The sequence below is a fragment of the Dasypus novemcinctus genome, chromosome 14 (assembly GCF_030445035.2).
Source record: "Dasypus novemcinctus isolate mDasNov1 chromosome 14, mDasNov1.1.hap2, whole genome shotgun sequence".
Lineage (NCBI taxonomy): Eukaryota > Metazoa > Chordata > Mammalia > Cingulata > Dasypodidae > Dasypus > Dasypus novemcinctus.
In genome coordinates this window covers 81,218,844-81,290,932 of record NC_080686.1, presented here as the reverse complement: position 1 = coordinate 81,290,932, position 72,089 = coordinate 81,218,844, and the positions used below count along the sequence as shown (strand labels likewise).

Here is a 72,089-nt window from a genome sequence, read left to right as displayed (position 1 = left end):
GTCTATGAAAATCATCTTCCATTGTTAGGCCAACAATGGCTCTTGCAGCCTCCTCTCTGTCTTCAAGTGGAATTGAAAAGGCTCCAATCCAAAGGGGAAGAAACTAGCTACTAAGTGCCTGAACAAAGTAGTCCTATGGATTCCTTCCTTCTCAAGAAAATGTACAAAATGGCCCTTCCTCACTGGCAAATTTTCAAGAGGGATGGAATTGACAGCTTCTTATATTTCCCCTGTATTTATTTTTTGCAGTGTAATATACTTCAAGATGCAAAAACCCATCTCTTTGGTAAAAATGGCTGTGATAGCTGACTGGCATATGCTGGGGATGAATTTATTCTGCTGTGGGGAAGGGAGCCCAGGACACATGCCCACATTTGCCAGGCAGGCTGAGGTCTTGTAATTGTGGCACCTTACTAAATTCAGAATTAAAATACTGCTGAAAATACAGAATTAAGACTGTATTAAGACTCAGTACTTTTCAGAACATTCTGGAACATACCTAGGTAAGCAAAATCCCTTAAAAGAGAGGTGGTGAAACAGTACAAAAGAGTATAAGTTTTATGATGAATGACCTGAATTTGAATCCTGCATCTGTCACATACTGTATGTGTCCCCAGGGCAAGTTACTCTACCTGTATGAGTCTCAGTTTCCTCATGTATAAAATGGAGATTTTAATAAATCAACTTCATGGTAGTGCCTATAAAGATTTGGTGAGGTAATGGATGTAAACCTCATGACATAGAATTGAATAAATATTTATGTATTAATTTCAAAAATACTTTATAATCTCCATGTGGGTCAGTCATTCATTCAACAAATATTGAGTGCCTACTACGTGCCAGGAACTGTTCTTATTGCCAGGAGATATTCCCTTCTTGCTGATGTTCAAAATATTAATCTACCCCCAAAGATGTGTGGCTTGCAGCCCCCATTCCTCACCAGCTCTCCTCTAGACAGTTTCCGTTTCATTTGTACTTCCCCACAGAAAGCACTGCTCCAGCTGAAGAAGGCAATCCACCCTCTTACAGGAAATGGAATCCCTTTTCACCCAGGTTTTGTGTTCTGTAACCAAACCTGGTTTGTAAGAGCATTTCAAATCCTGTCCTTGGAGCCCACAGGTCTGACTGAATCCTTACCTAACATGCCTCATACAGTGAAGCATTATGCTTAGCAAAGCAGTGCTTTGATTTGCCAGATGCATTTGGAGCATCTGTATCCCCCTTATGAAGAAATGCCTTGTGTTTTCCTGGTGGTTTCTGACCAAGTGTGTAACTAGAGACAAGGAAAATAGATGAAAGAAAGCTCAAAAAGATATTGGGGGCAGGAAGGAAGACTGTTAGCTCCATTCTCAGAATTTTTTCTTCCTTGCTATGACCTGTTCAAATGTCCTTCATGAACCTTCAGAAGGAAGAAATAAGAGAAAGGGTTTTAAATCTCTCTCTGTGAGAAAAGTCTAAGAAAGCAAGCAGATACCATTCTCACATCCTAGGGAGCCATAGTTCTGAAGTGGTGTTGGTCATTCAGCTAGCCTGGTCATGGGGAACAGATGACCTTATGAAAGACTGTGCTTATTATTAATCATGACACCAGTGAATACGTGCTAGAAAAACTCAGTAGCAGCATTCAGGCCAAGAAAACAAGAGCCCAGGGGAGCAGGAAAATCCATGCCCAAATGGAATACTGTCCACTTGTACCCCACAGCCAAGGCAGCCACCACCGCCTCCAGCACCAATACCATTCAGAGCTCCAGCAAAGCCTTCAATTGGACCCAAAACTTCTCCCTTGAAAAATAACCGTTCACCTTAACCTCAGTTGAATGAGCTCAAAAGAGAGCTGAAGGTCAAAGAGTCCATTACTGAGCAGATGAGCAGCAGTTGGAGCAGTTCCTCAGTCTCTGGGAGCAACTTGGGCAGTGATGATGAGAGCCGCAGCAGTGGAGGTGAGGGCGAGGCCCGGCCTCTCCACCGCAGCCTTCACACTAGCAACCCTGCAACAGCAGGCTCACCATCACCAGTGGTACCAGCCGGGCGCAAAGAATAGGTCAGCTTATGAATGGCCTCAGAAATGACTTGCAGTTGAGGGCGTCTGGCAGTGACAATGATGGCTAGAGCTGCATCTTTTGAAATCTACTTTTAAGTGCACAAATATGCTACAAGATTGGGCTACTTTAGCTTGGAGTCCATCGACAAGAGAAAAATGTCGTGGATCAGGGACTTTAGTAGGTTTTTAAGGCTCTGGAGCTCTCAGATATTCAAATCCTCAACTTAGAGGTGGGTGATTTTCTTATGTGTTTTCTTTCTTGTTTTGTTTTTATTTTTTAACAATCTCATATTCCAAATTTTAAGTAGATCCACAGAAGGCCTAACAATTACAGTCTTATCAGTTAACATTGTTAATGAAAAACAGACAACTGTGCATGGGTATAGGTTTCTCCAAGGCCATGTCTTCCAAGCTAGTGACTTGGTTTTACACCTCAGTTTGGCCAAGTGGTCTGCGAAAATGAAATAAAACAGTCTCTGAGGGGTAGAAGAGGAAGGGAAACCTCAAATTACAGCACAGAAGAATTGTTGATACAAAGTGGTAAGGAAGTTTGTGGACTCAGCCTGACAAGCCTATATAGAGCGGCACTTCAAGACAAAGTCCTCGGTGGCAGCTGGGCAGGACCCTGGCCATCTGCTACCTGGACCCCCTCACAAACAGGGAGAGTGAAGCGCACAGCTGGTTTGTGGCAGGCCTCCTGCCTCTAATCCAAGCGTCACACGCTACTTTCTCCTTTGAATCTGGTTTGTTAGAGTCAGAGATTCTTTCCACTGGATTCTGAAAGACAAAAGTGGTGGGTGCTTCCAGCTCAAATTCAGATTCAGACGGTCCTTAAATACATGAAGTTAGGTGAGCAGATTAACCCAGCAGTCACTGTGCTGACACATATGACTCAACTATATTGGGGCTTTTAGGTCCGCATAGGTCCAATCTATGTGTTCTTCATTAATTTGACTTGGGGAGGGAGGTAATGGGGAGTGGAAAAGAGGTGTAGTAAAGAAACCTCTCTGGACACATGAAGAAGCAGTAATTTCCAAAAGCCAGATTTTACATAGGAGTGCTGCAGTATGAAATGAGCAAGCACCTTCTTTGATGAGGTGTTTCAGTTCATGCTTTTGTACCACTCTTTGTGCCTGACTTCAGATTGATTTGTGTTTTTATATACAATTAGAAGAAAGTCACAAGATTGCAGTCTGCAGTACATAGTTTCTGAACAAATCTGTTGCTGCAGGGAACTGGTTACTAGTAAATATTCCATACTGAGTGAATGTGTGATAAACCATCCCCTAATTGGTATGGGGCAGCCTATTTCTGTAGTTTGAATGACTATGTCCTGAGAAATTTCCATCATCTTTGATTCAGTGGATAGCAAGATATTAAAAATGATTTTCCTTTCCCAGGTGTCTCCACACACAGGGCCTTCCCTGCCCAGCTAGTGGAGGGAAGCATTCTTGACCTAGGAAGGAATTAGATGATCCATGGTGGGGGCTTTGGTTAGAGTTGGGTTGTATGGAGTCAACTGCTTCATCCACACAAGGACCCCAGTGAGCTGTGAATGTGGACAAGATGCGAGGACCATGGTCCAGCAGCATGCTCACGCCATTCTATAAAGTCTAGGTTATAGGTACACCCCGGTGCCCTGTGTTGGATTTTTAATCCATCATGCAGCTTCAGGAGATTTTAAAGGTATGTAGGAATTTTTCTATTTTTAATTAAATGATTTATAATCCTTTGGTAATGATGGCAGCTCAGGGAAGGTAAAGTTCATGATTGGAAGACGAATTATTACGGGATGTGGGAATTGTTTCACTGCTCTTAAATTGCTTAAGCTGGGACAGGTTCCAGAATCTTGAACTAAATGTATGTTTAATCTGCTCTTCTATTTTCTTTTTTTTTCTCCCTAAGTCTTGATTTCTGTAAACAGAACCATGGATTTTGGCATGTGCAAGACGGTTTTGTTTTATTTTGCATATGGAAGTGCCTGCATGTGGGCACTCGGCTTAGTGAGTTAAGCTCTCAGAGCCTCAGACTCTCTTCCTTTTCATCAAGCCTGCTTGACTGCATGGTTAATCTCTACATGGCTTTAGTTTTGGTCTCTGCACAAATCCTTTAGTGATACTCTTTCCCCCCACCCCTCCAGCTTTACCCACCAGACTAAGGAATCTTCTTCTTGGAATCTTACCTCACAGACTACTTCTCACAAGTACCCTTGTGCCAGCCAAACTCAACTTGTCCTTCTTGCCTCTCCTTTCAGCTAGCTTCTGCAGCCTCCAGGGCCCACACTGTCTCCCCCTCCATCTCCACTGGAGACTCTGTAGGTGCCACCTGCAGGGGATCTTCCTTTATTCATTTCATTCCTATGGAATGTTCTGTGTATGCACTGACCTTCCTCTTGAACTCTGGTTGGTGTGAACCTCTTAAAAGCAGGGATTGGCATTCTCATGTCTGTTCCTTCGGGTGTCCACAGGAATAAACAATCAGATGCCTAAAGCCTGGTAGTGAAGTCCAGAGGTTAGGCACAGGGAGAGAAAATAGTCCAGGCATTTGGAGACAGCTGAGAACTGTCGGTGCTAACAGTCGCAGATTTGATGTCTCACTGAATTGTTAAAATTACCCTTTAATAGCTCTATACAATGTCGACCATACTTGGGTTGTTTAGGTGAGGTGTAAAGATTTAAGTTCAAAATGTCTGAGGGGCCATTGTAAGCCACAGTAAAGATGTAATTTGGGGAAATGCAATACAAATAAACTAGATTTGTAACAATGCCACTCATTGACTAATGATTCTGCTACAGAAATTTTTTTTCTGTGTGTCATTAATATGTATGTGCTTTGGTAGTAGAAAAACTAGAAAATTCCGAAGTCCTTACTTCCCTATTTGAGAGGCTGGCTCTGTAGGTTGTCTGCATAATGTGATGTATTTTCTTTTTTAAGATTTATTTTTTATTTCTCTCCCCTTCCGCCACCCCAGTTGTCTGCTCTCTGAGGCCATTCGCTGTGTGTTCTTCTGTGCCCGCTTCTACCCTTATCAGCAGCACTGGGAATCTGTTTCCTTTTGTTGTGTCATCTTGTTGTGTCAGCTCTCCATGTGTGTGGCACCATTCCTGGGCAGGCTGCACTTCCTTTCGCATTGGGTGGCTCTCCTTACGGGGTGCACTCCTTGCACGTGGGGCTCCCCTACGCGGGGAACACCCCTGCATGGCAGGGCACTCCTTGCGTGCATCAGCACTGCATGTGGCCCAGCTCACCACACGGGTCAAGGAGGCCTGGGGTTTGAACTGCAGACTTCCCATTTGGTAGGCAGATGCCCTATCCATTGGGCCAAGTCCGCTTCCCTAATGTGATGTATTTATTACATTATTTTGAAAGAGAAATCATCTGTTATGTGGATGTACGTATTATTAGGTACAGCCAAATTGTTTCCACTTGGTGAGGAAGGTGGGATTTTTGCAACTCAGGACTTAACCAGTAGGCTGGAAGAAAGATCAGTTGAAGCATTATGAAATGTGTGGTTTTGTTGCTCCTGTTATTACTGTCTTGGGTTCACTGTTTTGTTCTTTAAAGACTTAAAATCTTATGCCTAAAAGTTTTATTTTGCTAATTAGGAAGTAGGCATGCATATTTACATTTATGTGAAATATGCTGTGTAAAGTTTTTTTTCCTTTAAAAAAGATCACTATATTTAAATTAGAAAAATGAAGGTCAGCAATACAAAAAGAAAAACAAACTTTCTTTGTTCATCCATTAGAAGCAACTACTCATTTGTGAAAGTTTTACCATGAGATTGCAGCAATTCAGTCACATCTTCAGGCTCCCCTTACAATTCTAATTCCCTTGTTTCCATCACATCTGCAGTACTTCCTTCACTGAAGTCTTGAACCCCTCAAAGTCATTTATGAGGGATGGGATCAACTTCTTCCAAACTGCATTAAAAATGCTGATATTTTGACCTCCTCCCATGAATCATAAATGTTCTTAACGGCATGTAGAATGGTGAATCCTTTCCCTAAGTTTTCAACTTACTTTGCCCAGATCCATCAGAGGAAACACTATTTCTGGCAGCTATAACCTCATGAAATGTAATTCTTACATTATAAGACTTGAAAGTCAAAGTTACTCCTTGATCCACAGGCTGCAGAATGTGGGTTGTGATAGCAGGCATGAAAATAACATTTATCTCATTGTAGATCTCCATCAGAAGTTTTTGGATGACCAGGTACATTGCCAATGTCATTGTTTTGAAAGGCATCTTTTCTTTTTTTTCTGAGCAGTTCTCAACAGTGGGCATAAAATATTCAGTAAACCATATTATAAACAGATATGCTACCATTGAGGCTTTGTTATTCCATTTATAGAATACAGGCAGAGTAGAATTAGTATCTACATGGATTTTAAGGGCACTAGGATTTTCAGAATAGTAAATAAGTACTGGCTTCAACTTAAAGTCACCAGCTACACAGCCCCTAACAAAGGTCAGCCTCTGAAGCACTACATCTAGAGATGTAGAGAGTTCTAGAGATGACATCTTCTAATAGAAGGCTGTTTCATCTACACTGAAAATCTAGTGTTTAATGTAGCCACCTTCATCAGTTATCTTAGCTAGATCTTCTGCATAATTTGCTGCAGTTTGTACGTCAGCGCTTGATGCTTTATCTTGTACTTTTATGTTATGGAGATGGCTTCTTTTCTTAAACTTGATGAAAAAACCTCTGCTGTCTTCAAATTTTCTTCTGCAGTTTCCTTGCCTCTCAGGCTTCACTGAATTAAAGAGAGTTGGGGTCTTATTCTGGCTTAGGCTTAGGCTTAAGGGAATGTTGTGGCTGGTTTGATCTATTCAGACCACTCAAACTTTCTCCTTATTAGCAGTAAGGCTGTTGCACTTTCTAATCATTCACATGTTCACTGAAATAGCACTTTTATTTTCCTTTGCATTTACAACTTGACTGTTTGGCACAAGAGGCCAAGCTTTCAGCCTATCTTGGCTTTCAACATGCCTTCCTCACTAAGCTTAATCATTTCTAACATTTAACTTAAAATGAGAGGTGAGCAACTATTCCTTTCACTTGAACACTTAGAGGCCATTGTAAGGTTATTAACTGTCCTAATTTCAGTATTGTTGTGTCTCAGGGAATTTGGAGGGCAGAGAAGAGGGAGAGAAGTAGGGAAACAGTCAGTGGAGCAGTCAGAACACACACAACATATATCAATTAAGTTAGCTGTCTTATATGGGTGTGGTTCATGACACCCCAAAACAATTACAATAGTAACATCAAAGATCAGAGGTCACAAATACAAATAAAATAACAACGAAAACATTTTGAAATAGTGCAAGAATTACCAAAATGTGACATAGAGACATGAAGTGAGCACATGCTGTTGGAAAAATGGCACCAAGAGACGTCCTCAACACGAGGTTTCCACAAATCTTTGATTTGTAAAAAACACACTATCGGCACAATGCAATAAACCGAAGCACAGTAAAATGAAGTATGCCTGCACGGGACCTGTAGTAAACAGATAACCCAACACTTGAACAAAATCTACAGCAGGAAAAATTCTTCAAGGTTCAGGAAAAAAAAATTAATGTTCAAGACAGATGCTAATGGTTCTAGGAAATGCCCCACTAGGCCTGACCTCACTAGGCCAACAGACTGTAGTTAAATTCTTGCATGGATTGGCAAGAACAAGCCACATGTCAGAATCCATCAAGGTGAGCATCTAAAGAGAAAAGCTTGTTACTATTTAATTCAAGCTCCGCCACTAAGACTCTGCTTTATGCTTTAGTTATTTCTCACCTGGACTATTGTTGGCATCTTGGCAGCCCTGTCTGTTCATCCATCATGCTTTCACTGTCTATTCAAAACACAGAAACACATTTTCTTTTCCCCACCAGCTGTAATTCTCAAACCACCCTTTATTCAGGAAATTATACCAGTTTTCTGTTTCATGAGAGAATTCAACCTAAAATTTTAGTGTCAGTGGTTAAAATACTTACTTCATGCAGAACTTGAAGTTTGTATGCCTTTAATTCACATTTATGTTTCTGTTGGTGCTTTACATTCTTTAATTGATTTATTTGTTAGCTATGCCATCTGCAGACTTTAAGTACTGAGATTTCACAACTGACTTTTTCTTCCCAAAGCTGTTTTAGAACTATTTCCCTTACCTTAGTACAATTAAAGCTGTGCTACATTCTCATCTTCCCAAGTTGAACATTTTTATGGCCTTGCCCTCTTTCCTAAGTTAGATTGTTACAGGCCTGGGCACACAAAACAATTTTTTAACCATATGGATAATGGTTTTGTTTGGAATCCCACAGGAGGGAGGCCTCTTACTTGACCTCTGAGTTCTGCTTCACCTAGAGGTACCATGCAAATCTATCAATTATAATATAATAGCTGTCCACTGGTTCTAAGAGTTGGTTTGTGAGTGTAGGGAAGTCCCCTGATTTAGAGCTTGTGGACATGAATATCTCTTCTAGTTTATAATCCTTAACCTTCCAGGGAAAGGCCCTTGCCATCTTGGTATACCCAGCTAAAGTGTTCAATAAATGCCTGTTAGAGGTGAGTACATTTTAAATCCAAGTTACTTATGGTCAACATGGAACTGGGCACAAAGAAAAATTTAGTTTACGTTTTATCCTCACTCTTTACCTAAGTGTTAAGATCCTTAAGGATGGAAGACCATGCAACAATCCCCTTCTTTCCCTTTGCCTGTAAAAGTTGCAGACCATATGGCATTCTCCCTTCTGTTTTTCCATTCAAGGTGTGATTGTGGATGGCCACAAAGTACTTTGCCTATGACAATCAAGAGTGTTGGGTTAGTCAAGTATCCTTACAAAATACATTTGCGTATAGGTGACTTTTAGGCTTTTGCTCTAGTGAAGTTCTTTGCTGCAAATATTGAATTATTATGGGGAGGGGGAAGGGAATCTCTCGTGATTCTTTCTATGTCTATAAATCTACAGAGCACTGGTTCTTACCTTGGCTGTATACTGAAATCAACTGGGGAGCTATAAAAATTGTTGATGCCTGGAACCCTCCCTAGATTTATTTCATTGGTCTGGGGTGTGGCCTGAGGATAGGGAATTTTAACATTTCCCCAGTTGATTCTATTGTGCAGCCAAGATTGAGAACTGCTGATATAAAGTATGATTTTAAATACTCAAATGCTAGAAATCTACTTATGGTACACTTTATATTCATACTACTATTTTATTACCAGTTTTTCATTTTAAAGTACTATCACTACACTGCTTAGAACAATACTTTGGAAAGTGTCAGTGATAAATCCCTTGGGGGTATTTGTGAAACATGCAGAATCTTGGACCCCCAGCTAGAGATTCTGATTCAGTAGATCTGTACTAAATCCAAATAGCTGCATTTTAAACAAAGAGATTCCTGTGCACACTAAAATTTAAGAGCTACTACCTTTAAAAGACATCTGAAAGAGTTAAAACAGGTTGAGGTAGTTGTAACAGGAAGCATGCCACTGGGCAATCTTGTGATCCTGTATCATTGATGTATAAGAAAGATGTCAAAGTACAGACAAAATATAGGTTTACATTCTCTTTCTAAATTTCCTGGCAGTTTCTGTGAGAACTATATACTGGCAACAGAGAGGGGCTTTTTAAGAATATATATATTTTCATTTTTAAAAGATACATAGATCACACATGTTACAATAAAAAATATAGGTGGTTCCCCTATACTCCACTCCCCTTCCTTTTCCCTCATCAGCTTCTTTCATTAGTGTGGTGCATTCATTGCATTTGATGAATACAGTGTGGAGCACTGCTACACTGCATGGATTATAGTTTACACTCTCTCAGTCCATTCAGTGGGTTATGGCAGGATATATAATGTCCAGAATCTGTCCCTGCAATATCATTCAGGACAACTCCAAGTTCCGATAATGCCCCAATATCACACCTCCTTTTCCCTCTCCCTGCCTTCAGCAACTCCCGTGGGCACTGCCTCCACATCAATGATATAATTTCATTCATTGCTAGAGTCAGTAGACTCTATAGTAGAATACCAGTAAGTCCACTCTAATCCACATTTTATATTTCTCCATCCTGAGGACTCTGGGATGGCAGTGCCCCCTCCACTTCAACTGAAAGGGGGCTTCGATACCACATAGCTGGCAGATGGACTCTCGTGCCTACAGCTGTAGACTCTCTTTGTTCCTTGGTGTGGTGGTTGTCTATCCTCACCTCCCTGTCAACTGCCCTGGGTAAGTCCAAAGAACTGGAGAGTAGGTGTTGCAACACTGCTGAGGTCAGGGCCCAGCTGGCACATGGACAGCCCAGAGATTCAAGTCTCCTGGGCACACATCAACCCCAGTGCCAACCACAGGTTCAATAAGAGGGACAGAAGAGGCATGTGTAGAGAAGTCACATCTAAGTCCAACTTCATCATACTCAGGTGCACAAATTCCAAAGTAGGGCCCACTGACAAGGCACCAAACTCTGGAGCCATCTGCCTTGAAAGTAGGACCTGGGTGTCTCCATAGCCCTCAGGAGCACCACTACATGGGACTGTATCTACTTTGGTTGTCTCCGAGATCCTGCTGAGATGTGCATAAGCATGACCCTTCTGATGACCTCCTGACTCATTTTGAAGCCATATAAACTTATTTGTCTTTACCATTTCCCCTTTTTATTCAAGGTCTTTTTCTAATTGCATCACCAGCCATTGCTTGGTAGTAATCCCTCGGCACCAGGGAGGCTCATCCTCAGGAGTCACGTCCCACACTGGGGAGAAGGTAATGCATTTATATACTGAGTTTGGCTTTCAGAGTGGCCACATTTGAGGAACATGAAGGCTCTTAGTAGGTAACTCTTAGGCACCCTGCCACAATAGGCCAAGTTGAAATTTCAAGCACAAGAGGCTCATAATCATAGTCAACAGTATCAATGGCCCATCATTGGACCATTCTTCTTCACTGGTCATTGCCCTTGCACTTGGGGGATTGTTGCTGTTCTACCGGGGAATGCAACAGAGCTTCCCAGGATAGGAACCCAGAACTCCCTCAATTGTCATGTAAATTTCTACCAGAAAGGGGCTTTTTAAAAAATATTTTAGTCCCTTGCATCAGTGCAATGTCAATCCTATTAAAAATATATTTAAAATATTAACATAATAATGCTAATCCTTTAAGTTAAAAAAAGGGAGTGAGAAAGCTGAATTCTATTACCATATTTAAAAATACACACACCTAGAATACCTTTCAATTTGGTTTAAAAAATATTAGTCCTTGATCCACCAATATTTTAAAGGAACAGAAAAAAGATTTTTTAAAGGCATTCAGTGATGTTTGGCTAATTTAAGAACATTTAGGATAACAAACCTTTTTGAGCCTTAAGACAAGCACACACTTCAGTTTAAAGTCCAAAGATGCCTCACCTGGTTTAAGCTTCAGTGGAATTTAGGGAAGAAAAATGAATGACCCAACCTAGAATTACATCAAAATGTCAGTTTAACACATTTTGGCTTGTAATGGTGTTGTGAGATGTAATGCCTGAATGATCAGGGCCTGAGATTTCCAAATCATTTTAAAGATAATGTCATTACCAGGATGCTGCAGCTTCAGTTTTTTCTTATCTCTTTTCTATCTATGCTTTAACCCAGGCCAACAGAGAGATGACAAGATCATACTGCAATTCACTCAAATAGCTGCAAAGAATTTCAACTATTTGTGAACTTTTGGGAAAGTTCACAAATTCAGGAAGAACCAAATAAAATTAAGACTAGTCAATGATGCATTTGGTTTTCTGTAAACATTTTTATCTTGGGCTTTTGAAGGCTGAATATCTGATGTTATATCTGAGATAGTATTATAAACAAATAAGAGATTCAGTGGATGATGGTTACCTTTTTTTTTCCCTCAAATTTTCCTGGCCCCTTTTATTCCTAGTAATATTTTTTCCCTCCTCATTAACAGCTTTTCATGATTTCCATCTTAATTTGTTGGCCACAGGGATGGGCTTGTATAACCTGGGACAAGTCAATCATATTATCCATTTCCTTGTACACAATTGGTCCAAAGTTTGGTTACATGACCCAAGCTGTGTGAATCAGAGTCCATTTAAGGATATCTCAATTTGAGTTGGAAGAGAAGCAGCACAGCTTCTGTGGCTAGAGTCCAGAATAGATTTGTAAAGGTAGGCCAGACAATAGTGGTCTTTCCCACCATTTGGAAAAAGCCTATCTACAGTAAGAGAAAATGAAGCCAAGTAAAGAAAAGCAGAAAATCTAGGTGGCAAAAAGAATCTGGGGGACCTGGAATCTCAGTTCTCATTCCTGAAGCGTTGATTCCTACTTTTCTTTGCTTCTGTGAGATCTTCTCTAGCATTTTGTTTCAGGAACTAATTAATTCCACCTTTGGCTAAATCAATCTTGAATTGGGTTTTTATCATTTGCAACTAAAATCTGATTATACAATATAAGAGCAACTACTCCCACCCATCATTTTAGAGGAGAAAACAGATTAACTTGTCCAAGGGTACACATCACAACTATATTCACCTTTCTTTGCTCTTCTACCTTGGGCATGCTCTCTCTCAAGAAACAGCTGAAAGTTTGAGTAAGTAGGGTTCATGTGTTTAACATCAAACACTTTCATAATTGGTCCCAAGTAGACTTGTGACCAGGAAAACTATTATCAGTTCTGAGGTTGAAAACATACCCTTCCAGAGTTAGCTGGAATATAGCTACACTCATTATTCCTTTTAGAGCCAAGGCCCAAAAGATGCAATTTTCACACTCTCACCAAGAATTTAGAGTTGTGGTACCTGGACTGATCTAAGCAGTTAAATGTAATAACTAAAACAACAAAAAGGTTGACATTTTTTAACTCTTAGAAGTAGTCAATGCCAAAAAGCTGATTTTACAATAGTAATCAGGAACTGCTGTCCAAAGAACGTAATATGTAGTGAAAAATTGCAAAAATCATGCATGCCCAATAGGTGATAGAGTTCAAATTATAATACATTTAAATACTATGCAAAACAATGGGAGATTGTATTATTGGTTCCAATTCTTCACTCTATAATACTTTTTTTTACCACTTAATCCTCTGCTTTGTAACTCTGCAGTAGGTGAGCAGAGTATACTCTTCCTTCTGACAATAGTCGGATTAGCAAGAATTGCTTGGACCAATGGGAAATTAGAGGGTCCAAAGATGCCTGCATAGTTTGACTTGGCTTCTTGTTTCTTGCACTTCTGCCACATGCCACAAGGAGGGCGAACCTGGGAAGAGCATATCTGGGGAGGTGAGTTGAGCAGCCCTGAAGCAGAACAACTGCTGAGTCAGAGCTGGCCCAGCTGAGCTGCTTGCCTATGGGCAAGAAAAGTGCTACTGCTAAGACACTGAGATTTTGAGGTTTTATAGCCAAAACTAGTAACTAGCAAAATTAAGCAATTTCTGGAAAAACATTTGCCACTGATTTGGTGAATTATGCATTTCATGAAGACAAAAGTAGCCTGGAAACCACTTGATGTTGTTTAAATTAAATATGGAAAGCCTGGAGGTGTTCTCTAAAAGCAGATTCTCAGTGGAACCATCTTAAGATGTGGGCAGGGACAATGGTATCTCCCTCCCCAAGAAAATTAAACTGCAAATGCCACTGATCTACTGCTTTTATTCCTTGTATATGAAATCTCATGCATGCAGAGAATGGAACTAAGAATGTAGGTACAGTTTTTGGATTCAGTGTATCTTCATACAGGTATTCGTAATTTGTATCAATTCTCTGTTCTGAAATTCAAAGTAATCCTTTCCTTTGATAGGGTGTTGTATTTATGTTAGTGGAAATCTACACAATTTTAAATTTTACCTATTTTTTGATAAGGCAATATTTGCACATGCTGGAAAAACTGAAAAGGTACAAAAAGGTATAGAGTAAAAAAGTAAGTGCCTTCTTAACTCTCACTCTCAGCCACCCAGTTCCCTCCCTAGAGGAAGCTGCCTATCAGTTTCTTCCATAACCTTCTGTTTTAGTCCCCTTGGCTGCTCAAGCAAATGCCATGAAATAGGTTGGCTTAAACTATGGGAATTTAATGGGTCATGGTTTTTACGCAGATAAAAAGTTCAAGATGCCATCAAGATGATGCTTTCTTCCCAAAGACTGGTATTCTGGGGCTGGCTACCAGTGATCCTTTTTTCTGGAATCCTCTGTCACATGGCAATGCACATGGCAGCCTCTACCTTCTCTTCCAGTTTCCAACTGACCTTTAGCTTCTTGCTTCCTGTGGCTTTCTCTCTGTCTGAATTTCATTCCACTTACAAAGGACTCTAAGAATAGGATTAAGAGCATCCTGATTGGGTTAGGCCACACCTTAACTGAATTAATCTCATCAAAAGGTCCCACTTACAAGGGGTTCACACCTGCAGGAGTGGATTAAGGTTAAGAACATATTTCTCTGGGGTACATACAGCTCTAAACCACCATATCTTCCAAAGAAACTTTATGCATATACAAGAGGATGTATGTATTCAAATGGTAACATACTTAAGTTCTACATTATTCTTTTTACTAACGAGATATTGTGGAAATTATTCCATGAATACATACTGAGTTGTCTTTCTTTTTAATGGTTACGCAATATTCCATTTATAGATGCATCATTTTATTAAATTATATGCAGCTGGGACCATGTCTTAATTACTTCTGTACTCTCAGCACATACTATATAACCTGGCACATACATAGCAAGCATTCCTTAAATATTTGTTGAATCAAATTGACTTAAAAGGTTAAATGTAAAGGTTCCAGAGGCTCATGCTAAATATTGAAGTTCTGAATGAATACCAGGCCTTTTGTATATGCATACTTAGAATTCTCAAAATTATAAGCCAAGGAAGAAATTTTATAATTAAACATAATTTTATGAACTTTTTATAGAGGAGTTCTGTTATACTTTGTTAGATGAGTCAACTAGCAAGGATTTTTTTTTTTTTTTTTTTTTTTGTCAAAACTCAAGCAAGCGTGTTTGGGGCTTTTGAATCAGGCTGGAAAACTGCCTCTTGAGAGGAATGTAACCCTCCTGAGACACGTTGTTTATAATGTGAGATACCAGCCTCCTACACGGACCTATAAGATTTACTGTAGACCAACTAAAGCACTTTCCATATAAAACTATCTCATTTAAGACTCCTAAATCTTAGCTGACATTGGCTGTTTTCAAAATGCATTTAGCCTGGTGATTAATTTACGGTATATCTGAAAAGTGAGTAGCCATCAGAAAGGGGATTAGATAGGATTCTTGGCCTAAAGCATGTAGCAAATAAACATGTGGCTGTATTTTTAATTTGTACCAACTGTAAGTCATTTTTCTCTCTCCTTTTAAAGACAAATCATTTCAATTAAAACCAAGCACTCGAGGATGATAAAAGTAATAGTCAACGAACATGTGAAGAACAGGACAAAAGTAATTGCCAACAACTTATAGCAATATACAAATTAACTATTTTATCATTTTAACTGGCTTGGAATGCAAATTGAATTTAAAAACTTGAGCTGAAATGGTAACTTACATCTTTAATTAATTTGTACCAGATTGAATGAATTTTATATTTTTACCTGAAATAACATTTAAATCTTTCTTCTAAAGGGGTAAAAATCCAGTGATCAAATTTAAAACTTTATTTACAAAACATAACTTTGCTTTTAGAAGACAATTATTCAGTTCATGATTTTAACAAAACAAAAAACAAAAACCCTATCAAAGTTCATTACAATAATCTCTCAGAGTCAAAAATATTACAAAAAGTATTGAGTATTTTACTATAAAACCATGTTTTAAAAAATGGTTACTTAAATTAGTAACTAGAATAAAAACAGATAAATTACTTTCAAAGGGAAAAAATACTTGAGGAAAATAGAAAAAGGTATAGCATGTGTAAAGCAGGAAATTTAAATATCAGTTTAGTTCCTCATTGCCAACATGGCATTTATATCCCAGATGAGATTTCGTAATTGATCCATAATTTGCTTCAGCTGTTGATTCTTCTGTTTGAGTTTCTGTAGAAACAAAGAACTTATCAAAAACATGTTTCATGAAATATAGACCATGAATTTAAAAGATAAAAATGTCAAGTTAGAAATTAAGGTACACATTCCTTCAGGCACAGAATCTAAATCCATTTCTGGCCTCAAATTCTAATTTACCCCTCAGAGGGCTATGGCTCCACTTCGCAATCTCCTTTTACCCTCCACTTCCAGTGACCATCAAAGAAAATACTTTCAACATTTAATGGTTATAAAACCTAAGTCTATAAGTTTTACAAAAGGCAGAGCATGATGGTCAAGAGTACAAATGCTAGAGAGATACCTAGGGTTTATACTCCTCTCCCTCACTAACTACCTAAATGTATGACCTTGGCCAAGTTACTTAACCGCTCTGTGCCTCAGTTTCCACGTAAGGAAAATGGAGATAATAACTGAACCTACGTCATGGAGTAATGAGGAGTAAGTCTGATACATGTAGTTTTTAGAACAGTGTCTGGCATATAGTTAGCATTTAACAAATGTTACTTGTTAAGCACAGAATATACTGGCAATATAGAAAATAAAGTATAATAAAATAGTTGATGCAGTTGTTCTTTCAAAGATGTGGCAGAAATCACTGTTTGCCCATAGTATGAAGTGCAATCTGCTTTTAATTTTGAACAGTGGAGACAAAATGGCAGGGTACCCACTGTAGTATCTTCTTTACAACTAAGATTTGCTGACTGCCCTGAATGCATAGGGCACATGTCTCTGTTTCTATAGCAATGAGTTTCTACTAGACCATGTTTATAACCTTTTTTAAAGCATCCTTTCTTCAAATCCTAAATGGTAAAACGTCTGCTTAAGTAAAGCATGATCAAATCAGAACATTGGGTCAAAGTGTTTACTAATTATTATTATAACCATTATTTTATTCAATTGCCTTTGGAAACCTTACATTTAGATATATTTAACTACATAATTTTAAAGGTACTACGTTAAAACACCCCTAGATAAAATATACGTTCACTGTAAAAAAGCCTAAAATTTAAAAATTTGATTTTAATAAAAAACAAAGATCAAGGAAATTGATTGTATTATCTCCATCTAGAGTTAAAAGAAGTAAAAGGAAGTAGGAAGCTAAAAGGGAGGACCAGCAAACATCAGAAAATAGATAAGCAATGCTCTTTAATATTATGAGTTAAATTTAAAAAGAGAATTAGTACAACAAATTCAGATAAAACATATGACTACACGGTATACAGGGCACAACCCTAAAGTTCACTCTAACAGTATTTGGGGAAAAGATACTGTTAGTATTTCAGTTACTCAGTTCTCCTTGTTCAGTTCAGATAATCCTTTTTCTGGGTTGTGCTTTCCTAACTATGTAGTAGTCACATACTTAAGCAGTGGTGCATATTACCTAACAAAACGGACCCAGTTAATTGGATGAAATGAGGAAAGGCTGGAAGACCAATAACTTGCCTATGAAGTCCTTGATCCTCAATACCAAGACATTGACACATCTGTCAGCAGTCCAGGGTACCAGCAGAGCAGTCAGGATTATAAAAGAAAATGTGCTACATTGGCAGGTTGCAAATCAGAGTTCCAGTTCTAATTTTGCCTTTAACTTGCTATTTCATCTTAAATAAATTCCTTATTTTTAGTTTCCTGGTCTATGAGATGGGATTATATAATCTATATAATCTGTACATACATATATGACAGTCAGTTTACACAGAGACAGTGACTGAAAACCTGTAAGTTTACTTTAGTGAACTAATTCATGGCTTCAAAATGGTTGCTCTTTATCACCACTCTACTCTATAGCCCATCACTAAGACATCTCTCCTCTAGTAGTGAAAATCTTCAGCTATCAAGATTCCCCTCTTCTAATTTTCCAGAAGGGCTGTGGAGAAGAGCTATTGGGTAGGAATAAAAGGAAAAGAAAGATTGCAAGCTGATTTTTTTTAAAAACAATGTTATTTAAATATAGGTTCTGATATGAATTCTGAGCCTGAAATATACATTTCATTCCATAAATATTTACTGAGGGTAAGTTACATGCCAGGCATTGGACTAGGTATTGTAAAGGGGGTGGTGGGCAGAATAAGAAACAATCCTTGCCTTGAAGAAATTCAACATCAAGTACAAGGAAATAGCATCTAAATGACTAGAATACATTCTGGTAATGCAGATGACAGAGGAAAAATATAAGATAATGTTGAACTGCAGCAGATGACACATTGCTTCTAATTGGCAAAATCAGGTGATGGGGAAAATAGTTTTGTTTGGCATCTTGGGAAGTTGGTCGTGAGTAAATAGGGAGAGGAGGATAAATCTGAACTTTAATGGATAATAGGGACCACCAATTAAAGTTCTTAAGAGGAAGAAATATGACTTCAACTGCAATGAAAAAGCTAATTGGGCAAGTGGATGAGATAGATACTCCTAAATATCCTCAATGGTGACAAACCTGTAAGCATGAAAAACCTGTTTGGAAACAGCTGAAAACCATTCAAAGACAAAATCTACTGAACAAGTTCAGTGATCATATTTATAGTAAAAACTAATGTGTGATGAAACTATATTCTCGAGTGATTTAGAATTGATTTGCAAATCAGTATCAAGAGTTCTGGAAGATGGCAGCATGGCTCATTCTCTTACAAAATCATCAAGAAGAAAAGCAGAAGCTGTTTGAAATAACTGTTTTCAAGAAATGCAGACCAGGGGAGTGGCATGAACTATCTGGGAGGGTGTGGGATGGGAAGATAAAGAAGCAGTGCCCCCATGCAAGGAATGGCATCCATTCCCCACCCTGGAGGCAAGCAGTCTCAGTACAACCTGTGGCTGACTGAGGGGAGTGGCTATTTTCCTTCTTGGGAAAGGGAAGGCATGGCAGAGGGCTGAGTATGACTTCTGCTTGGGGAGTTTGGGCAGCAGTGTCTGGCTTTAAATCACAGCACTAGCTGGCCTAGAAAAGTTCCCGTTGTTTCAATCCTGTGGTGAATGAAAGAGATACACTCCACCTGTTTAGGACTGCAGGGAAAGATTTGCCGAAGTCTGCCATCTGCTAGCAGGCTTGGAAAGTGAAGGGAAAAAAAATATTATGAGGCTTTTTGGAGCTTTCCTGTCCCTATACCTAGGGCACTTTGGATCTGGTCTGCTCCTCAATAATGGGTCCCTGGCCCTGTTTGGATAACTTAAACACGGGTAATTTTAAAGATATAGAAGAAGTTGAACCAAGGGTCAAAGAAGAGCCCTAAAACAAAGTCAATCAGCAGTAAAACCCTAGGAAAGAGAAATGAACCATCAGAATAAACTCACAAACATAAACAGATGCAGAGACATCAGGAAAAAAATTATAAGTCATATCAAGAAACAGGAAGGCATGGCCTAGTCAAAGGAAAAAGTTAAAAATCCAGATGTGACATAGGATTTAAAACAACTAATCAATGATGCTCAAATAATCTCCTAAGTCAACTAAAGGTGATGAAAGAAAATATGGCTAAAGAGATAAAGGATATTAAGATACTGGGTGAGCATAAAACAACAACAACTTGACAGCTTTCAAAGAAAAGTGATAGAACTTAGGGGAATGAAAGACAATGAATGAAATTAAAAGTACATTAGAGGCATACAGGACACATAAAACATAAATGAAATCTTGGAGATATGCTAAGTGAGGCAATGCCAGACACAAAAAGACAAATATCACATGGTCTCATTAATATAAACTAAATAGGAAGGATAAATGCATAGCATTAAAACCTACAATATAGGTTATTAGGAGATAAGAGGATGGTTCTGTAGTACTACTGATGCTTAATGTATGTCGAAGTTTTAATTAACTTTACTGAAAAGTGCGGAAATGGAAAGCATTGACGGTAGCACATTATAATAATAATAGCAGCTGGTTTATAAATGGGAATGTGTCTGGAAAGGGTAGTCTAGGAATATAAATGTCAACTGAAAGAAAGCTTGAGAATAATCACGTCATGGGTATCCCACAAGGAGAAGGGACTAGGAAAGGGGCAGATATTATATTTGAGGAAATAATGGCCAAAAATTTCTGAATTCTTATGAAGGACATAAATATTCATATCCAAGGAGGGGCAATGCATTCCAAACATAATACAAATAGGTCTACTCTGAGACACTTACTATTCAAAATGTCAAAAGCCAAAGATAAAGAGAGAATCCTGAAATGTTAATGGACTGAATGCCCCATCAAAAAACAGATAGGCAGAATGGATACATAAATACGAACCACCTATATGCTGTCTACAAGATACTTCAAACAAGATGAAAGTGAAAGGTTGGAAAAAGATATTCCATGCAAACAGTAACCAAAATAGAGCTGGCCTACATACCACTGGCGATATAGATTTTAAATGCAAAAATGTTGTAAGAAATAAAGGAGGCTATTATATATTAATAAAAGGGGGTAATTCATCAAGAAATAACAATCAAATATTTATGCACCTAACATGAGAGTCCAAAAATACATGAAGCAAACAGTGGCAAAACTGAAGGGAAAAAAAGACATTTCTACAATAGGTGGAGACTTCAATATACTATGCTCATAAATACATAGAATACCTAGAGAGAAGATCAGTAAGAAAACAGAACTTGAGTAATATAATAAATGAACTAGACCTAATACACATATACAGAACACTACACCCTTAAACAGAAGGATATCCATTCTTAGGCATTCAAAGAACCTTCTCCACTTCAGACCACAGGTTAGGTCACAAAACAAGCCTCAATAATTTAAAAAGATTGAAATTATACAAAGCACTTCCTCTAAACATAATGGAATAAAGAAATCAATAGGCAGAGAATGGGGAAATTCACAAACATCTGGAGATTAAATATCTCAAGATGAATGACAACGAGAAAACAATATATCAAAACTTATGGGATACAGTGAAGGCAGGGCTGAGAGGGAAATTTATAGTCCTATATACCTATATTTAAAAAAGAAAAGAGCTAAAATCAAAGACCTAACTGCAAACCTGGAGGAACTAGAAAAAGAACAGCAAACTAATCCCTGAACAAAAAGAAGGAAAGAAATAAAGATTAGAGCAGAAATAAATGAAAGTGAAAACAACATAACAACAAAAAGAAGGGAGTCAACAAAACCCAAAGCTAACTCTTCAAGAAGATTAGTAAAATCAACAAGCCCTTATCTAGAATTACAGGGAAAAAAAGATACAAATAAAAACAAGCAGAAATAATTAAGATCATAAGAAGATACTGTGAACAACTGTATGCCAACAAATTAGACAATTTTGATGAAATGGAAGACTTCCTAGAAACACAAAACTACCTACCTACACTGACTCGAGAAGAAATATAAGACCTCAAAAATGAATTACAAGTAGAGATTGAGTCAGTCATGAAAAACCAACAAAGAAAAAGCCCAGGAGCAAATGGATTCATGGTGAATTCTACCAATCATTTCCAGGAGAACTAATACTAATCCAGTTCAAACTCTTCCAAAAAAACTGAAAAGGAGGGAACACTACCTAACTAATTCTATGAAACCACTATCACTCTAATACCAAAGCTAGATAAAGACACTATAAGAAAAGAAAGTTATAGACCAATCTTTCTAATGAATACAGAAGCAAAATCCTTAAACAAAAATACTTGCAAATTAAATCCAACAGCACATTAAAAGAATTACATACTACAATAAAACTGGGTTTTATCTTAGGTATGCAAGGGTGGTTCAACACAAGAAAATCAATTAGTGAACTACAGTACATTAATAAAATGAAAGGGAAAAACCACATGATCATCTTGGTTGGCTCAGAAAAGGCATATGACAATATCCAACAACCTTTCTTGATAAAAACAATTTAAAAGATGGACTAGAAAAAAACTTCCTCAATATGATGCAGGGCATATATGAACAATCCTTGGCCAATTTGTACTCAATGAGGAAAGGCTGAAAGCTTTCCCTCTAAGATTGGGAACAAGACAAGGATGCCCCTGTATCTCGACTATTATTCAGCATTGTACTAGAAGCTATAGGTAGAACGATTAGGCAAGAAAAATAAAAGGCATCCAAATCAGAAAGGGAGAAGACTTTAACTATTTGCAGACGATATGATTCTATATGTAGAAAAACCTGAAAAATCTACAACGACACTACTAGAGCTAATAAAAAAAGTTAGGCAAAGTGGCAGGATACAAGATCAACATGCAAAAATCAGTGGTGTTTCTATACATTAGTAGTGGACAATGTGAGGGGGAAATCAGGAAGCAAATTCCATTTACAAAAGCAACCAAAAGAATCAAATATCTAGGAATACATTTAACCAAGGACATAAAGGATACTACAGAACATTGATTGCTACAAGAAACTAAAGGAAACCTAAACAAATGACAGGATATTAGGTGTTCCAGGACTGGAAGACTGACTATTGTTAAGAGGTCAATCCTACCCAAGTTCATTTACGGATTCCATACCATCCCAATTAAAATTCCAACACTCTACTTTGAAGAAACAGAAAGTCAATGACCAAATTTATTTGGAAGGGAAAGGGTCCCCAAACAGCCAAAAAAATCTTTAAAAAGAACAAAGTTGAATGACTTACACTTCCCAATTAGAACCATATTACAAAACTACAGTGGTCAAAACAGCATGGTATTGGCATAAAGATAGGCATATTGATCAGTGGAATTGAACTGAGTGTTCAGAAGCAGACCCTCACCTCTACGGTCAGTTAATTTTTGACAAGACTTTAGTCCACTCAGCTGGGACTGAATAGTGTCTTCAACAAACGGTTCAGAGAGAACTGGATATCCATATTGAAAAGAATGAAAGAAAACCCCTATTTCACACCTTATACAGAAATTAACTCAAAATGGATCAAAGGCCTAAATATAAAAAGCCAGGAACATAAAATTCCTAGAAGAAAATGCAGGAAAGCATCTTCAAGATCTGGAGGTAGGTGGTTTCTTAAATCTTACATTCAAAGCACGGACAACCAAAGAAAAGTAGGTAAATGGGACTTCAAAATTAAACACTTTTTGCTCTAAAGGACTTTGTCAAGAAGGTTTAAAGGCAGCTTACTCAATGGGATAAAGTATTTGGAAATCACATATCCAATTAGGATTTGATATGCATGATACAAAAAGAGATCCTAAAACTCAATGATAAAAAAACAATTGAATTAAAAAATGGGCAAAAGACTTGCACAGACATTTTCCAAAGAGGAAATACAAATGGCAAATATACCCCTAAAAGATATTCACTATCACTAGCTATTAGGAAAATAAATCAAAAGTACAGTGAGATATCATTGCACACTTACTAGAATAGCAACTATTAAAAACACAGAAAACCATAAGTGTTGGAGAGGATGAGGAGTATTATGAATGCTTATTTAATGTTGGTGGGACTATAGAATTGTGCTGCCACTAAGGAAGACTGATGGTTCTTCAGAATGTTAAATATAGATCTTTCATATGACCCAGCAGTCCCACTTTTATGCATATACTCACAAGAACTGCGGATGATGAGTGTGGTTAATAGTACATATATAAAATGTTCTTCCATGAATCAGAAAAATGTACATTTGTATTACAAGATATTAAGAGCAAAAATACACCTAAAGTGAACTATGGCCTGGAGTAACTGGTAATATATATATATTTTTTTTCTTCATCATTTACTTATAAAGAGAGTATTGCTCAGTGAAGGAAACCAGATACAAAGTACTATATATTGTTTGACTCCATTTATATAAATTTATAGAGACAGAAATTAGATTAGTGGATATATGTATGGCAGGGGAAGTGACTGCTAAAGAGTGGGTTTTTTGCTTTTTGGAGTAATGAAAATGCTCTAATACTGACTGCAGTGATGAATGCACAAGTCTGTGATTATACCAAAAGCCACTGAATGTACACTTTAGATGGCCTGTATGTTACGTAAATATGTCCCAGTAAAATTGCTTTAAAAAAACAATAGGGGTTGCAGATGCATACAATCAGAAACTAGAGTATGATAGGTTACCAGGACCAAGATATGGGAAGGAGGAGGGAATTAATGTAATTGGTAAAGAAGTTTTCTTTGGGTTGATAGAAAAGTTTTGGTGATGGTGGTGATGGTAAAAACATTTTGAATGTAATTAACACCACTGAATTATATATTTGAATGTGCGTAAAAGGAAAAAAAAAGAGGTTGTATATTTATTACTAGAATAGAATTTTCTTAAAAAACGAAACAGAGGACTTGCACCGCTCAAACAGTAAACCTAATATAAACTATGTACGGCAGTTACTAGCATTATTATAACATGGTTTCATCTATTGTAACAAGGGGACCACAGAAATACAACATGTAAATAGGAAAACTGTGGGTGGGTATGTGGGGGTTTATATGGGAACTCTTTATTTTCTGCATGATTTTTTTGGTAAACTTACAACTTTTCTGAAAACAAAAATAAAAACAACAAAAGCATCTTCAGGGATTGCAAATGGCTCCATTTATGGTCCCATCACTTGAATAAATGTACAGGCTACCAATAAAACTACTTTCAACATGATACTCATTTAGAAATCCTGATATACTTATTTTATTTAAAATGATCCTCTATTTCTTAAAAACAAAGAGAACCAAAAAATGTGTAGTATTTTCAAGGTATTATTCAACTCTAGGCAACAATTTAAAATACATATTTTTAAAAGACTTATTTTGTTTGTTTATCCTCCCCCTCCCCCTACCTCATTGTTTATGCTCACTGTGTGCTCTCTCTGTGTGCTCTCTCTGCTCATCTTCTTTTCAGGAGGAAGCGGGAAAAACCCCAGAGGGCCAAAAAACCCCACTTTGCTTGCTTTGTAGCTATTAACTTTATTCTCTTCTGCCTTGTTTTTTGGGGACTTCAATTTGAGTTAACCAAATCTTAAATCTCTATCTTCTTATCTCTGCTCATTGCCTAATTCTTCACTCTTTTCTCAATATACAAGAAGATAAATTCCCATGTAGGAAGTAAAAGAGAGTTATGAGGCCATCAAATGATACTGCCATATGAAAGAATATACTTTCCCTCTAAACGCTTTAAAAAAAAAATAAATTCCTATAGAAATGAAGACCTTAGTTAAAACCTGATTAATTTAAAATATCTAACTTAATTCTTTCCTCTTTGTAATAATTTCAGTTCAATATCATGTTAACTAAAACATGTTTTACCCCAAAGTTAAAAAGCACTTGAAACAGGAAATTCAAGAGCTCCAAGTGGGTTAATCAAAGAAAGAGTTTTCGCAAATATCTGAAACTAAAATGTGAAAAGTCAAGTCATGGGAGCAAAACACATCCTTAAAAGAAAAGTTGTGGGATTGCCTTGGACCAAGACGGAGAAATAAGACAGTTCACAGTGCCATTCCCCACAGAATTTTGGAAGAAAAAAAAAAGCAAAAACTGGCAGGACTATTTTGCTTGTAATTCTGGAAAACAGTTAATGGGTTGCAATAACTGGGTGAGTACTATACCAAGAAAACACAGTTTTAAAAAACAACTGATGTGGCACTGGATAACAGTGCCTCAAGCAGGGATGCAACTGAGGGCTCTAAAGACATCTAGACACTACAGGCAGAGCAGCCAATCTCAGGAATTTGGCACCCTGTCAGTGGGCCTTACCTTGGAACATATGTTCCCCAATGCAACAAAATTAAACCCATTTATAATTTCTCTACACATGGCTCTTCTGTCCCTTTTATTTGAACCTATAATTAGCACTATGCTCATTAAATATATGTCCCAGAGACTTAAACCTCTGGTCTGTTCTTATGCCGGTTGAGCCCTGACTCTCAGCAGGGTTGCAGCCAACACCTACTCTCCAGTTCATCGCACTCGTCCAGGACAACTAACAAAAGGATGATGGACAATAACTGTCCCAAAAAGAGTATCCACAATTGCAAGCAAGACAGTTCTACCCATCTGCCCCATTGGATCTAAGCTCCCTTTCAACTGGAAGCAGAGTGAGCAATACCATCCTAAAATCCTCAAGACGGAGGAATGACAAACATAAGGGGGAAATGCAAATGAGGACTAAAGTAGACATTATTATTCTAGTAGTGGAAGAGCTTGTAACATTGATATGAAGGCAGTGCTCACCAAAGGTTCTGAGGGGAGGGTGAGGGAAGAATAGGTGTAACATGGGGCATTTTTGCAACATTGGAATTGTTCTGAATGACAATGCAATGACGGATACCAGCTATTATACATCAAAACCTACATATATCACAAAGGAAGAATATATGGAGATTGTACGGAAAGCATAGATAAAGTTTGTCATAGTAAAAGTGGAGAAGTAAATTCTACTAAAGTGGCAAATCTTGTTAAAGCCTATGTAGACAAATACAAATATTCACAGAAGGGGAGCCAAAAGAAAAAGCCTAGAAGAACCTGTGTCTACTGAAAAACAGGCTGAAATGGGGAGACTATATAGGATGCTATCAAGACTTCTGAAAAGTATAATTTCAACATGTACCATTAACTGAAAATCATAAACAATTATGACTGATTGTGGGAAACAAAGGCATGTTGTTTCCATGGAAGCAAGTTACTTTCTGACCACTGGGTCATGCTGTCCCTGGAGATGTACGTGCAGGTGGCTAATCTCTCTGGGAAACATAACATTCCAGCAGAACCCAGACTTGATATCTCAAGTAACCTGGGCAACAAGATTTATGAGTATATTTGTTTCAATAACATAATAGAACATCTTAGGCTTTAGTTACTCTCTTATCCACTGTGCACTGTGTTTTCATTAACAAACTTATGGGAATAGTTAGCTAGAATAGTTGCTAGTTATCACGGTTGCTTGGGGTATATAAAGAAGCCCCTGATGTTAATAAACTTGTCTGATGAGCATGAGAAATCAATGCTCTCAGAACCCCTGATCCCAATCTCTCTTTGTCTTTCATTCCCGATACCCTTCGGGTCCGTCACTCCGACAACTGATACTTGGTTTTGATAAAATAATTTTTTTAATGTAGGGTATGTTTTGTCCTAAATATAGTTTTGCATTACAAAGAAAAAAAAACCTATAAAAATGTGCAGTGCAAGGTGTAAACTATAATGTAAACCATTGACCATGGTTAGTATCAATGCTTCACTTCAACACATAGTCATCAATTGTAACAAATGTACCACACTAATGAAGGATGTGTTAGTGGGGAAAAGTATGATAGGGGAGGATGGGAATCCCCCTATATTTTCAATGTATCATCTATGTAATCAAAAGCTTCTTTAAAAGTAAAATTAAACAGTAAAAAAAAAATTAAGGACTCTAAAAAAAAACGGATGAGCTCATAGCACCCTTACTGGTGCTTCCCAAACCCCCTCCTTAGTGTGGCATGAAGTCAGCTTGCAGTTCCATTGTGTGTACCTGGCTCTGTTCTGCAGGGAGCAGAGTAACCCTGATGTGTATTGTGAGGTGCCTATATGTCAGTCCCAATCCATCCTGTGGCAACCTGAAAGACTCAACCAGGAAACTTGGTTCTGGCTGGCACTCCCAAAACTTGTCCTGTAATCAGAAGCAGCCTACAGGCAGCTAAGGTAGTGTAAGAAAAATTAAGTCAAAGTAGCCTGGGGCAAAGGATTACTGGTTCTAAGTCATACAGCGGAGTATTCAAATTTCTGTAAACAGTGGAGGAGTCCCAGCATGCAAAAGCCCAGGACAAGACACAGACTCAGAAAGGATGGAAAGGATCCTGCACTGCACATTTGCCTTGGGCTGATATTCTTGAAAGGAGAGCTAAACTTTGAATGAGACTGTCAGCCAACTCAGAGTCATTTTGCAAAGAGTGTAAAAGATATTTTTTTTTTTTTTTGCAGTGCTTTGTTTCTTTTAGTTACCTCCTGGCACTCAAGGAAATCTTTGTCATATCACTAGCTTAATAAAAACTTAAGGAAAAGACATTTCAGAGGGTAAATTCCACAATCAACACCTTAAACTATTAAAATGTACAGTGTGTAATGATTACAAGACAAACAAAGAAACAGGAAGTGATCCAGCCAAAGGAACAAGATCAAAATTCAGAAATCATTCACCAAGACAAGACTTGAAACATACTAGACAAAGAATTTAACTAAAAAAAGACCCTCAATATGCTTAAGGAGATAAAGGATAATACAGAGGAAGAGCTAAAGGATACAAGGAAAACAATGGACATTATGAGACTCTTAACAAAAAACCAGAAATTTAAAAAAGGAACCAAACAGTAATACTGGAGATTGGAGATTATAATAACCAAAATGAAAAACTGCCAAGAGGATTTCAAGAGCAGATTGGAGCTGGCAGAAGAAAGAATCAGTGAACTCAAAGACAAGACAAATGAAACGAGTAATGCAGAAGAGCAGGTAGAAATAAGAATTCTTTTTGGCATCTTTCCTATCCTTCAACCCAGGGCCCTTTGGAAATTGTCCATAGCCCAAAAGTAGGTCCCTGATCCTGTTAAATTAAAGATGGGCAATTTTAAAGATTCAAAATAAGTTGAACAAAGAATCAAAGAAGATCTGTAACAAAGCCAATCAACAATCAACCGGGCAAGGGAGAGATACGGATCATCACAATAAACATACCATCATAATCAGATGTCTAGACATTAGCAAAAAATTACAAGCCATACTAAGAAACAGGGAGATACGGCCCAGTCAAAGGAACAAATTAAACATCATGTGGGATGCAGAATCTGAAACAACTAATCAATGATGTTCAAAAAAATCTCCTAAATCAAGCCAAGGAATTGAAGGAAAATATGGCTAATCATAAGAAGGCTATTAAGACACAGAGAAACAAAAAAGAACTTGAAAGTTTGCACACAAAAAATAACAACGTAGGGGAATGAATAACAAAATGTGTGAAATTAAAAATATATTAGAGAAAGAAGTTGTTAATGTAGGGAAGGGTGGAAGGTTTGGGTAGTGGGGCATATGGGAATCCCTTATTTATTGTGTGTAACATTTTGTGTAATCTAAGTATCTTGTAAAAAAATTAAAAAATTAGAGGCATACAAAAACATACTTCCATGGCAGAAGAAAGAAGACAGAGCAACTGAACTTGAAGAGACAGAACAAGAGATAGAGGGAAGTGGCTTTGGCCCAAAGGATAGGGCATCCGCCTACTACCTGGGAGGTCCAAAGTTCAAATCCAGGGCCTCCTGACCCATGTGATAAGCTGGCCCATGTGCAGTGCTGCCGCGCACAAGGAGTGCTGTGCCACGCAGAGGTGTCCCCTGCATAGGGGAGCCCTATGTGCAAGGAGTGCGCCCCAAAAGGAAAGCTGCCCAGCATGAAAAAAGTGCAGCCTGCCCAGGAATGGCGCCGCACACATGGAGAACTGAGGCAGCAAGATGACACAACAAAAAGAGACACAGATTCTAGGTGCCGCTGACCAGAATACAAGCGGGCACAGAATAACACACAGCGAAGGGACATAGAGAACAGACAACTCGGGGGGGGGGGGGGGGTGCAGGGAAGGGGAAAGAAATTTTTTTAAAATCTTAAAAAAAAAACACCCAAAAAAACAGATAGAGAAAAGATAAACAGATAGAGAAAAAAAACAGATAGAGAAATTAAACAGGGTCTCAGAGAATTGAACGATAGCGTGAAGTACACAAACATATATGTCATGGGTGTTCAAGGAGGAGAAGAGGATAGAAAGGCAGCTGAAAGAATAGCTGAGGAAATAATGAAAACTTTCCAACTCTTATGAAAGATATGAGCATCCATGTCTAAGAAGTGCAATGTACTACAACAGAATAAATCCAAATAGATCTACTTTGAGAAACATACTTAACTGAATGTGAAATTCCAAAGACATAGAGAGAATTCTGAAAGTAGCAAGAGAAAAGCGATCCATCATATTAAATGACAATCAATAAGATTAACGTGGATTTCTAATCAGAAACCATGGAGATAAAAAGGCTGTGGTATGATACACTAAAGATACTGAAAGAGAAAAACTGCCAGTCAAGAATTCTTTATCAAGCAAAACTGTCCTTTAAAAATGAGGGTGAGTTTAATATATTCACAGATAAACAGAAACTAAGAGAGATTATTAAGAAGGGTAACCATACAAGAAATACTAAATGGAGTCCTATAGCTTGAGAGGAAAAGACAGGACAGAGAGGCTTGGAGGAAAATGTAGAAATGAAGATTATCACAAAGGGTAAAAAGGCAGACAAAATAAATACGACATATGAAAGCCAAAGAATAAAATGGTTGAAGTAATACCTTTATAGTAATAACACTGAATGTTAATGGATTGAACTTCCCAATCAAAAGATACAGACTGACAGAATGGATTAAAACAAGAGCCATCTTTTAAAAAAAAATTTTTTTCTAGCATTTTAAACATTCTTTTTAAAAAATTATTTCTGAAACATTTTTATTTTGAAATAATTCCAAACTTACAAAATACGTACAGAAAGTAGTAAATCCCAGACAGAGAAAAGTAACATATACTGACACATGTTGAGATCCACAAATCAAAACTTTTGACAGCATTTCTTGAATAATATACTTCAATAAATGTACCCCAAAACACAGGGGGCAAACTGGGGGGAGGGGGGAATAGATATCTCTATTGCTAACAGTTGGGAGAGTTCAATACACTATGCTCGTCGACAGACAGAATATCTAGACAGTGGATCAATAAGAAAACAGAAACTTGAACAATGATAAACAAACTAGACTTGACAGACATACAGAGAATTATTTCACCCCTAAATAGAAGGCTATACATCCTTCTCAAGTTCTAATGGAACTATCTCCAGGCCAGACTACAGCTTGGGTCACAAAACAAGTCTCAATAAATAAAAAAGGCTGAAATTGTACAAAGCACTTGTTCTGAACAAAATGGAATGAAGCAAGAAATCAATAATAGGCAGAGAATGGGAAAATTTGCAAATATATGGAGATTAAATAAGGAGACGAATGAAAATGAGACCACAGCATATCAAAACTTATGGGATGCAGTGAAGGCAGTACTGAGAGGGAAATTTATAGCCCTGTATACATATATTAAAAAAGAAGAAAGAGCTAAAATTGTATGTCATAGTATATTTTTGTCAAAGAGCTAACTGCACATCTGGACGAACTAGAAAAAGAACAGCAAACTAATCCCAAAGAAAAGTGAAGGAAATAAATGTAATTGAGAAGAGCAACAACAAAATAGAATCAACAAAACCAAAAGCTAGGTATTCAAGAAGATCTTTAAAATTGAAAGCCCTTACCTAGAATTATAAAGAAAAAAAGATACAAATAAATCAGAAATAAATAAGATCATAAGAAGACACTATGAACTGTATGCCAACAAATTAGACAAGTCAGATGAAATGAAAAACTTTCTAGAAACACAAAAACTACCTACACTGACTTGAGAAGAAATAGAAGACCTCAACAAACCAATCACAGGAGTTTGAATCAGTCATCAAACGCTTCCCAACAAAGAAAAGCCAAAAAAAAAAAATGACTTCACAGGTGAATTCTACCCATCATTTAAAGGAGAACTATACTATTCCCTCTCAAACTCTTCCAAAAAAAACTGAAGAGGAGAGAACACTACCTAACTCATTCTACGAAGCCACTATCACCTTAATTCTAAAGCTAGATAAAGATACTACAAGGAAAGAAAGTTACAGACCAATCTCTCTAATGAATACAGATACAAAAATCCTCAACAAAATACTTGCAAATCGAATCCAACAGCACATTAAAAGACTTATACACTATGATAAACTGGGTTTTATCCCAGGTATGCAAGGGTGGTTCAATGTAAGAAAATCAATGAATGTAATACAGTACATTAACAAAATGAAAGGGAAAAACCAAGTGATCATCTCAATTGACTCAGAAAAGGTATCTGACAATATCTAGCAATGTTTGTTGATAAAAAACACTTTGAAAGATAGGAATAGAAGGAAACTTCCGCAACATGATACAGGGCATAAATGAAAAACCCTCAGCCAATTCATATACTCTGGGGAAAGGCTGAAAGCTTTCTCTTTTAGACTGGGAACAAGATAATGTTGCTCACTGTATCTGGACTGTTATTCGACATTGTGAATAATTAGGCAAGAAAAAGAAATAAAAGCATCCAAATGAGAAAGGAATAAATAAACCTTTCACTATTTACAGATAACATGATCCTGTATTTAGAAAACCCCCCCAAATTTTCTAGAGCTAATAAACAACGTCAGCAAAGTGGCAGGATACAAGAGCAACATGCGAAAAATCCGTGATGTTTCTATACATTAGTAGTGGACAATGTGAGGGGGAAATCAGGAAACAAATTCCATTTACAATAGCAACTAAAAGAATCAAATATCTAGGAAAAAATTTAACCAAGAATGTAAAGGACCTGTATTCAGAATATTATGAAACATTGCTAAAACAAACTAAAGGAAACCTAAACAAATGGCAGGACATTCTGTGTTTAAGGACTGGAAGACTAACTATCGTTAAGAGGTCAATTGTACCCAAATTCATTTACAGATTCAATGCAATCCCAATCAAAATTCAACAGCCTACTTTGCAGAACTGGAAAAGTCAATTACCAAACTTACTTGGAAGAGGAAGGGATCCAAATGACCAAAAATATCCTTAAAAAGAAGAACAAAGTTGGAGGACTCACACTTCCTGATTTGAAGAATATTAGAAAACTACAGTGGTCAAAACAGCATGGTATTGGCATAAGGATAGGCATATTGATCAATGGAATCAAATCAGGAGTTTAAAAATAGATGCTCATCTCTATGGTCAATTGATCTTTGACAAGGCTACCACGTAAGGCCACTCAGCTGGTAAAGAACAGTCTCTTAAACAAATGGTTCTGGGAGAACTGGATATCCATATTGAAAAGAATGAAAGAAAACCCCTATTTCACACTTTATACTAAAATTAACTCAAAATGGATCAAAGGCCTAAATATAAAAAGCCAGGACCATAAAACATCTAGAAGAAAATGCAGGAAAGCATCTTCAAGATCTTGAGGTGATAGGTGGTCTCTTAAACCTTACACTCAAAAGCATGAGCAACCAAAGAAAAGTAGGTAAATGGGACCCCCTCAAAATTAAACACCTCTGTGCTTTAAAGGACTTTGCAGTATTTCCAGGAAGATGGCGGAAAAGAAGACAAAAAAACAGCTAGAGGACAGGCTGAAACAGCCTAGAAAAAGATCTTCTATGGTTTAGGACACCAGGTGAAGACTAGACACCACCCAGGTAAGAGAGAGACAAAGGAGGGAAATCATGACTGACTACAGAAGTGTAAGTTGAAACCAATGACTGCTGCTGCCGGCACCATCCCCCACACAAAATTCTCAGGCCTCTGGAGCCTACAGCTACAGACAAAGGGGGTTCTAGGGATCTACCACCCAGGAAAGGTGAGAGAGAGAGGGACACAGCCTAAGGCTGACTCAGCTTCTGACCCACAAATTTGGTCTGCTGTGTCCCACCAGCCCTTTTAGGTGGGGTGGGACCATTCCGTGGTTTGCCCCAGGAGACAGACACACCCTGACACACCCTGGAGAAATCCAGCCCTTGCAATTTCTCTCATATAGCTGGGACTGATTGCTGAGGACGCACTCCCCAGGAAAGGGGAGTGAGAGGGACACAGCCCAAGGCTGACTCTGCTTTGGACTCACAAATTTGGTCTGCTGGGTCCCATGAGCCCTTCCAGGCTGGCTGGGGCTGCACCATTGTTGGCCTTGAGAGCTGGCAAGGGGCTAAAGATATAAGACCCTCCCAATCTCCCTCTCTGCTAACCAGAACTGGTTGTGGAGAATTCAGAGGGGAGTGGGAGTATTTATTAGCCTGGAAAAGGGAGGGGTCTGGCAGAGGAGGCTAGAGAACTACCTCAGAGAAAGTTTAAATTACAAGGATCCAGACAGGAAGCTCTATCACATTGATCCGGTTTGTATTGCCACAAATACACTCTGACCAGGCACTGAACTGACAGCTGCCAAAGAATGCCATCTACTGGCACACCAAGGAAGTGCATGCAAGAAAATTAAAAATAAGAGAGGCTTTTTCCAGTCTGTATAGCCACCCTCTCCAAGGCCCCAGGAAGTGAGTCTACAACCAGTTACTGGGTCCAGTGCCCAGTTTTGACCAACCAGCAGGGATGATCCTAACAATCAAGGTCGAGCAAAGAATCAAAGGGCAAAGAGGGAAATTGTGCATCTGAGTAAACTACATCCTAATTGGATGCCTAGACATCAGCAAAAAATTATGAACTATATTAGAAAATAGAAGACCTGGCCCAAGAAAAGGAAGAAATCAAAGCCCCAGAAGAGACGCAGGATTTGAGAGAACTAACCAATGAGATGTGCACAAATTTCCAAAATCAAATTAATGAGTTGAAAGACAATATAGTTAAAGAAATAAATGACATCAAGAAGATACTGAGTGAGGGCAAAGAATTTGAAATCCTGAATAGAAAAGTAACAGAGCTCATGAGAATGAAAGACACAATAAGTGAGATCAAAAACACACTGGAGGCATAAAACAGCAGACTCAAAATGATGTAAGAATAAGTGTTACAGAAGACAAAATGGCATAAAATGAAGAGAGAAAAGAATGGGAAAAATTGAGCAGGGGCCAGAGAATTGAATGACAACACAAAACACAATATACATGTTATGGGAGTTCCAGGAGAAAGAAAAAAGGGGCAAAAAAAGTATTTGAGGAAATAACAGGTGAAAATTTCCCAACTCTCATTAAAGAAATGAACTTACATGTCTAAGAAGTGCACCGTACCCCAATCAGAATAAATCTGAATAGACTTACTCCAAGACACATACTATTCAGAATGTAAATGTCAAAGATAAAGAGAAAATTTTCGAGCAGCATGGGAGAAGCAAACCACCACATACAAGGAATGCCCAGTGAGACAGTGCCAATTTCTCTTCATAAACAATGGAGGCGAGAAGACAGTGGTATGATACAATTAGGATACTGAAAGAGAAAAACTGCCAGCCGAGAATTCTTTATCCAGGGTAACTGTCCTTCAGCTATGAAACTGAGGATAAAATATTCACATACAAACAGAAACTCAGAGTATTTGCAAAAAAGAATCCTCCTTCGCAGGAAATATTAAAGACAGCCTTAGAACCTGAAATAAAAAGACAGGGAAGAATGGCTTGGAGGAGAGTATAGAAGAAAAAATAGCAGAAAGGATAACCAAAAGAATAAAAAGACAGACAAAAATAAAATATGACATATGAAAACCAAAGAATGAAATGGTGGAAGTAAATAGTGCATTTATAGTAATATCACTGAATGTGAATGGATTAAACTCTCCAATCAAAAGATACAAGCTGACGGAATGAAAAAAAAAAAAAACATAAGCCATCCATATCGTACTTACAAGAAACTCACCTTAGATTCAGGGATACAAACCAGCTAAAAGTGAAATGTTGGAAAAAGATACTCCACGTGAATAGTAACCAAATAAGAGCAGGGGTAGCTGTACTAATATCAGACAAAACATACTTTAAATGCAAAAAAGTTATAGGTGATACAGAAGGCCATTATATATTAATAAAAGGGACAATCTGCTAGGAAGATATAACAGTCATAAATAGCTACGCACCTAATCAGGGTGCCTCAAAATACATGAGACAAACCCTGGGAAAATTGAAGGTAGAATCAGACATCCCTACAATAATCGTTGGAGACTTCAACTCCCACTCACATCATTAGATAGAACAACTAGACAGAGGATCAACAAGGAAACAGAGAACTTGAAAACATGATAAGTGAGTTAGAACTAACAGACATATACAGAATGCTGCATCTAAACTCAGTGTGTTATACATTCTTCTCAAGTGCCCATGGATCCTTCTCCAGGATAGACCACATATTATGGCACAATGCAGCTCTCAATAAATACAAAAAGACTGAAATTACACAAAGCACCTTCTCAGATCATAATGGAATGAAACTGGATATCAGTAATAGTCAGGAAAAAAGTAAATTTATAAGGAAAAAGTACATTTGCAAATGTGTGGAGGCTGAACAACACACTCCTAAATAATCAGCGGGTCAAAGAAGAAATCCCAAGTGAAATAAAAAAAGAAGAGCTAACTCAAGGATTTAACTGAACAACTAACTAGAGAAACTAGAAAAAGAACAGTAAACCAATCCCAAAGCAAACAGAAGGAAAGAAATAATAAAGATTAGAGTAGAAATAAATGAAATTGAGAGAAAAAAAAAATGGAGAAAATCAACAAAACCAAAAGCTGGTTCTTTGAGAAGATCAATAAAACTGACAAACCCCTAGCTGAACTAACAAAGAAAAAAAGAGAGAAGATGTAAATAAATACAATCAGAAATAAAAGGGGAAAGTTACAACTGACCCCAAAGAAATAAAAAGACTCATAAGAGGTATTACGAGGAACAATATGCCAATAAACTAGACAACCTAGATGAAATGGATAAATGCACAACCTACACTGACACTACAAGAAATACAAGAACTTAACAAACCAATCACATTAAAAAGATTGAATCAGTCATCAAAAATCTTTCAACAATGAAAAGTCCAGGTCCAGATTGTGTAACAGGTGAATTCTACCAAGTATTTAAAGAAGAATTAACACCAATCCCATTTAAAAGTCTTCCAAAAAACTGAAGAGGAGGGAAAATTACCCAACACATTTTATGAAGCCAACATCACCCTAAACCATAGCCAGATAAAGATACTACAAGAAAAGAAAATTACAGACCAATCTCTCTAATGAACATAGATGCAAAAATTCTCAGCAAAATACTTGTAAATCGAATCCAACAGCATATCAAACAACTTATACATCATGACCAAGTAGGATTTATTCTTGGTATGCAAGCCTGGTTCAATGTAAGAAAATCAATCAACCTAATAGACATTAACAAATTGAAGGAAAAAAACCCACATGATCATATCAATGCAGAAAAGGCATTCAACAAAATCCAGCATCCTTTTTTTAAAAAAACACTTCAAAAGATAGGAATAGAAGGAAAATTCCTCAATCTGATAAAAGGAATATACAAAAAAAAAAAAACCCACAGCCAACACTGTACTCAATGGGGAAAGGTTGAACACTTTCCCTTTAAGATAGGGAACAAGACAAGGATGCCCAGTGTCATCACTGTTATTCAGTATTGTACTAGAAGTTCTAATTAGGGCAATTAGACAAGAAGAAAAAAATTAAAGGCATCCAAATAGGAAAAGAAGAAGTAAAACTCTCTGTTTGATGATGACATGATCCAGTACTTAGAAAATTCTGAAGTAGCCACGACAAAGCTATTTGAGCTAATGAGTTCAGCAAAGTGTCAGGATATAAGATTAGAACACAAAAATCAGTAATGTTTTTGTACAATAGTAATGACCAATCTGGGGAGGAAATCAGGGGGAAAATTCCCTTTACAATAGCAACAAAAAGACTCAAATACCTAGGAATTTAACCAAAGAAGTACAGGACCTATCAGCAGAGAACTACAAACCGATGCTAAAAGAGATTTTAAAAGACCTAAACAAATGGAAAGACATTCTGCGTTCATGGATTGGAAGAATAAATATTGTGAAGATGTCAATCTTACCCAAACTGATTTATAGATTCAAAAGCAGTACCAATCAAAATCCCAACAGCTTACTTAACAGAATTAGAAAAGGCAATTACCAAATTCATTTGGAAGGGAAAGTACACCTGAATAGCCAAAAGCATTCTAAAAAAGAAGAGTGGCATAGGAGGAATTTCAGTGCTTGACCTGGAAACATATTACAAAGCTATAGTGGTCAAAACAGCATGGTACTGGCATAAAGACAGACAAATCAATCAGTGGAATAGAATTGAGAATCCAGAAATAAACCATCACCTATACAGTCAACTGGCTTTTGACAAACCTATCAAGCCCATGTTAACAGGACAAAATACTCAACCTCAACAATGGTGCTGGACAAATGGATATCTATAACCAAAAGAATGAAAGAGGAACCCTCTCTCACTACCTTTACAAGAATCAACTCAGAATGGATCAAAGACCTAAATATAAAAGCCAGGACCATAAAACTTCTAGAAGAAAATGTAGGAAACATCTTCAAGACCTTGTAGTAGGTGGTGGTTTCTTGGTTCTTACTTCCAAAGCACGAGCAACAAAAGAAAAAATATATAAATGGGACCTCCTCAAAATTAAACACTTTTGTACCTCACAAGACTTTGTCAAAAGGGTGAAAAGGAAGCCAAATCAATGGGAGGAAATATTTGGAAATCACATATCCAATAAGGGTTTAATATCCAGGATATATAAAGAGATGTTACAACTCAGCAATTAAAAGACAAATGACCCAAGTAAAAAATGGGCAAAAGACTTGAAGAGACATCTATCCAAAGAAGAAATACAAATGGCAAAAAAAAAAAACAGAACACCCCGCAACAAACATATGAAGAAATGCTCAATGATTAGGGCAACGTAAATCAAAACTACAATGAGATATCATTTCACACCTATCAGAATAGCCCCTATTAAAAACACAGAGAACTACAAGTGTTGTACAGGATGTGGAGAGATAGAACACTTATTCAGTGTTGGCAGAAATGCAGAATGGTACGGTCACCATGGATGACTGTTCGGCAGTTCCTAAAGAAGCTTAATATACACCTGCCATGTGACCCTGCAATACCACTACAGGGTACCTATCCAGAAGAACTGAGAGCAGTAACACGAACAGATATCTGCACACTGATGTTCACTGAGGCATTATTAATGATTGCTAAAAGTTGGAAATAACTTTTTGGACAACTGGACAATTAATAAATGGATGAACAAATTGTGGTGTATTCACACAAAAGAATATTGTGCAGCTCTAAGGAGAAATGAAGTAGTAAAGCACATGACAACACGGATGAACCTGGAGGACATTATGTTGAGCAAAGCAAGCCAGACACTAAAGGACAAATACTGTATGACTGCATTACTATGAACCACATACACTGTGTAACATATTGTGTGATTAAAAAAGCATGTATATGTACCCAGTACATTTAATTGAGAAATGGATGTTTTTATTCAATTGTGTTTTGTTTTTAGTTCTTAATTGTTTATATTTTCAATTATTAAATGTACTAAATAAAGTTATTAAAAAAAGGACTTTGCCAAGGTGAAAAGACAAGCTCCTCAAAGAAAAAAAATATTTTGAAACAACATAACCAATAAATTTTGATCCTAGAACTCAATGATAAAAAGACAACCAAATTGACAAATGGGCAAAAGACTTGAGCATTTTTCCAAAGAGAAAATACAAATGGCAAAAATGCCTATGAAAAGATATTCAACATCGATAGATAATAGGAAAATCAAACTACAATAAGATATCATTTCACACCTATTGGAATGGTCACTATTATAAAAAACAGAAAACTAAAAGTGTTGGGAGAGGAAGTGGAGAAACAGGAACACTAATTCAATGTCTGTGGGAATGCAGAACGGTACAGCTGCTGTGGAAGACTGGCAGTTCCTCAAGAAGTTAAATATTGATCTGCAGGGTGATCTAGTAATCCCACTGCTAGTATATATTCAGAACTGAAAGCAGGGATGTGAACAGACATTTGCACAGCAATGTTCATAGTGGCATTATTCCTAATTGACAAAAAATGGAAACAATTCAGATGTCCATCAACTGATGAATGTATAAACAAAATGTGATATATACATATGATGGAATATTATTCAGCACTAAGAAGAAATGAAGTCTTGGTGCATATGACAACATGGACGAACCTTGAGGACATTCTTTTGAGTGAAACCAGACACAAAGGACAAATATTGTATGACCTCATTAATATGAACTAAATGTAATGATCAAAGTCATGGGGTTAATAGTTATAAGACTGGTCACCAGAAGATAGAATGAGGATAGAGAATGGAGAGCTGAGGCTTTATTTGTGTAGAGTTTTTAATAATGTTGATTGTAAATGGTTGCAATTGCTACAATGTAGTTCATTTCTTTTTTGCCCAGATAGTTTACCAGCACACCACCGAAGGTGGTCTATCCAGTTATTTTTGGCAGGGGCCAAATTATTAATTTAAATGGGAATGTGACTGAGACTGCCACAGCTCAGTATCACTTAAGAATGGGTGGAACATAGGGCATTTTTAGGACATTAGAATTGTTCTGCAACTTTTTGCAATAACTGTTTCAGTCCTTATACATTTTGTCAACACCTGTACAGTTGTGCAGAGCAAAGTGTAAACCATAATGGTTAGTAGCAATGCTTCAATATTTGTTCATCAATTGTAACAAATGTACCACATTAAAGTAAGATGTTATTAACGGGGAAATGTGAGGAATTGGAGTGGGTTATGGGAGTCTCCTATATAATCGATGTAACTTTTCTGTAATCTAAAACTTCTTTGAAAATAAAGTTTTAAAAAAGGAAGAAAAAAAAAAGAAAATGGATAGAGCTGAGGATAGTAGATTATAGTGAATGTAATTAGCAGTGCTCATATGTGGGTATGATTGTGACTGAAAGGGAAAGTTTAGAGTCATGTGTGTCATTAGAAGGAAAGCTAAAGGATGAAACATGGATTGAATAGCATAGTGAACTCTGTTGTGGAAGAGGACTGTGGTTAATGGCACAAACATAAAAATTTCAATATCACAATAAAAGTACATTGCAAATATAAGGTGTTAATAATAAGGTGGTATATGGGGAAAAAATACACCAAACACAAAAGATGGGTTATAGTTAAGAGAAATTTTTTTAACATTCTTGCAACAATTGCAACAAAAGTACCACATCAACGTTAAGTGTCAACAATAGATGTGCTGTATGGGAATGTTCCGTTTTTTATTCTTAGAAAAACATTACATGTCACAAAAACAACCAACTTTTCTTGTCAGTTAGATTGTTTTAAGCTGAAGCATTTCTGAAAGTGCATGCCATTAGGTGCATGTCAAAGCTTCACCTTCAGCAAAAAAAAGTAGTTTACATGAGAGGCAAGGCAAGTATATAAATTAGAGTTCTACCTGTCAATTAACACAGCACTGTTAAGAAGGGAAATTGGGACAAGGTCAGGTGGCAGGTGTTGACAGGGCCCTTGGGACATCTTGAACTTTATATAGCTACATACTTCTATGGGATATAAATGTGTCCTTGTTGCCATACATATTTTTTTCTGGATAGATGGAGGCTTTCCCTTGTCCTCCTCACAGTAGCTAAACGAATATTAACCTTCCCCACCTGCGGAAGTCCTACTACTTTCTCAAGTCAAGTTAAATGGCCAAAAGGAATGGAATAATTAGCCTTGCCTAATAAAAGAAAATAGGCTAATAAGCCAAGCCCTCAATATTAAAGTTTGTACCTATGAATCTTATTCCTGTAATAATGAAGCTAAGCCTAATTATAACTAATGTCTAAGAGTTACCTCCTGCAAAATTCCTTGTTGCTCAAGTGTCCTCTCTCCCTAAGCCAAACTCTGAAGATAAACTCATTACCTCCCTTGCACCATGTGGGACAGGTCTCCCAGGGATGGACCTCTCTGGCACCAAGGGATTATAATTAAAAGAGGGAAATATTAAAGAAAATAGTTTTTATGGCTAAGAGATTTCAAAGAGAAATGGGAAATCATTCTGGAGGTTATGCTTATGCAGGACTTAGCCAGATTTCACAAATTGCCGAGGTAAACAAGGCCTCAAACGAAAGTGCTCCTGAGGGTCCTAGGGATGTCCAGACACTATAAGGCAAGCTACACAACTCAATGAAAACAACACTCCCTCAGTGAATTCTTGGAGTATATGAAAAGCTATTTCCCCAGTATAACAGTTATACAAGGAGTAATGTTTCTTCTACTTCTTTTATTTGAATATATAATTTTCAATTTACTTAAGTTTATTTCTCAGAGACTAAAGCCTCTGCATCATTCCTATGCTGATTGAGCCCTGAAACCCAGCAGGTATGTGGTCAACTTCCATTCTCTAGTTTTTCAAGCCTACCCAGGACAACTAACAAAATGATGATGATGGACCAGCCCATTCCTAAATGCAAGCAAAACAATTCCAACCTTCTGCCCCATAATATCTATGCCCCTTCCCAGCCTAAAGCAGTTAGAGTAGACATCATCCCAAATCCCTCAAGATTAAGGAATGAACAAAAATAATGGGGGAGTGTAACCACTGACTAAAGCAGATTTATTGTTATTGTAGTTATCGTGTGTTAACTGAGTAATCTGTAACACTGATATAAAAAATAATTTAAAAAAACAAACAAAACCCATTCTCCCCTAGAAAATGTTGACAGAGATTGTAATGGTCCTGAATTTGTGAAGTTCCCACATGTCAATATGTTCTACACAATGACAAGCCCATTTAGTTTGCTGTCTGATCTCTGTAGGCTGGAACAATTTACAAAGGCCATCAATAATAATGAAAATAGGCAACTGTGGGGCTAGGAGAAAAGGTGAACTGAGAGAAGATATAGCTCTAAGGAAAGCAGTAATACTATGAATTTCTTCTTGAATAAGCTTATGAACCTTGTCCTTTCTCTTCCTTCCTCCCTCCCTCTCAGAGCTGTTGGGATCAAACAGAACAACTCCCTTAGGCTTTCTGAATTCCACTCAGGAAGCACAGATGATTTTACCCAAACCTATCAGTCCTGCCCACTTCTCTTCCACCAGCTTATAACATGCTATTCACTAGTGTACCTTACCGGTTCAGCTCTCTGACTTCAGCCCCTGGCCAAGTTTGGACAAATACTAAATCTCTGATTTTTTTTTTCCTCCCCTCCCTATCCTGCCCTGCTGTTTTTACTGTCTGTGTCCATTCTCTGTGTGATCTTCTGGATCTCTTTCTCTTTTTTGTCTTCTCTTCCCATCTTTCTCCTCTAGGAGTCAAGGGATTTGATCCTGGAGATCTGTGATGTGGAGAGAGGTTCCCTGTCAATTGCTCCACCTCAGTTCCTGGTCTCTGCTGCACTTCACTTTGACTCTCCCCTTTGTCTCTCTTTTGTTGCATCATCATCTTGCTGTATGACTCACTTACGCAGGCACTGGCTCACCATGCAGGTACTCATATGGGCACTTGGCTCACCATGCGGGCACTCGGCTCACCGTGTGGGCACTGGCTCACCACGCAGGCATGCTTTCTCTTCTTCTTTTTCACCAGGATGTCCCAGGAATCAGACCAGGGTTCTCCCATATGGTAGGCAGAGGCTTAATCTCTTGAGCCATATCTGATTCCCTCTCTGATGGTTCTTAAGGAAACCTCTCCTTGGCCTGGAAGAGCCCAACCCACCCCCACCCACCTCTTCAGGGTCACTGCTCTCAGTCACTTTGTTCTATTTGTTCCTATCACTCTGAACTCTTCCCATTCCCTAATATATGATCCCCTCCCTTCCTGCCACAAGATCTTTGCACACACTGCTCCCTCCACCTGGAAAGCATTCCTCATAGTTTTAATTTTTTATTTATGTGATTGTCTGATTAATATCTGTCTCCCTGCATTAAATGATATTTGTGAGTATAGGTGCTATTGTTCTTTATCATTGTATCCCTGGAACCTAGTGCAGTGCCTGGCTGCCTGGCTCAAAGATACTCAATAAAAATTTACTGAATAAAAAAAAAAAGAAAGGTCTCAAATCAGTGAACCAACCTCACAACTGCAGATCAAGGAAAAAGAAGAGGTAAAGTGAGCTGAAGGAAGGAAATAAAGATTAGAGCAGAGATAAATTAAATAGATACTAATAAATAAAAAAGACGACAAAACCAAAGTTGATTCTTTGAAAAGATCATTAAAATAAACAAATTGTTAGGGAGACTAACAAAATAACTAAAATCAGAAATGCAAGGAGGGATATTACACTGCACCTAAAGAAATAAAAAGGATTGTAAGAGGATACAATGAACTGTATTTCAAACTAGATAACCTAGTTCAATGAAATGGACAAATTCCTAGAAACATACAAACTACCTAGACTAAGAAGAAATAAAAGATAGCAATAGACCAATAGCAAATATTAGTAAGATGTAAATTCTACCAAAAGAGAATTAACAGATTCAGTGCAATCCCAGTCAAAGTTCCAAAAGTCCTTTATGCAGAAATGGAAAAGCCAATCACTGAAGCATAAGGGACAGAATAGCCAAAGCCATCTTGAAAAAGAAAAAAAGCGGTGATCTCACACGCATTCTTTTAAAACTTATTACAAAGCTACAGTCATACAAATAGCATGGTACTGGCACACAAACAAACATGCAGACCAATGGATCTGAATTGAGAGCTCAGAAATAAACCTTCACACCTATTGTCAACTGATTTTTGACAGGGGTACCAAATCCATTCAATGGGGAAAGACTAGTCTATTCAACAATGATGCCAAAAAACTGGATATCTATATGCAAAAAAATGAAGGTGAATCCCTACCCTCAGACCATATACAAAAATCAACTCAAAATAAATCAAGAGCTAAATATAAGACCAAATTATTAAACTCCTAGAAAGAAACATAGGGAACCATTTTCTGGACCTCATGGTTAAGCAATGCTTTCTTAGACTTTATACCAAAAGCATGCACAGCAAAAGAAAAATTAGATAAATGAGACTACATGAAATTAGATAAAATTAGATAAATGAGACTACATGAAAAATAAAACCTTCTAAGGATTTCATCATGAAGGTAAAAAGAAAACCTACAGAACGGGAGATGTTTGGAAACCACATATTCGATAAGGGTTTAGTATCCAGAATATATAAAGAACTCCTACAACTAAACAACGAAACCACCACCACCCAAATAAAAAGTGGGTAAAAGACTTAAAGACATTTCTCCAAAGAAGATATACAAATACGCCAAAGCAAATGAAACATACGCTAAACATCATTAGCCATTAGAGAAATACAAATCAAAACCACAATGCAATACCTTTTCACATCCACTACAATGGTCACTATTAAAAAAAAAACAAGAAACAACAAGTGTTGGAGATGCTATGTAGAAATAAGAATACTCATTTATTGTTGGTGGGAATGTAAAATGATGCAGCCACTGTGGAATATGGTTTGCCTGATCCTCAGAAAGTCAAGTATAGAATTACCATATGACATGACAATCTCACTTCTAAGTTTATACCCTAAACAATTGAAAGCAGGGACTCAAAAAGATACATACATACTGATGTTCTTAGTGGCATTATTCATAACTGCTCCAAAACTGAAGCAACCCAAGTATCCATCAACCAATGAATGGATAAACAAAATGTGGTACATACATACAATGGAAGATTATTCAACCATAAAAAGGCTTTCCACAGCCTCACTCCTGATATAAGCAGCTTATGTTTAAACAGCAGATGCTCACCAGATTTTTCATGACTCCACCAAGAAAGACAAAAAAACAAAATGGATATGAAAAAAGGGAACACAGATAAAAAATAAAACTTTAAAAAGCAGAAAAAAACTAATACAAGAACAGAATTTTAATATGAAAAAAGAGAAATTAAAAGAGGAAACCCCCCAAAAAAGTAACTTAGAAATATAGATGGAATTTTAGGAGATATAAATCTATGAGATCCAGCATCAAACTAATAAGCATTCTAGGCAGAGTGAAAAAAAGAAAACAAGAGAAAATTACCAAAAGCAAATGTTCCAAACTGAATTTCCAAAGTAAATGGATCCTCCAAATGAGTAAAAGAATACACTTAGACATTTGATTAAAAAATTCAGAATACCAGGGATAAGGGGATTTTAAAAGTTTTTAGTGGAAAAAAAAGCAGGTCACTGGTGAAGGATTAGGAATGGTACTGGACTTTCTCAACAATTGCATACTAGAGCAGGAATCTATTTTTATATGGTCCACAAGTTAAGAATGATTTTTACATTTTTAAAGGATTATAAAAGGAAAAAAAAAACATGGAACAATATGTAACATGGACCATAAGGACTCTGCAGGGTTTAAAAATACTTACTATCTTGTCCCTTACAGAAGAAATTTGTCAACTTCTTTACTAGAAGATTATGGAAAAAATACCTCCAAAATTCTGAGGGGAAATAATTTACAACAGGGGTTCTTAACAAGGGGTTCATGAGCTTGATTTGAAATAAAAAAACAAACAAATCATTATTCTTGTGGGGACAGGTTGGTGTGGGTGTGGCATATTTATTAAGTAATATACAATATAGTGTGGACTTAGTAAGGTGTCTGTGGTTTTCACCTGACTGGCAAAGGGATCCATGGAACAAAAAATGTTAAGAACCCCTGACTTATAACATAGGATTTTATAGCCAGCCAAACTATCAATTGGACCAACATGTCAGGATTTAGAAATTAAGTCCTTTGCATTCCTTCTAAAGGGCCTCTGAAGCATGTAGTTTACCAACGAGGAAATAAACCAAGAAAGAAAAGACACGAGATTGACAAATTAGTGTAAACAACAAAGAAGAGGTGAAGGAAAGTTCCAGGACAACAGCTGAGTAACAGACCTACACAGAGCACACAATCTAGTCTTGGCAGGAGGGTAGAGGACTCAAAGGAAAAAGAAAAAAATGGAACCAATAAATTGATGATTTTTACTATGTGAAAAGTTGGAAAACAGCAGTGAGATGCTGCCAGAGATGCATAAAAAAGCAGACATATATTTTTTAAAAATAATAAAAAGGTAATTATTAATTCCAGGAAAACAAAGATTGTTCAACCAAGAGGATGTAACCTCAGTTTAATATGTGCATTGGCACCTCCCAGGATCACGTCTGGAGAATGGCTAGTATTCTACCAGCTTCAGAGATGGGAGGGAAAGCAAGAGTGGCAGAGATGCCCATTCCATTTCCAATTTCCTCAGTAGCTGGTGATTGGAAGATACTCTGCGACAGTGTTCAAGCCCTAGGAAGGAAGGCCTTCTTCCAGGACTCTTTCTTAGATGTGTTCTGCCTCTTTCTTGAAGGCATCATGGCTGCCCTCAGACCCCTAGTGAAGCCCAAGATAGTCAAAAAGAGGATCAAGAAGTTCATCAGGCACCAGTCAGACAGATATGTCAAAATCAAGTGTAACTGGCGGAAACCCAGAGGCATTGACAACAGGGTGTGGAGAAGATTCAAGGGCCAGGTCTTGATGCCTAACATCGGTTATGGGAGAAACAAGAAAACGAAGCACATGCTACCCAGCGGCTTCCGAAAGTTCCTGGTCCACAATGTCAAGGAGCTGGAAGTGCTGCTGATGTACAACAAATCTTACTGTGCTGAGATTGCTCACAATGTTTCTTCTAAGAACCGCAAAGCCATGGTGGAAAGAGCAGCCCAGCTGGCCATTAGAGTCACCAATCCCAATGCCCGGCTACGCAGCGAAGAAAATGAATAGACAGCTTATTTTCAAGTTTTGTGTGAAATAAAACCATAAAGAGTAAAAAAAAAAATGTGCATTGGCAATAAGCAATATTTATATAGACTTAATATAAACACAGAATATTTATTAAACCTCAATTATGGTATAACTACATTGAAAGGATTGGGGTAAGGAAAGTGTAGGAAAGTTCAGGAAAGACAGGCTGTAAAGAAGAAAGAAATCCTCTCAAATATCATATTCTTTTTATCAATTACATCCTTCCAAACTTAAAATGCAAAGTTCTAAGCCACAAGCTAGTAAAACTTTGATTACATACTGTCAAACTATTACCATGTTATTGTACCAGAAATTCTTTTTAAAAATAAAGGATAAATTGGACTATTACTAGGATGTCAAATTGGACAAAAAGAAAGAACTTAGACGTGAAATTAATTTAGAAAATTTCTCTTTCTGAATTTGCACAGCTTTTTTCCCAAAAATACTGTAAAATCTTTACAAACTTTTCAGAGTACAGAGAACAAATCATATTTATGTTTTACATGTGGTACTCCAAAATCAAAGTTACCATCACAATGTGTTTTATTTATATACCCATTTCATTGTATGTTATTTTTAAAATCCGTATTTCAGAGAAAAATAAGACACATTACTGAGGGAATTAAGCACACAGATTATCAATAGAAACACTTCTGTGAACTAGGTATACAGATAATCAACAGAAACATTTTAAATGAATGCGTTATACTGCCAAACAGTTTTCTTCAAGACTTAATAAAATCCTCAAACTGCTTCTCAGCACCCACCAATTTCCTACTGTGAGTTGTATATGATAGTCATTCATTACTGTGAAATTTGCTGCAAATATTCTTAATGTATATTTCTCCTTTTTAAAAACATTACAGTGTTCTTTTTTTGTCTAGATTTTACTACTGTCTATTCTTCTGCCAGTACAATTCATTTCATTACCACTTCTATAATATGTTTCAATCATGTTTTAATTTTTAAAGCAAAGAGTCTGTTTTATTACTCTTATTCATCTGAATTCTCTTTGATATTCTTGTATACTTTCAAGAAAGAAATTCTACTTAGATTTGGATTGATATTGCACTAAACCCTATTATTTTGTATATTTTCAAGAAAAGTTCTATTTGGTTTTAACTGTTACTACATTAAAACTGAAATAATCAAGACTGACGTTTTTATAATATTTATTATCCTATATAAAAACTTTGTCCTTTTAACTATTCAAAACTTCTTTTATATATCTTAATAAAGTTTAGTCACACATATCAGAGATAATTCCTAACAATTTAATATTTGTTGTTGCAATTATGAATGAGATGTCTGATAATCTAATTGGTTTATAACAAGGTAATGGTACCAAATCTTGTATTAAATCCCTTTATCAAACTTTTATCAACTCTAACTTATCTATAAACACTTCCTTCATGCTTTCTAATATGTTTGTACATATTGTATCTCTAGTGTCCTAATATTTATTTTTCTTGCCTTTTTATAGTGGCTACAACTTCTAATATAATATTAAACATAGCACTGTCAAACATAATTGTTTTAATATGAAGATTTCTATATTTTACCTATATGAAAAATATTGGCTACTGATATGAAATACTCTAATCTTGCTAACAGTTTTAAACATTCTTTGAGTCATTAATGGATATTGAATTCAATCAAATTTCTTTTAGACATCTGAGAGAAACCTTTTTTCCGATTTAATCTACTGAGATTACATATTATATATGAAAATCAAATTATTCTCAAACCTCAGCCAAATCCAATTTGGTTGTGGTGGATAGACTGTTAATACACTGATGTGTTCTATTACCTAGAAGTAAGAATTTCCAGGGTGTATGTCTGTATTTGTAACTGAGAGTGAGATTGGTAGTTTCACTTATTGTGCCATTTTTGTTAGCTTGGACTTGCTTCCACCACAGAATGAACTAACAATTTTCCCTATGTTTCCACGTTTCATGAACATTAGAACATCATGAATTATCTGAACATTACCACCTGAACTTTTCAAAGTATCAGCAATAAATGCACTGAAGCCAGGAACTTTTTGGGGGTGATATTTTGATAACTCTTTCAATTTCTTATTCAAGTGTTGAGACATTCTTGTTTCCTAATTGTAAATTTGTTATCATTTGTTGCTCCAAAACTGCTGTAAGCTATGAAGCCAGTATTCTGCCAAGAAAAGAAAAAAGTAAATGGTTGCAAGTGAGAGCCTACAGAGCTCTTCTAAAAGCTTCCTTTCATAAATTTTGTGATCTCTTCTGACTATTCAGATGGAATTTCTGCTTACCTTTTAGTTCTTGGTTGTATTCTAAACAGGGTAAGTTTGCCACAGAAGCAAAGCATAATTTAATAATGTACTTATAATTCAAATTATGTTTTTTGAGTTATATTAGATTCTCTTGTAATTTTTATCACTAATTCCGAAATTAAAAATATACAGACTAATAACTTACTTTATTTACTTCAGCAATTTCTCGCCTCTCTTCACTAGCAAAACGAGGGGGGCCAGCCCGGTCATCATTCTTTGAGCCATCTTCTTCCACATATGGAATAAGTTGCTGGGAGTAACAAACAAAGGTTAAAGGTCAAAAATATGACACAAATATTACGATTATATTGGTATACATAGTGCATTAGATTAAGGTCAGTTTATACACTTTTAATAGTACAAAATAAATTTCAATTTAGGTGATGGCCTGAAACAACAAGCAGCCTTAGAAGTTTATCATTTTGATGCATTCCATGTATTAGGTTTTTAGGTTTGTTTTACAAAACAGTCCTTAAATAACATTGGCTGTCACATACATTTACTCATTTACTCAGCAATTAATTGCCAGTCTTTGGGTAAGGTATTGCACAAATAATGCCAAATAAGATGTGCTTCCTGCCCTTAAGATATTCATCAGACAGGTCATCCTTCATCTATACTAGAAAGAAAGGATCCTCATGGATGTGTATTAGGTGTTATTAAACTGCTTATCTAGAATCTCATTGTTTACACAGATTTCTAGACATCTTAAATTCTTTTAGTTGCTTTGAGTTAATTTGTTACATTTTGCTATAGAAAAAAATAAACTATATAAAATTGAAACTTCTGGTAGAATTATAATTAAATATGTATGATTTGTGAATAAGTGAATTTGACAAACCCCTAGGTATCTGAAGGAAAGAATTACATTCTCCTAGATGTGACAGGGACTTCAGGAATCATCTAGTCTCTACCATCTTATATTACCAATATAAGAACAGGCCAGAGTTAAACAACTCTCCCAGCCCTGTACAACTCTTGTAGTAAAACTGGGAGTCATCTAGCCAAATCACTCACCCTTTCTTCCTTTCTACCCTCCTAATGCAGAGCTGAATATGATTTGTGTCCGTTCTTGTGCTGAGTCTTCTGTCCTCCTGTCTTCATTATTTCCTTTCTCCCTTTTTTTTCTTTCTTCCTGCCTTTATCATTTCAATATGTTGCCATCGATCCCAGTTAAAGGGAAAAAGCAAAAACCCTTGAGCCCATCCCTCCTTCCATCTACTGCTTCCCCTCTCTTGCTTTTTATCTAAGCTTCATCAGAGAGTATTATTAACTAGCTGGCTCCAGTTTCTACGTCCAGCTTAATCTTCAATCCAGCATGATCTGGCTTCTTGCTGCTACCATATCATATACCAACAATTTCTCTCTAGCAAAATCTGCTCAACAATTTTGATTCCTTATTTTACTGACTTCTCTGCAACATTTAACAATGATCACTTTTCTGATATTTTCCCCACATCTTCAACCACTTCTTTTCAAGCTCTGTTGCAGTTTCCTCATCTCTGTTCATCCTTTACATGCTGATCACTCAAAATGAAGTACTGATCACATGAAATTGCTCTTTATATGTAGCGAGAGAACACATAAACCTTTTAGCTTCCTTTGGTGGCAAAGATATAACTTCTCAAACAAAAAGAAGGAGTACTAATAAAAACATCACATACCTAATAACTAAAAAATATCTATAACTCAAGATTAAATTTGGAGAATCTATTTTAAAAATAGAGTAATTCCACTGGGTTAACATCAAATCTGAATTAACAATGATGAAAAGTCTGTTATCTGTAAAGAACCTTCGTGAAAATAATTTTAAAAATATTTTACAATATTATTAAAAGTTCTAGTAAAAATCATGCCCTCAGATACCCCTACTTGTCCCACCAGAAACAAACAAAAATCAAAACAAGTATAGAAGACCCATTATAAACCCAGATGCCAGAAGGCTAAAATACTATAATGAAAACATAGTAGTAAATTCTATGCATATTTATCAACATTTTCATCTTTAGTCAAGGAGTAAAACTGATATAATTCAAAACCTAGAAATATTGCTAATATAGGAGAAAAAGAGAAGGAAAATAATATTATAAATGCCTTAAAGCTATTTCACATCTTATACTCATGCTGCTCTATCACTAAAACTTGCCTCTACTGGAATGGGATCCATTCCTCCACAGTTTTCATTGCATTTGTCATAGACCAATCTCAGCTTCCTGAAGAGAATAGAAAGTTGTCGAAGATGATCCTGTAGCTTTGCTAACCGGTCTTGATATGTTCCAGTATGGTAAGTGACACCATTTGGCAGCTTATTAGGCAAGATAAAACAATAAAAATATAATAAAAATCAAGATTTTGTTTTTTAGTAAAGCCAGCAAATAAACAATTTTTAAGCACCGCATAAAAGCAAAGTGTCTCTCACAGTTAACAAAGCGTAATTTCAACTATTTAAGAGTAACACATACCCAGTTTATTAGCTCCTTGACAAACTTTTACTGTGGTAAAACAACTCTAGAAAAAGTTTGTGATAAGTTCTTAGACTAGTTGAAGCATTTTTCCCTTCTAATTTTTAAAGTATATTGTAACTTTAAAAGAATACACAATTTTAATATTATTTACTATTATATAAAGGCAGCTAGCTGCTGAGCTCAACCATAAAATAAAATATGGGGTGAGGGGGTCAGGAGCGGGGAGTTAAGACCATGATTTTTTAGCAGAAGATATAGAAGAGTATGCTAATAATGCAAAAAACTGTCACAAAATACCTCAATTAAAATGCCCAAGATACATATTAAAATATAAAGATGTCACCAAAGGTTTGATTTAATAAGTTATTACAACTAATTGCTATGATCATCATTCTGTCTTGCATATTTACTTTCATTTTAGGAATTGTATCAAAAGACTCCAAAGTACACACTGAAATGGTGATAAAATTATAAACACAAATTGACTATTACTCATTTAGAACTTATAACAGAATATCCAACTTTTGTGAGCTGTGAAACTCATGAGCACACTTTTCCTTTTTCTGTCATCTTTACAATAATTTATCCCACAGCTGATCTGCGAAATATTAGAATCAACAATATTTGTGTCATATTTTATAGAATATGAAGTGCTTTCATTTATATGAGCTCACCTTTAAACTTACCTTGGATAAGAGTCTGGTGATTTAAAACCAAGACACCACTTAGTGCTTAGTAGCTAAAAGACCAGTCCATTTTTCAATCAATTAATAATTGATAAAAATGTCACTCAGTTTTTAAATAGATGAGATAGGAATGCAAAAAAAGAGTACATGATACAATGTTTGAAGATGAAAGCAAACAAGATACACTATATTATTACAAATAGGTAAAATCATAAACATGAAAAAAGACTGGAAAGGGCTATACATAGTTGATAAAAGATGTATTATGGAAATAGGCTTGAAGAATTTGTTTTCTTTTTTTGCTCTAATTCCCAAAATTCCTATAATATTATGGAGTATAAGTTAGGAGATGGGTCTCTTGAAATGAGACATTATTAGAATTTTCAGAAATTCTTAAGCATTAAAACACTTTGGGGACAATGTCTGAAAAGAAAAAAAAAAAAGTAATAAGATACCAGAGGAACAAGTCAAAACATTTTAAAGGGAAAGGCATCAAGGGTTCACTGTCTGATACAATGTAGGTATTACTCATGATCTTCCAATTTATGAACTTTCACAGATACTAACAAAATTATCTGCCAACGCTAATGTGTGCCAAGTCCACATGCTGCCAACACAAGGCATTACCTGTTCTGTCACTTTGGATTTATGAGCAAATGGAGTTTTACACCTAACCTCTTCCTAGGAATAGGAGTTTAGTTTTAAGACTTTTACACTGGGTCTAAATTCAGAGCAATTTTATTTTTAAGCTTTATATTTGTTTTCTGCAACATAATGTGGAAACACTGGATGCATTCCCACTAAGATCATGAAAAGAAAAGCATGTCTTCTAATACCAGTAATACTACTAGTGAATGCTGTTCTGGAGACATCGGCCAATAACAAAAGAGAAGTCAAAAGGGGGGGGGGCACAAAAGGTTAGAATATTAAAAAGGATGTGATGAAATGATCACTATCTATGGTATGATAAAGTACTACCAACAACAAGAGAATTTGATAAGGGGGTAGGTGCAAAATCAATACGGAGAAATCAGTGGTTTTGCTTTCATATATCTTTTTTTAAAAAAGATAAAATGGGAATGGAAAAAGGCCCCATTTACTATAGCAATAAAAAAGATATACAAGAATAACTTAAAAATTCAAGATAAAAATGAAAACTTAAAAAACTGCATCTGGATATAAAAGGATATTCCATGGTCTTGGTTAGTAAGACTGATCATCATACTGACGTCAAGTCTCTCTAGGTAAAATGAACCTACTAAAAATGCTAACAGGTTTTTCCTGGAACTAAACAAGTTGATTCTAAAGTACCTGCAGAAAACCAAGCAAGCAACAATGGCCAGAGTAATTCTGAAGAATAGGTATAAACACATCATAGTGCTTTGATAAATAAAAGAAATTTAGCATTAATACAAATAAGATAAGCAGCTAAGTGGAAGAGAATAGAACATGTAAAAAACAGGCTCATTTGTAAAATGGTAATTTAGTATATATAACAGCAGCATCTGAAAGCAGTGAAGGGAAAATTAATTACTCAATTTTCTAATATCTGAGGCTGGAAAAACTAGGCTTGGGGTCACACATCACATCTTATATTAGGATAAATTCCATATGGATCAAAGTTTTAAAAGTAAAAATTGAAACAAAAATCTGGATTCTTCTTGATATTGGAGTAGATAAGGCCTTTATAACTAGATATAAAAAGAACCTAGAAAACCTAAAAGAAAAGCCTGATAATTTCAATGACCTTTCAAAATAGTATGCGTGGAGAACCTCTGGGTTGGAGTGTCAGTTCAGCTCCTCCTAAACCACCTGCTACCCTGTACCCCACCTCACCCTTGTGGCCTGGTGCAGGTGGGTAAACCCAGGAGTAGAATTGGAGGACCCAAGCGTTCCTTTTCTTCTTTCTCCATATTGCTTGATGGGAGGCATTATGGCCTCCAAAGACATAATGACAAAAACTCATGCTGAATTTATCCTCAATTCAATCAATGAACTCCCTCAGAAAGAGCAATACCCTCTATAATGTGACAATGAGAGTGAAACAGAAAGACTTCCCCACCCATCGGATTCTGCTGGCAGCCTATAGTGTTTACTTCTGTGCCATGTTCGCTAGTGAGCTTTCCGAAAAGGGGAAACCTTATGTTGACATCCAAGGTTTAACTGCCTCTACCATGGAAGTGCTGTTGGACTTTGTGTACACTGCTCCCTAAAGCCTGTCTCCTTCAGCTGAAAGAGGTGAATCAAGTGTGCTGTGAGTTCTTAGAAAGTCAGTCGGACCCTTCTAATTGCCTGGGTAGCAGGGATTTTGCTGAAACTTAAAACTGTGTTGACTTGATTCAAGCAGCCAAGGTCTCAAGCCAGAAGCATTTTCCTGAAGTGATACAGCATGAAGAATTCATTCTTCTAGGTCAAGGAGAGGTGGAAAAGCTAATCAAGTGTGATGAAAAACTCAGGTGGATTCTGAAGTGCCTGTCTTTGAGGCTGTCATCAATTTAGTGAAGCATGCCAAGAAGGACAAAGAATCCTTGCCTGACCTGCTCAAGTATGTCCAAAAGCCCCTGCTGACCCCCAGGTACATAACAGATGTAGGAGGTGCTAAGCCTTTCATCTGCTGTAGTTTATAATGCAGGACCCTAGTTGATGAAGCAAAGAAGTTTCATTTGAGACCTAAACTATGGCATCAGTTGCAGGGACCCATGACAAGGGCTTGTCTAGGAGCTAATGAAGTGCTTTTGGTAGTTGGGGACTTTGGAAGTCAGCAGTTTCCCATAATGAGGAGCTTTTTGCCAAGAATCTCTCCAAAGAGATAATATGTAGCCTCAGTGTCCCTATATGACCGAATCTTATGTAATTGGTGACTATGACAGCCATGCTTGCCTCAGTTCAGTAGAATATCTAGACTACACAGCAGATGAGGATGGGGTCTGGTATTCTGGAGCCCCTATGAATATCCGACAAGGCCTTGCTGGAGCTACCATGCTGGGCGATATGATCTATATGTCTGGAAGCTTTGATGAAAGCAGGTGCCATGCCAATAAGGAGTGATATGACTCAAATATTGACTAATGGAGCATACTGGGAGATATGCAGACAGCTCAGGAAGATGCCAGATTGTGGTGGCCAGTGCAGTGATCTATCATCTTGGAGGATATGATGGGCTTAAATATATTAAACTCAGTTGAGAAATATTATCCCTATTCGGAACACTGAACCAATGTTACACCAATGGCCAACCAAGCACTCTGGTGCAGGAGGAGCCTGGCTAAATGACCATATTTATGTGGTAGTGGGGATTTGGTTGTACGGCCACCTTTCTTCTGTTGAAGCATACATTAGCAGATTCATGGACAACTGTCACTTCTCAATGCTATGCTGAGGCCACAGTGCTTCAGAAGTGTCTCTATCCAATTGCAGGATATGATGGGAATTCTCTACTGAGTAGCACTGAGTGCTATGACCCTATCATTGACAGCTGGAAACCCAGTGCTTTGATGCCAGTGTGTGTGCTCTCCAGGAGAAGTGACCATTGTTGGAATGCCATCCAGAGCTTGTGACTAGTTCAAGGGACAATTTGGGGGAGAATCAAGGATCCCTTCCAGAATGTCTGTTTCTTACTGTGTGTACAGAGTGATTACAAGCACCAGTGCAGTGATGATTGCACTTATTTGATACATACACTCCCTCATGCTGACTGCTATCCCTTAAAAGGGTGGGTAACTGCCATTCAAGGGAAGAGAAGGCACAATGAATGGATGTGAGAAGCCATTATCATCCGTATTCCATGGGGAGCACTTTGTGTTGTCATTTATAACCATGTGCTTGGGAATACATACATACATACATATATATATATATATTCCTCAATATATATGTGTACCTCATATACTGCAGAGAACTACAGTGAGTATGGCCTACTAGATGTGTGCAGTACTCAGTCTAGATGACTGGAATGACACCAACTTGAGTAAGCGTGGAAAAATCTAAGCCTTCCCCCCACTTCCACCCCTCCCCCAGGGACAAAATCTTTTCTGGTTTATAGGTAGCTAGGAACAATATAATTCCATTCCGGGGGGGTGGGGGGGGTGGGGGAATAGAGTCCTGTCAGAATCTTGGAGGTCACTGGAGAGATGTGATGCTCCCTTAAAGGGACTGGATTGGTATATCAGTACTGAGGACAGAGAAAGTTAAGTAAACTTAATTTGATGGAATATGAATAAACCTAGAAACCACTGAAGTAAAGTCTGGAAGACTGAGAAAGGTGTATAAAAGGATCTTTTATTTCCTCACGGTCTTTCTAAAGTAGAATGTTGCATCTCTCGGCACTGGAGACTGTTCAAAAGAATAGCGGTATGAACAAATGTTGGGATGAAGGAAAATGGCAAAAATGTGGGGGTTCAGTATACCTGGGGATAAACTAGAAGTACCTCTGATTTTACAATCATCTTATGCCCTGTCAGGCCTAATCTAGGCATGGCAAGGTTTGCCTCAAATGGGTGAGAGCCTGCCTTTGTTGACTCAAATGATACTATACAATTATACTTCCATGCTATTTATTTTGGGATGGGGTGGGGTAACAGCAGCCATGTAGTTCAGCTACCTGATTACTACCCTGTTCTCTTAAGCACACACCTCAGCTAAGGAATGGTTTTTACTGCTGTGTTTGGTACATTGAGTCCTTTTCCTCCTATAAGGGTCCCTTACCTGTTCTGTGGATTTTATTCTTCCCAGTATAGACCAAAGGCAACTAAAACTCTTTTGTTAGTTCCCAAACTTCTGCTATCACCATTTCTGAGCTATCACCCAAGGCTCCTTTGTGTTACTGAGTGAAATATTTGCTCTATGGGTATTGGGAGTGTGGGAATATGATGATGCACACAAAGATGCACTTTCTATTTGCTCTGAAATTCCATTTTTCTTCTTTCCCCAAGTTGTATTGATCTACAGAGCTAATTTCTTTTGTATTTTTTAAAGAAAATATTAAAAATCACCTGTCTCAAAAACAAACCAGTATACATGATAAAAAATACCATAAGCAAAGAAGCCAAATGGTAAATAACAGACTGGAAAAACAAAACAACAAAAAAATACCTTGAGAATTATATTGCAAAGAGCAGGTTTCCCTAATGTGTTAATAGCCAAATTCTACAAATCTAGAGTTGGAGAGAATCAACAAATAGAAAGAAAAATGGGCAAATGATAGGAACAAGCAGCAGAAAAAGAAATACAACCCTTAAACAAATGAAGAAACGCTCAAAAACTCATTCAAACTAGGAGAAATGTAAAGTACAACTTTTACCTATCAAGTAATCAAAGACCCCAAAGTGTAAAAACTAATGCGTTAGAGTCAGACTATTGATTTTGGTCAGGATATAGTAGCATAAACTGGTACAACTCCCATGGAGGGCAATTCAGCAAAATTTATCTAATTTTAAAAGCACATACTCATTTCTAAGAATCTGTGCTATAGGTATACTTGCACATTTGCACAGGAAATTATTTGTTGCAGCATTATCTGTAAAAGCACAAGATTAAAAGTAATCTAAATGCCCCTCACTAGAGAACTGGTCAAATAAACTATAGTATTTCCATGCAATGGAATGCTATATACCTGTAAAAAAGGAAAAAGAAGAATTTTCTATATGGAAGTGAATAACTCCAAAATATATTAAATGAAAAAAGATGCAAAATAATGTGTATACTATACTATTATCTGTGCTAAAAAGAAGGAAATGAAAGAATAGATGTATGAATTTGCTTGACTACACATAAGATATCTATAAGAATACATAAACATAGTAATAAAAAATGATTAACCATTATTGCCTGTGTGGAAGGGAAGGGAATAGGGATGGAAGGAGAATGTTCACTGTAATGCCCTTTTTGTCTTCTGAATTTTGCATGTATTATATATTTGAAAATTTTTTAAATAAAAAAGGATAATAAACAGAACCAAAGCAATGCTCTGCTACACAGAAAATCTGGGATCTAGGGATCTTTGGGCAGAGGTCCATTACACCTCTGAAATTTTATGCAAAATGCCAGTGTGTGTACATTTTTCTCAGAAGAGGAATCAAAGTTTTGATCAGAATATCAAGAAGCTAAAGAACACCTAATAAATAACCACTTAACAAAAAGAAACAACCAAAATTACGTTTAGCAGTTTATATTTATGATATGTTATCTTCTGGATTAGTAAGACCAAGAATGATTTTTAAAATTGAATACTTTAAGAAGTACATTATCTGGAAAATCCTAAAATTGGCTGAGGTGATGACAGCATAATTCTGTGATAAAAATGAAAGCCACTAAGTGTACACTTAGAATAGACTGTAAAATGCACAGGACTATATAATTCAGGGAATCCAGTATTAGAAGATGGGCTGTGGTTAACCAGACAAATATAAGAACGTTCTCTCATGAACATAACAAACGTTTACTACTACCAGGGTGTTAATAACTGGGTGGGTTGGGGGGAAAGGACACCAATTGTAGGATATGGGTTAGTTACTAGTAACATTTAAACACGCGCGCGCACACACACACATACACATTTTTTTTTTTTTGAGATACTGGGGTAGGGGATTCAATGTGGGACCTCATATGTGGGAAGCTGGCACTAACACTGAGCCACATTGCTTCCCCCAAGCTGGTTTTTTCATTTGTTTGCTTGGAGTTTGTTTTGTTTTTAGACAGCACCGGGAACGGAACCCAGGACCTCCCATGTGGGAAGCAGACACTCAAACCCATGAGCCACATCTGCTCTCCAGTAGTAATATTCTAATGATGCTTTTTCAGAATTGGTAACAAATGTTTCACAACAATGCAAGGTTCTGGTGGTGGCATGATATATGGGAACCTTATATAAAAGTTCACAACTTTTATTATACACTTAATTGTTTACGTATGTTAATGTATGGATGATACACCTTAATAAAATCTTATTTTTTAAAAAAGTTAATTATTAAATAATTAGGTTATATGTAGTCAAGAAATGCTTTTTTGTCCCACCACTTCATTTAAGCTTTGAGGAAATGAAAGAGCATGCTGTTGCTGCCTTTTCAACAAATCATGATATGCCCCAAAGGTTCTTAGGTGAACCAGACTACAGATTTCACAATATGCAGGACACACAGAAATAACTACTGTAGTCCCTGATAAATTGGCTTTGAATATATGTCCACATATAATCTAGGTGTATTAGTCAGCCAAAGGGGTGCTGATGCAAAATACCAGAAATCTGCTGGGCGTTATAAAGGGTATTTATTTGGGGTAGGAGCTTACAGTTACCAGGCCATAAAAAATAAGTTACTTCCCTCACCAAAGTCTATTTCCACATGCTGGAGCAAGATGGCTGCTGACATCTGTGAAGGTTTAGGCTTCCTGGGTTCCTCTGGGCTCAGCTCCTCTGTTTCCTCCACAAGTCAGCTACAGACTATGGGGCTCTGTAGGCTTTGCCCTCTCTCCACAAGGTCAGCTGTAGACTATCAAGAGAACGGGTCTGTCTCTTTCCCTGGGGCTCCAACTTAAGACTTCAGCATCAAACTCCAACATCAGAAACCCACAACTCTGTCCATTGCCATGCCTTTTATCTGTGAATCCCCACCCACCAAGGGGTGGGGACTCAATGCCTTAATGACATGGCCCAATTAAAACCCTAATCATACCTAAATCAGGCCCAGGTACAGATCATATTACAAACATAATCCAATATCTATTTTTGGAATTCTAAACCATCTCAAACTGCTACACTAGGTATTAATAATTCTTTGAAAGAGTTCTGGTTTTTGTCTGTATAGTTCATGCTTCAGTACTATACATCTTGAAATACTATAAATTCTTTAATGGTAATTATTATCAGTTCCATCAGCTACTAATGAGTGGCACTAGGTAAATTCAGCTCTTCAAGTCCCGGTTTCCTTAAATGCAAAAGGGGATAAAAAATGCTTCTAAAACTGTTGGGAGGACAGTAAGAGAACAAGTATGTAAAGCACTTAATGACAGTGTACCTGACCAAGGAAGGTACTTGAAAATTTTAGTTACTATCTCTACCAGCTCTAATGCAGTGCTTTGCATACAGCAAGTTAAAAATAAAGATTTGCTAAACTCTGAGATAATTTAATCCATACCTTAATCATTTGAGATATACATCTATTAATTTTTAAAATAATTGCCTAACAATTTCATAACTTCTCTTGGACTCCTTTTTTATTATATTCCACACTGGTTTATCAATCTGGTCTTAAAGATTTCCATTAAATTTTTAATTACTTTTATAATCTAGAAGATAAAAAACCCAACCACTTAAGTAAAAAAGTAATAAGCAACATTTATAGAGCATGCAGAGAAATAAAAGTTTTGAGTCTGACCAGCTTTTGACAAGTCACTTCACTTCTCTGAACCACAGATTCCCCATATGTAAAACAGGAATGATATCCATATCAGGGAGGAGTAAGAAAAGCAATCATTAAAAATATCTTAAAACTTCCAGGAAGACAGCAGATTAGAGAGACATAGGAATCACTTCTCTCCCATAAAAAGAGCCAGAGGACAGGCAGAAATGATCAGAAAAAATATATTCTAGGGTTTAAGGCACCAGGGAAACACTGGACAATACCGAGAAAAAAAAGGGGCAAAGGAAAAGAATTCTTAACAGGAAAACTCCACGAGTAAAAGCTGCATTTTCAGCTGGCAGCACCCATCCCTCCACTCTCAGAGCAGACAGCATTGAATTCTCCAGCCTCTGGCTGACAGTTACAGACAGAGGGGGCCACAGGGGCCCACCACCCCAGGAAAGGGGAGAGAGAGGCATGCAACCTAAGGCTTATTCAGCTTCTGGCCAATTACTTTGGTCTGCTTTGTTCCATGAGCCCCTCCAGGCTGTGTGGGGCCTCTCCATTGTATGCCTTGGGAGCCGGCATAGGACTAAAGAAATCCAACCCCCTCAAACACCCTCCCTACTGACCGGGACTGGTTGTTGAGGACACAGAGGGTAGAGGAGTATTTTCTACCCAGAAGAGAGAGCAGGCTGCTGCCAAAGGTTGGAAAACAGCCCCTGAGAAAATCTGATTTGCAAGGTTCTGAATGGCGTTGAGGTAGGGTCCTCTTTCACACTGCTATGATCCATGTTGCAGTGAAACCATTCCCACCAGAGTCTGAACTAAAAGGACTGCCAAAGAGCACCATCCACTGGTGGACCAAGAAAGTGCATGCAAGTAAATTAAAAGTAAATAAGAAAGAGGATTTTTCAGGTCTTTACACTGTCCCTCCCCAAAGCCCTTGGAAGCAGGTCTACAACCCACTACTGGGTGCATGGCCTGGATTTGAGCAAGTAACAGGGATAATCCTACAAACCTAGAACAGGAAGAACCAAGAACGAAAGAACAGCAGTAACATACAGGCTCCCACCACTAAATTCCTATTCAAAAGAGAGAAGTTGAGTATCAGAGTAGCCACCATCATAATCATATGCCTAGACATTGGCAAAAAATTAGAAGCCATATAAAGAAAATGGAAAATATGGACCAAGCAAAAGAATATATCAAAAGACATAGGATTTGAGACAACTAATCAATGAGGCTCATACAAATCTCCCAAATCAAATCAATGAGTTAAAAAGACAATATGGCTGAAGAGGTAAAAGACATCCAGAGGACAGTGGACAAGCACAAAAAACAATTTGAAAACCTGAATAGAAAAATAACAGAGCTATGGGAATGAAAGATACAATAGGTGAGTTAAAAAAAAAACACATTAGAGGCATATAATAGCAGACTCAAAATGATAGAAGAATGAATAAGTGATGCAGAACATAGATGGCTGAAACTGAAGAGAGGAGAGCAGAATGGAAAAAATTGAGGAGTTCAGGGAGTTGAATGATAACATGAAGCACAACAACATACATGTCATTACAGAAGGAGAAGAGACAGGAACAGGGGCAGAAAGAGTATTTGAGGAAACAAGTTGAAATTTCCCAACTCTCACAAAAGAAATGAATTTACATGTCCAAAGAGCACAGTGTACCCTAATCAGAATAAATCCATATAGACCTACTCCAAGACACATACTACTCAGAATGTCAAATGTCAAAAATAGAGAAAATTCTGAGAGCAGCAAGGGAGAAGCAAACCATCACATACAAAGGACATCCAGTAAGACTTAGTGCAGATTTTTAATCAGAAATCATGGAGGCGAGAAGACAGTGGTATGATATAATTAGGATAGTGAAAGAGAAAAACAGCCAGCTGAGAATCCTTTTTTTTTTTAAAGATTTATTTTTTTAAAATGTATTTCTCCCCACCCCCTCATTCTATGCATTTGCTGTGTCTGTTTACTGTGTGCTGGTCTTTTTTTTTTTAGGAAGCACCTGGAACCCAACTTGGGATCTACTATGCAGGAGGAAGAGGCCTAATCACCTGAGCCACCTTCTGCTCCCTGACTTGTTGCATCTCTCATTGTGTTTCCTTGCTGTGTCTCTTGGTTGTGTCATCTCATTGCGTCATCTTGTTACATCGGCTCACCACACCAACCCATCATGTCAGTTCACTGCCTTGCTCATCCTCTCTAGGAGGCACCAGGAATCAAACCCAGACCTCGCATGTGGTAGGTGGGAACGCAATCACCTGAGCCACATCCACTTCCCTGAGAATTCTTTATTCAGCAAAACTGTCTTTTAAATGTGATGGTGTGTGTAAACTATTTGAAAATATACAGTAACTAAGAGAGTTTGTAAAAAAGAATCTGTCTTTCCAGGAAGCATTAAAGGGAGCCTTAAAGCCCAAAAGAAAAAGAAAGAAGGTGTGGAGGACAGTGTAGAAGGCAAGAATAGCAGAAAGGACAATCAAAACAGTAAAAAGACAGATAAAAAAAATTAAATGGCGGAATAATGCATTTACAGTAATATCATTGAATTTAAAAAAAATTAAATGGCGGAATAATGCATTTACAGTAATATCATTGAATTTGAATGGGTTAAATTCCCCAATCAAAATATACATTTTGACAGAATGGATAAAAAAAAAACGAACCATCATATGCTGCCTACAAGAAACACAAGAACTTAACAAACCAATCGCATTAAAAGAGATCAAATCAGTCATCAAAAATCTCCCAACAAAGAAAAGTCCAGGACCAGATAACTCCACAGGCGAATTCTACCAAGCACTTTGAGAAGAATTAACACCAATCCTGTTTAAACTCTTCCAAAAAACTGAGGAGGAGGGAAAATTACCCGACATGTTTTATGAGGTCAACATCACTCTAATACAAAGCCAGATAAAGGTACTACAAGAAAATAAAATTACAGACCAATCTTTCTATGAACACACGGAAAAATCCTCAACAAAATACTTGCAAATAGAATCAAACAGCATATCAAAAGAATTACACACCACTGTGGAAGTTTGATATTATTTATGAATTCCAAAGAGAGATACTGATTATATTTGTAAACTGGTCTGTTCCTCTGGGCATGATACCCTTTGACTGGTTTAAACTCAAAAGGCTTTATGTTACTTGATTAAAACGAGATTAGGACTTTGATTTGACCATGTCATTAGGCTAACTCCAAGTTGAGTCCCTGCTCCCTTGGTGTGCTATATAAACGACACTCAGTCAAGGAGACAGAGAAGCAGATACACGGGAAAAAAAGGAAAGGAGCTCCATTGACATAGAAGAGGATCCTGCAGCCCCAGGAAGAGACAGCTCCACAGAAACAGCAGAAGCCGAGGGAAGACAGATGAGCCATTTGCCTGATAGTTTACAGCTGACCTTATGAAGAGAGGAGAGCAGATAAGCCTAGAAAAAAATGAGCCCTATGCCAGCCTACAGCTAAGATCAGAAGGAGCTGGGACCACAGAGCTTGAGAGAGAGAGGAAGGCTGAACTCTCACAGACATTGCTCACCATCTTGCTTCAACACATGCCAACAGACTCTGGGTTAGGAAGTACCTCTTATGGTACTTTGAGTGGGACTCTTTAGATCCTTGTAACTGTAAGCATTTACCCGAAATAAATGCCCTTTATAAAAGCCAACAGATTTCTGGTACTTTGCATCAGCTGACTAATACAACCATGATCAAGTGGGATTTATTCCTGGTATGCAAGGGTGGCTGGCATTCAACACAAAAAAATCAATTAATTTAATACACCACATTAACAAATTGAAGAAAAAAAACGCACATGATTATTTCAATTGATGCAGAAAAGACACTTGACAAAATGCACCATCCTTTCTTGATAAGAACACCTCAAAAGATAGGAATAGAAGGAAAATTCCCTAACATGATAATGGCCATATATAAAAAACCCACAGTCAATATCATACTCAATGGGGAAAGGTTGAAATCCTTCCAAGATCAAGAACAAGACAAGGATGCCCACTGTCACCACTGTTATTCACCATTGTGCTAGAAGTTCTAGCTAGAGCAATTAGACAAGAAAAAAAAGACATCCAAAAAGGAAAAGAGGAAGCAAAACTCTCACTATTCACAGATAACATGATTCTGTATTTAGAAAATCTCCAAATGTCTACCACAAAGCTACTTGAGCTAAAAAACAAGTTCAGCAAAGTGGCAGGATAAAGATCAACACACAAAAATCAGTGATGTTTCTGAACACTAGTGTTAAACAATCTGAGGAGGAAATCAGGAAAAAAATACATTTATAACAGCAACAAAAAAGACTCACATATCTAGGAATTAATTTAATCACAGTAGTACAGTACCTATATTCAGAAAACTACAAAAGAATACTAAAAGAAATCAAAACACGACCTAAACAAATGGAAAATAAATTCCATGTTCATTGATTGGAAGACTAAATATTGTGAAGAGGCCAGACTGACTTATAGATTCAATGCAATACCAAAAAAACTCCAATAGCCTACTTTACCAACTAGAAAAGGCAGTTAACAATAATATTTGAAAAGATAGGGTACCTGAATAGCCAAAAACATCCTAAAAAGAAGAGTGATGTGGGAGGATTTTCACTGCCTGACCTCAAAAACATATTACAAAGCTAATGTGGTCAAATAGCATGGTATTGACATGACCCAGGGTAGGCCTTAATCCTCTTACTGGAGTCCTTTATAAACAGGATGACTATGGAGAAAGGAAGAAAAAATGCCACAGAAGAAGCTAGAAGACAAACCTGGAAGAGAAGCAAAAAGACCAGCAGATGCTGCCATGTGAGTCCAGAGGAGTCCAGGATTGCCTAATGAAGCCTTTATTTGGACATTTTTCTCAGTCTCCAAACTGTAAGCTTGTAAACTAATAAAATCCCACTGTTAAAAGCCAACTCGTTTTATGTTATCTGCTTTTGGCAGCCTGGTAGACTAATACAAAGTACAATGGAATACTACTCAGCAATAAAAAGGAATAAACTATTGAGAGCATGCTGAATAAAGGGAACCAGACAAAAAGAGACTATTACATAGTACATGATTCCCTTTTTATAAAACTCCAGAAAATGCAAACTATCTATGATGACAGAAAGCAGATAAATAGTTGCTTGGAGATGGAAGACAGGAGGAGGTAAAGATTTTAAAGAAGTATAAGGAAACTTTTGGGGAGTGATGGATATGTTCACTGTCATGATTGTGGTGGTCATCTTACAGGTGGGAAAACTAAAATGTGCAGTTCACTGAATGCCAATTATACCTGAATAAAGCTGTCAAAAAAAAAAACACACAACAGAAAACTGATCAACAGAAACTGGTTTCTTCAAGTTTAGATCCCTAGAAGGGATTTTTCCGGTTATAAGACTAGATAAAAGAGTAATTTAAAGGGGTAGTGGAGTGCGACTCGCCCGTGTTTGAAGGGGCAACAAGAGTTTAGTAAGTAACTGGTGAACCCGGACAAATCTAGAAAACTTGGCTTCAATGTTCCAGAAATCCGGTCAGGAAAACGTTTCCTCTACATCCCAGACTCTCGGGGGCGGAATTGGAGAACACTTTTGAAGGAGTGATCGCATATGTGAGGTTTGCCCAGGACAGTCCGGTGGACGCCCCGTGCCCCTTGAAACCAGCATCTCTCGCTTTCTCTACGCGCTCGTAAAAGCACGCCCGTCCTCCGTCCCACCTGCATGTTCCTCAGGAGCTGGAAGATCTCCATGGTGCGGTACACGATGTCCTGGACCGTCTCCTGCCCGATCCGACAGAGCGAAGCTGTGTTGACCTCGCGGGCAGCCTGCTGAGCCTGGGGCCCCGCGAAGGGCCCGGACGCCATACCCGCCGCCGCCAACGGAGGGGTGGACATGGCGCGGCTGCGGCCGCTAGAGGCTGGACGGCAGGCTACGACTGGGCTCTCGGGGGCGTTCTCTGTCCCGGGCACGCCCGGAAGCCGGCTACTGCCCCGCCCGGGCGAGTGCAGGAGCCTGTAAGACGCCCGCGGCCCAATTTCAAAACAGAGGCCGCGACTTCCGGCTGCAGTGACGTAACACGTCTCTAAACGTCAGCGGGTCCCACCCACTCGGCGTACCCTTAAGGGCCTGGATTGGACCCGGCGCCAGGACGCAAGGGCGGGACAGACGGGCGGGTTGAGGAGCCAATCATTGTCTGCGTCTTGAGGCGGGTGGTGCGCGTGGTGGGGGCGGACTTCCTCCGACTGGGTTTCTCGTCTCAGCCGGTGTTAGACTACCTAATTGAACGGTTGTGTAGTTTTAGATTTCTCGTTGAGCATTTTCTCATTTAGCCATCACAACAAGCTTATGAGGTTTGCAGGCGTCTTCTTATAGATAGGAGACAGGTTTATGGGGGTTAAAGTAATTCGTCCCATCCCATATAGTTTATGAGTTGTGTTCTGGGATTCGAACCTAGAAAATAAGGTTCTTGATCTTGCTTTTGGTTCCTGCTCAAATGTTCATTTGCATTTTCCCGATCACTCTATAAAAGAAATTAACACAACACACGCACACACACCTTTTTCACTCTGGCACCTATTACTGTATGATGTTTTACATATTTTTCGATGTGTTTATTTTCTCAGTTCCCCGCGCCTTATATACACTTATTAGCATGTGAACTCCTTGAAAGCAGAGACCGTGACTGTTTTATTCACTTACCGTATTCCCTGCTTTTAGTGATTGGCATGTAGACGATGCTCAGAGGCTCAGTACTTGTTGGATGATTATTGGGTGACCACATAAACGCAATAAAAATAAAACCATTCTCTCACCCAGCTCTTAACTCCCGCCTTCAAAGGGCACAAAATGAGCCAGGAATGTGAGTATTGGTGACATGGAACAAAATTTTAAAGAGCATTTGATACTCCTTTAGTAAGGACTTTTCAGGAAATGGTTTACTAGAAAGGAGGTAGGAACCATTGTAGAGATTTTAAAAACAGTGGTTTGCAGTAATTTCGTGAGAAATTACTATTTGACAAATAATTAGCACCTGTTATATGTGCTGGGTACTAGGAATGAATAGACAGAGTTGAATACAAGTTAGGCAAAACCCCAGCTCTCATGGAAACAGGCAGAAACAATCACTGTGATGGAAGTCTTGAAGGAAACATTCAAGGTCCCAGTATTAGTGACCTAACAATTTAGTAGATCAGGGTCCCTAAAGGGAGTAAGTTGGGACCTGAAAAGGGATGGGGAGGGTGCTGGACCCTTTCATGGAGGGCCTGGGGGACTAGAAAGCCTAGTGCCAACACCTGAAGCCTAGAGACCTAAATGCTTTCCAGCATCTGAAAGAAGTTTAGTGTGAGGAGAAGTGTTAGAAAATAAGACTGAAGACAGAGGTGAACTTCGGAGGAACTTAAGTGTTTCAAACAATCTGGGCTTTATTCTGAAAGAAATGATGAGCTGTTGAAGAGTTTTAAGAAGAGAGGAATAATTACCTGCAGTATTCATTTTACAAGGTTTATTCTGAATGCTAAAGGGAGAATAGTTGTTGCATGTGTACTGTCCTCTTCCCTTCCTAAGGGAGATGATTTTTTAAAAATTTTATTTTATTAAAGAAGCTGTAAGTTTAGAGAAAAATCAGGCAGAGAATACAGAGCTCCCATATGTTCCCTCCCCCCATATTTTTCCCATTATTAAAACTTTGCATTAGTGTTATCTCTGTTAGAATTGAAGAAACAATTTTATTGTTATTGTACTATTAAATGCAGTCCATAGTTTACATTAGGATTCACTGTGTTGTATAGACCTGTTTTCTTTTTAATTTTTATTCTAGAAACATAAATACAACCTAAAATTTTCCCATTTTAACCATATTCAAATATATAATTCACACCACCAACTTTTATATTTGAATGTTGATGATAATTTGTATTAAAGAAATAGTACAGTGGGATGACTTTGAATATGTACTTAGTAAGTAAATTCTAGAGAATTTGATGTTGATGGGACTGGGAAGATAAGGAAGAGGAAGGATAGAGGCACATGCCTTGCATGAATGGATGATGGCTGTGCTATTTACTGGACAGGGTATACGGAAGTAAAAACAGGTTTGAGAGAAATTATGCCTTGTATTAATTTCCTGTGGCTGCTGTAACAAACTGCCACCGACTCAGTGGCTTAAAACATCATACATTTATTATTTTACACTTCTGTAAATCAGAAGTCTGAAATGGATCATTCTGTACTAAATTCAGAGCATCCTCAAGGCTTCTTTTTTTTCTGTTGGCTCTACAGGGCTTCACAGCTAGCAATGGCTAGTTTGGTTTTTCCCACGCTCCTACTTCTCTAGGTTCTGACTTTTCTGCCTCCTTCTTTCCCATTTAAAGACCCTGTGATTACATTGGGTCCACCCAGATTATCCAGAATAATCTTTTTATATTCAAGTCAGCTGATTAGCAACCTTAATTTCATCTGCTACCTTCATTCCCCTTTGCCATGTAATATAACATATTCCAGATTCCGGGATTAGGGTGTGGACACCTTTGGCCTTTGGGGGAAGGGGTGAGCATTATTCTGTCTACCACATGCCTCCAGCCCAAGTTCACCCTACACCTTAGGCTCACATACCTAATAGCCTATCTGACATCTTGACTTGGGTGGCTAATTGACATCTCAAACTTATGTCAAAAACCAAGCTCCTGATCCCCCAACCTTATTCTACTATGGATTTTCCCATCTCAATAAATGGCACCACCAAGTACTCAGTTGCCATCATGACTCCTCTCTTACTCATCCTGCTTCCAAACCATTTGAGAATACAGGAGATGCAAACTTGAAAATATATCCTACATCTGACCACTTCTCATTACTTCACATCTCTTTTCCATACTAGCCCAAGGCATCATCATCTCTTACCTAGATTGTTGAATAAAAACTAAAACAAACAAACCACTAACTGGACTCCCTTTCTTCTCCTTTTGCCCCATTTGGTCCACTCTCATTATGGAAGCCACAGTTGTCATAGGACTGAGGTACTATTTTCTTTCTGGCTATAATCTGAGGGCCATTTCCAGCTTCTCTAAATCACAAAATTCCTTGGTTCCTGTCCTGCTTCCTCCATCTTAAAGCCAGCACTTGTTGGTCAAGTCCCTCTCTCCTGCCTCTTCTTCTGTTGTCATTTTTTCATCTCTGTGACCCACTCTTCTGCTTTCTTCTTTGACTTTTAAGGGACCCATATATTTTATTGAGTGGGCCCATCCACATCATCCAGAATAATTATCTCAAGATCCTTAACGTGAATCATATCTGCAAAACTCCTTTTGCCATGTGTTTTACTCTGCTAGACTGCCAAAGGCAATATACCAGCAACGAGTTGGCTTTTACAATAGGGACTTATTAGCTTACAAGCTTATAGTTATGATGCTGAGAAATATGTTTTCATCAAGGCATTACCAGGTGATGCTTTCTCCCCAAAGAAAGGCTGCTAGCAATCTTGGAAACCTCTGTCACATGGCAAGGCACATGGCAGCATCTGTTGGTCTCTCTTTTCTCCAGGTCTCATTGCTTTCAGTTCCAGCTTCCATGGCTTTCTATCTAAAGTACTCTAGTAAGAGAATTAAGACCCATCCCGAGTCATGCCTTACTAAAGTAACCTAATCAAAAGAACTTTAACTGAATTAACCTAATCAAAAGGCTCTGCTTATAATAGGTTTATACCCACAGGGATGGATTAACCCTAAGTATATAATTTCTGGGATCCATTTACCTTCAAAACATCACACTATATAAACCACATATTTATAGGTTCCAGGGATTAATGGATGGACAACTTTGTGGGGCTGTTATTCTGCCTACTGCCTAACCTTCTCTGTCTCTACCCATTTACATTGCTTTATTTTTATAGTGTTCACCCCAAACTATAGCTGTTTGCTTTTACTGTCTATATTTCCAACTAGTCAGTGAGTTTCATTGAAGTCATAGATTGTCCTTTTAAGTCAGTCTGGAGACCCAGAACCTGGAACAGTGCCTGACACACATTAAGTACCTGACAAATAATTGTGGAAAGAAACACGAGCTTACTCTGGGGTGTCTGGAGTTTGAAATACTTGTAAGGTAGCCATGCAGAGCTGTCCAGGAAGCAATTGAGTATATGTTTGAGGCCTGGGAGTATTGAGGGAGGCAAAGTGCTGCAGTGGTAAATTGACAGACATCCTGGACTAAAATCCAAACATGGAACCACTCAACTGTGGACAAATCACATCAACCTCCAGATTAATTGTTGTTGAGAGGATTAACTGATTTGTGTATAAAGTGTATATTGTTCCCAGCATATAGCAAGTGTTCAGTAAATATGTGCTATGTGTCCTTCCACCACATATTATCATGAGAAGAATATGTCAATTAAGAAATTTGCTTCTGTGGCTTTTTCTCTCTGCTTCTGAGGGCTTCTCTCTGTGTATTTGTCCCATTTATAAAGGACCACAGTAAGAGAATTAAGACCCACTCTGGGTCATGCCCTACTAAAGGTACCTAATCAAAAATTCCCACCTACAATAAGTTTACACCACAGGAATGGATTAGCTATAAAGCCATGATTTTCTGGGGCCCATCAAAGCCTCAAAATACCACACCCTCATAATGAGGGAACAGAGCAGAGGCGAAGCTTTTTACCCAATATCTGCATTGCCTTTTTCTTTAGCATTGAACCTCTGATTTTGAGCAGGGCACCTAGGATAAAGGCTGCATGTCCTAGCCTTCCTGGCACCTTGGCAAAGCCATTTCATCAAGCCCTGACCAAGTATGAATGACACGGGCAGCTACTAGCCAAATACTAAGGGAAGGGGTCTCTCCAATTCCTTCTTCTTAATGCAGACAGTATAGTGA

General features: G+C 37.6%; 2 protein-coding genes, 1 non-coding gene and 2 pseudogenes across 3 annotated transcripts; 4 read left to right on the top strand and 1 right to left on the bottom strand.

Annotated features, from left to right (window-relative positions):
• The first annotated feature begins 1,536 nt into the window (after positions 1–1,536).
• LOC101425764 (ELL-associated factor 1 pseudogene) lies at positions 1,537–2,109 on the top strand (annotated as a pseudogene).
• A 13,565-nt stretch (positions 2,110–15,674) lies between these two features.
• On the bottom strand, positions 15,675–67,280 carry MED30 (mediator complex subunit 30). The gene is made up of 4 exons (XM_004471437.5): positions 66,941–67,280; positions 51,859–52,017; positions 49,858–49,962; positions 15,675–16,067 (listed from the first exon to the last, which is right to left on the bottom strand). The coding sequence occupies exons 1-4, from the start codon at positions 67,115–67,117 to the stop codon at positions 15,972–15,974; spliced, it is 537 nt and encodes a 178-aa protein (XP_004471494.1). The 5' UTR covers positions 67,118–67,280; the 3' UTR covers positions 15,675–15,971.
• LOC111767344 (small nucleolar RNA SNORA7) lies at positions 46,762–46,901 on the top strand. The gene has a single exon (XR_002799189.1). It is a non-coding gene; the product is annotated as a small nucleolar RNA SNORA7 (small nucleolar RNA).
• Positions 46,976–47,384, top strand: LOC101415946 (large ribosomal subunit protein eL32-like). The gene has a single exon (XM_058275938.1). It carries the CDS (start codon positions 46,976–46,978, stop codon positions 47,381–47,383), a length of 408 nt encoding a protein of 135 aa, XP_058131921.1. The 3' UTR covers position 47,384.
• On the top strand, positions 54,785–56,420 carry LOC139436470 (kelch-like protein 12 pseudogene; annotated as a pseudogene).
• Positions 67,281–72,089: the final 4,809 nt, after the last annotated feature.

What these genes read in the sequence shown, in the direction of transcription:
- LOC101415946 (XM_058275938.1), top strand. Translation starts at nt 46,976, where the DNA reads ATGGCTGCCCTCAGACCCCTAGTGAAGCCCAAGATAGTCAAAAAGAGG.
- MED30 (XM_004471437.5), bottom strand. Translation starts at nt 67,117, where the DNA reads ATGTCCACCCCTCCGTTGGCGGCGGCGGGTATGGCGTCCGGGCCCTTC. An exon ending in AGCTCCTGAGGAACATGCAG is followed by an intron (nt 52,018 to 66,940) that starts GTGGGACGGAGG and finishes TTGCCTAATAAG; the next exon opens with CTGCCAAATGGTGTCACTTA. An exon ending in TGGATCCCATTCCAGTAGAG is followed by an intron (nt 49,963 to 51,858) that starts GCAAGTTTTAGT and finishes TGTTACTCCCAG; the next exon opens with CAACTTATTCCATATGTGGA.